General features: G+C 38.1%; 1 protein-coding gene across 5 annotated transcripts; it reads left to right on the top strand.

Moving 5' to 3' along the window:
* The first annotated feature begins 16,563 nt into the window (after positions 1-16,563).
* LOC137049867 (stonustoxin subunit alpha-like) lies at positions 16,564-66,651 on the top strand. Of its 5 annotated transcripts, XM_067428610.1 has the most exons (6): positions 16,564-16,727; positions 56,265-56,358; positions 56,666-56,842; positions 57,914-58,006; positions 58,100-59,809; positions 66,121-66,651. In XM_067428610.1, the coding sequence occupies exons 4-6, from the start codon at positions 57,916-57,918 to the stop codon at positions 66,639-66,641; spliced, it is 2,322 nt and encodes a 773-aa protein (XP_067284711.1). In that variant the 5' UTR covers positions 16,564-16,727; positions 56,265-56,358; positions 56,666-56,842; positions 57,914-57,915; the 3' UTR covers positions 66,642-66,651. The 5 variants fall into 5 exon arrangements, with proteins under 5 accessions (XP_067284711.1, XP_067284709.1, XP_067284712.1 ...); XM_067428608.1 differs by lacking the exon at positions 56,265-56,358; XM_067428609.1 differs by lacking the exons at positions 16,564-16,727; positions 56,265-56,358 and adding an exon at positions 19,900-20,010.
* Positions 66,652-72,089: the final 5,438 nt, after the last annotated feature.

Here is a 72,089-nt window from a genome sequence, read left to right as displayed (position 1 = left end):
ATATCACCATACACTTTTAATTTTACAAGTTAAATGTCCGTTTCAGTCACATTATAATATCAATGTCATTTTTTAACTAATAGATAATAAAATGCGTCATTTCACTTACATCCATCCATTGATAAAACACATCCAAATGATCACCTTCGGTGTTTCTATATCGCGGAGTGTCAGTGAACACCGCGCTCATTCATCATCTGTGCCCGATAGATAGAGCTGCATCTCATTCCACGAGCAAACCTCGTGCAAAACCCGGAAATCAATTTTTCCGCTGCGCCACATTCTGCGCTCTCATTGACTCATCTCAAGTACAAAACTGATCCTCATTGGTCAGATTAATAACCAGATGTAGATGTATATACATATATATATGTATAAAAATAATATTTTCCTCTATGAATATATTTCTTCTAAGCTGTTTCCAGTAATTTTCCACATTATTAAGTTGTTATATTAATCACATTATTTATTCTTCTTATATCACTCTCTGGTAACCTTGGTTACACTTCCCCCTCCTGAATCATAGCACGTCCCTGTGCTTGGGAGTGGTGAAGTCACACAGGTGGAACTGCACTGGGTCCAGTATTGTGAGGATATTTAAGATATTCAGACTCTTCTACTGATTCAGAAAGGGCAGAGCTTAATCCTTGCAATAAGGACTGAATGACTGAAATCAAGGGATTTCCCAGCCGTGCATACTGCAACTTGTTCGGTGGTCTACTTTGCCTCATCGAACGTCTTGGATCCATATCTCCTGCATCCTCTGGCACAGCAGGAATGTCTGACGGATGTCTGACAAGGGGTGAGTCAGAATAAGGAATAACTCTCTCTTTATGTGCATCTGGCCCAGTTTCATTGACCACCTCATATGACTCATCTGGTTGATTACTTGATTCATCAAATTCTTTTTCTGAGATTACTTCGGTTATTCTCTCTTCTCCATTACTTCCAGGTTCAACTCCAGAGGCGTCTGGTTCTGCATGATGCGTAAGAGGTGAGTTAATCTGGACTCCATCACTGACTGAGTTTTGTTCAGCAGGTGAATCATCACCTAACTGATCCAGGACAATTGATGATGGACTTACGGAATCAACTACAGGTAAGTTTCTTATACTCAATGTACTCTCTGACTCATGAGTTGGTCTCTTTTCAGGAATAACTCTAGTAGTGAACTCCAAGGACTCTCCAGGTACATCAAAGTGAACAGATTCACTCTCAGATTCAGAATGACTCATCTGTGCTTCAGCACCATCCTCGACTCTGGACTGAGCTCTTGTCCGAGGCCTACAATGTTCCTTTGGCTGGACAGGGTCTTCAAACTCAGTGTTAGGCAAGAACCCACAGGGCAGAAGTAAATCGCGATGCAAAGTACGCACTGGACTTTCCTTTCCTTCTGGCCGAACTGTATACACGGGGATGCCACTGCTTTTCTTTAACACAACATAGACGTCATGTTCCCATCTATCCGCTATTTTGTGCTTTCCTCTCAGCCGGACATTTCTTACTAGGACTCGATCCCCTATGTCCAGAACGGAAGCGACTACATTCCTGTCAAATCTCCTCTTGTTTCTTCCCGCTACCTTCATAGCATTGCGAGTTGCGAACTGGTAGCTCTCCTCCAACCGGTCCTTCAGAGATTTCACATACTGCGAGTGAGACTGGGAGAAGTCATTGACTGGAAGTCCAAAAGCAAGATCCACAGGCAATCGAGGCTGGCGTCCGAACATCATTTCATAAGGTGAGTACCCTGTAACATCGTTCTTCGTGCAATTGTATGCATGCACAAGCGGTTTAACAAATTCCTTCCAGTGGGCCTTCTTAGCGTTCTCCAGGGTTCCTAACATTTGCAGCAGGGTCCTGTTGAACCGCTCCACTGGGTTCCCTCTGGGATGATAGGGGGTCGTCCTCACCTTACGGATACCCGCGACTCTGCACAGCTCTTGAATGGTTCGGGATTCGAAATCTGGGCCCTGATCACTATGCAATTTTTCAGGAAACCCATAATGCAGTAAGAAATGATCCCAGAGACATCTGGCCACGGTCCGAGCCTTTTGATCTTTGGTAGGTATCGCAATGGCATATTTTGTAAAATGGTCAGTAATGACCAATATATCCTTTGCGTTGCTACTGTCTGGCTCTACCGACAAGAAATCCATGCAGACCAGCTCCAAGGGCCTGCTGGTCTGTATGTTCACTAAGGGAGCTGCCCTCTGTGGTGGAGCTTTCCTCCGAACACAACGCTCACAGGTTTTTATTTTTCTTTCCACAGAATTAGCCATTTTAGGCCAATAGAACCTGGAACGGAGGAGATCAAGAGTTCGCTCCAGCCCCAAATGACCCATGTCGTCATGTAAACTGGTGAGTACCATCTGTCGGAGATCCTTGGGTAACACTAGTTGGCTCAATGCTCTACCTTGATCCATTCTTTTCCTATACAACACTCCATTCTTGATTTCAAGCTTATTCCACTCTCTCATCCACATAACCATTGTAGGTGACTGGGATGTCCTTCCAAGAGGTTTTTCACCAGACTCTAAGTACTCCAGGACTTCTCTCAATTCAGGATCTGCTCGCTGTTGGTCTGCTAAATCTTCCTCAGAGAGGTGAGGGATCACAGGTAAGCCATGCTCATACTCTTCCTGGAATTCTTGGGGTAATGCACCCGCATCCATCATCATGGACTCTGCTAACGTCATCGAGACAAGGCAATGTCCATCCTGTGACTGGTCAACCTGATGCTTCTCACACACAGCCTTTACTGCTTCTGGCAGGATCACAGACAGATCTTTGTTGGTCTCAGCGAGATGATTCAGAGTGAACTGTTTAATCCTCTCCTGTTCTTTTTGAGACTCTAGATCATTCAATAGCTGACCGTTTGGACGTCTGGACAACCCATCGGCATCCTGGTTTTGGGCTCCCGCTCTATATTGGATCTTGAAATTATACACTGACAACCCAGAAAGCCATCTATAACTGGTGGAGTCCAATTTAGCAGAAGTCAGGAGGTAAGTTAAAGGGTTACTGTCGGTGACAACAGTAAATTCAGCCCCGTACAGATAGTCGCTGAACTTTGAGGTAACTGCCCACTTGAGGGCCAGAAACTCAAGTTTATGAGCGGGGTATCTGGATTCGCTCTTAGTTAGTCCTCGGCTAGCATAAGCAAGTACCCTCAACTGGCCTTCCTGTTCTTGATATAACGCGGCACCTAAGCCCACGGTGCTGGCGTCAGTGTGTAATACGTATGGCAATGTAGGGTCAGCGTATCCCAAAACTGGAGCAGTTGTTAATTTCTCCACAATTGCCTCAAACGCCTGCTGACAAGAAGCATCCCACCTGTCTCCCAGCTTTTCTTTTGGATCATAGTAATGACGATTGACGTCTTTACACTTCCTTCCTTTCCGAATTGGGGGATATCCAGCTGTGAGGTTGTTGAGTGGCTTGACTATTTTGGAGAAGTCCTGAACAAACCTCCTATAATACCCGGCAAATCCCAGGAATGATTTCAGCTCTTTGAGAGTCTGCGGCCTTGGCCAGGTTTTAATGGCCTCAATTTTCGCTGGATCCGTTTCCACACCCCGTTCAGAAACAATATGTCCCAAATATCGCACTGAGGTCTGAAAAAATTTACATTTCTCAGGCGAGAGTTTTAAGCCATATTCCTTGAGACGGGTAAGTACCTGCAATAGGCGGTGTTCGTGCTCCTCGAGTGTCTCAGAAAAAACTATAAGGTCGTCTATGAAGACTAGCACCTCTTTCCGGTTCAGATGACCCATACAGCGCTCCATGAGCCGTTGAAAGGTACTGGGAGCATTTGTGATCCCTTGCGGCATCCTATTAAACTCCCAGAATCCTTGTGGGCAGACGAAGGCTGTCTTGTGTTTATCCACTTCCTCCATCTCGATTTGGTAGTAGCCCGACTTCAAATCCAAAACGGAGAACCACTTTGAGCCGTTTAACACGGAAAACACCTCTTCCAAGTTGGGAAGCGCATAGGCGTCCTTTATAGTTTGGGAGTTAAGTTTTCTGAAGTCGATGCAGAGGCGTACAGAATTATCCTTCTTCCTCACCACCACTATGGGGGAGGCAAAGGGAGACTCAGATTCTCTTATAATTCCAGCAGCCAACAGGTCTTGCAGGTGTTTGCGAACAGCATCAACATCCTGTGGGTGAATGGGCCTAGCTCGATGTTTAAAAGGAGTTTCATCACTAAGTTTGATGTGATGTCGCACTTTCTCCGTATGGCCATAATCCATGTCATGTAAGGCAAACACCTCAGGCATCGAATTCAATAAAGCTGATATTCGGGTTCTCCACTCTGCTGGTAAAGGGGAATCACCAAAATCAATTTTTATCTGTGCGCTGCCAGGGTTCAATGGAGTCTGAGGAGAACCACATCTTGGCTGTGTCTCAATCACATGCTGAACAGCATACATTTCAGCAATTACAGCTTTTGGTGGAACAGCAATGTCAGTCTGGGTGTCGTTCCTCACCACTACAGGTAAACTACAGGAGCGTTTAGCAGGCAAAGTATATAGTCCGCTAGCCACTAATAATCCGCCTGGCACAGAAGACATTTCTGGCTGCCCTAATGTTGTAAAGCTCTCTGGAGAACAATGACTTAGGTGAACAACTCCATCCAGAACAGCTACACTCCCTGCTGACACAATTTTAGGAGTAGTTCCTCCCAACGTCACACATCCTAGGACTTCAGTGCTCATTTGCTTGTGCCTGACATCCAGAATTTTGAGAACTGCTCGATATCCATTAAAAGCTGGATTAAGGTTTGCTGAGCTTTCTTGAGCATGGTTCGCATAAAGAGCATCAAGGGAGTTTGTTCCCACAAGGACTTGGGGCATGTGCATCAAATCAGGGACCACTAGGGCTAATGTGGTAATTTCTGTTTCTACTCCCAAGAACTCCTTAGGAAATGTCAGAGTGAGCTCTACATAGCCCAAGTAGGGAACTGATTGCCCATTGGCTCCCTCCACTTCCAGTAAAGACTCGAGTGACTTCATAGGGTGATTGGATAGATGATCGTGGTAAAAGGAAAGTGGAATGGTGGTTACTTGGGAACCTGTATCTAGCAAACAATTTACTGGAGTTCCTTCAACAAACAACTGGGCAGTACACTTCATTCCAACTAATCCTCTAGGTAATTTTCTCTGAGTCACTTCCTCATGACACTTGTTGAATGCTTTTCTAGGTTTGCTAGGGCATGTGGGTCCTTCCTCAGTTTCTGTACGCCCTGCTACAGAGACTGATTGGAGTTTAACCGTGGGGATGCAACTCGGTTTTTCAGGTCCCACTGAGCCTGTTTCTCCCTCAGCTGACGTCGTTTGCTTTCTACTTTTGCGGGATTTGGATCATTTTCACAATTTACAGCGATATGACCGTCTTCTCCACAGCGAAAGCAGTAGCCTGGACGAGGTCGATCTGAGGTCAATCCATCCATATTGACTGGTTTACTCTCTTCCTGTCTAGTCTGCTTAGGCTGTGACATAGCAGAATAGCTCCTGAACCCAGATGTTCTTCCTGGCTGACGTTTCTGTGATTCTGAGACAATTAATTGGGCTTTCAACTCTGCAACTTGTCTTGTTAGTTCAGCAATTTCCTCAGCCTCTGAGCTTCTGTATTGGACCTTCGGGGAAACGGCAGCTTCCACAGCTTGAACCTGGGCTCGTAGTTCAGCCAGTTCTTTTTTCAGCGGGGTCACATCCACCACTTTGGAACAAGCGGGTTGGCACTTTTGGTCAGTCAATGGTCGCATGGAAGCAAGCTGCGCATGAATTTCTGATATTTGCTTTTTCATGTAGTCTGTTTCAGGGGCTGCTCCGCTAACTACCTCATGTGAGTGAGTGGACAACTGATGAGCCGCAGCTCGTGACTTGGAAGGGGTTAGACCTTGTTTAGTCATCCCAAAATGACTCCTCATCCGATTCTCCTTTGAAGCTTGCCTGTCTTCCTCCGTTCTGACCGACACTACTAGTTCAGCGAAGGTTGGTGGGTTATTCGTTCTCCTTTCCAGCTGAAGATTGACAATTAAGCCGTTATCCCAGCACCCACGACAGAACTGCTTCAGCAAACTGCGATCACGCTCCCTCTCTGCAATGCCACCTCTCCTCACCGCTGCACTTAACATCACTTGTAATCGATGCAGGTAGCTGGAAGGCTTTTCTCCCTGATTCTGCAGCATCGTCATGAACCTTGCAAGCAGCTCTTCCCCATCCTCCACTGATCCATACACTGATTCAAGCAACTCTAAATATACTGAGGGCGATGATTGTGGGCTAATGTGTTTGATTACGTCAGCAGCTGGGGGAAGCAAGCTGTCTAGGATTCTTCTTGTACGAGACAAGTCTGAAATGGATGGATCCTCCAGTAGGAATTCCACATTTGCTCGCCATGTTTCAAAGTCTGGCTCATTTGGTGGACGTGGAACTTTCCCTGAGAAGGATCTGAGACGTAGGGAAGTATGCTGGGCTGTCACATCACTCGTCCTCACAACATGCTCAACCACAACTCTTTGCACACTAGGAGGATCGATCATATCCATAGTCAGAGCTGGATGCTGCGTCTTTGTGGCTGAAGGATTTTTAATTCTACCAGCATTTGGTACATTATTCATCTCATTCTCCTTGGACAGGTTTTGAGTTTTCTGGCTTTCAATACACAGCAATGGAGAAACGTTTGGTGAGAAAGTTTCTTCTCTACTTTCTCCCATTCTATGTGACATGGCGAGTGACCCACGGTCATTGAATGAACTGTCAGTACTGAGTCCCCGAGTTTGAGAGTCTGCTACATGACAGCTGGGCAACTGTTCAAGGGTAGGGCCAACTGACCTCACTTTTACTAACTCCTCTTTTAGCACGTCTTCAAAAGATTTGCCAGTAGCATTAGCAATGGCTTTCAATTCTGCCAAATAGCCCAAAGTAGCATCATCTTTAACTGCAGGTGAGTATACACTGCTTAGGGCACGCACAGTGAATATGACATCTGCATCTGAAGTACTAACAATACTTAAAGGCAACAGGGGCTTCAGGGTTGTCATTGCAGAGCTATGTGCAAACTCTATTATAGCCTGCTTATGAAATTCAGATGTTGGGTCATCAATAAGCAGAGTACGACTGATGCTGCCATACCGTACAAGCCAAGCTTCTAAGTTCTGGTCAGATTCACTCAATGTTATGCCACTAACTATGACAGCATTGGAAACATTCACGTTTTCTCGTTTCACTATATCCATACTGTTAACACTGGGATAGCTTGTTTGACAGTAAGAATTATCTTTGTTTTTGTTGTGCTGAGAAGTCACTGTTGTTGTTAAGCAATCAATCTCCTGGCTGGCTCGCCAACTTTTTGTAACGCTCACTCTCTGGCTAATGACTTATGCCAATCTATGGACCAGCGTCTCAGAAAACTAGATTCGCTGCTGAGAAAGATGCAACAACAACAGTGAACAGACTCGGATAACAGTTTGGTTGAACACAATGTGTATTTGTTTTGAAGCTCTCAAAAGGCAAGTTGAATCAATGTGAAAATTAATACAAATAAAATAAACAAAATATTTTCACAATTGAAACTCTTTTCTTAATTTTATCACTCTTGCGTTTTCACAGGTTTCATGAACCTTTTCAACAAGGTAAGCACTTTGTTTGTTCACTTCAAACCTCAAAATGTATCACAGTTTTCAACCCAACAAAACATTACACTTCTCAAAGAAATGAAATAATATCCTCTGATTTCAAATAGTCCGTTGGAAAAATGTAATTGTCCTTTTATCTGTTGATGAAGGAAAATATCTTCATCCCAGGAAAAAAACAACAGATGGGAAAAGTCATTCGATTTCCTACCATTTGAAGAGTTCAGAAAACTTGTCTTTTTGTTTCCACAGAAACCCAGAACTCAAGACTCAGACTCAAGGGAGGCTCGCCAGTCCAAACCCTCCTCACAACCACTGGAAGGCCGGGACAATTCCAGAATACGTATCTCGTCACACAAGACAGAGGACTTTGAAAAGGACAAAACACAAGGAAAAAAACCGGACCTTGAACAGACAAGGTCACAAAAATATCATTAATATCTTTGTAACAACATACAGCAAAACATTTTTTAACTCATGAAAATAAATGTATAATCATACATTTTACACATAAACTGAACATATGTAATTGTACTTTTCAAATAAAGAATATATTTCCTTTATATATATAATGTTTGTGACTATTTCTTCCAACATAACAGACTAGTTATATATAACTGACCACTTTATCACAAACATCAGCACACAGTTAGCTGTTATGTACCAAATGCAACATTGCACATTTTTATATGCATAAATCACTCACAAAGTCCATTTCTCTTGCTTTTCCACTTACACAACAATAACGATTTAATTGGTGACAATTAACAAGGCAATTTGACTTACCAAGGAGATCGTTAAACTCAGAAAATTCCAGAATGGTGAAGATACAGTGCGTCCCCTTTAAATCCTTCTCTTAACCTTTTTTTAAATCAAAAATATGCTCCGTGAACACTTTAGCAACACTGTCGCTAATATACTACATGTATATCACCATACACTTTTAATTTTACAAGTTAAATGTCCGTTTCAGTCACATTATAATATCAATGTCATTTTTTAACTAATAGATAATAAAATGCGTCATTTCACTTACATCCATCCATTGATAAAACACATCCAAATGATCACCTTCGGTGTTTCTATATCGCGGAGTGTCAGTGAACACCGCGCTCATTCATCATCTGTGCCCGATAGATAGAGCTGCATCTCATTCCACGAGCAAACCTCGTGCAAAACCCGGAAATCAATTTTTCCGCTGCGCCACATTCTGCGCTCTCATTGACTCATCTCAAGTACAAAACTGATCCTCATTGGTCAGATTAATAACCAGATGTAGATGTATATACATATATATATGTATAAAAATAATATTTTCCTCTATGAATATATTTCTTCTAAGCTGTTTCCAGTAGTTTTCCACATTATTAAGTTGTTATATTAATCACATTATTTATTCTTCTTATATCACTCTCTGGTAACCTTGGTTACACAAACCTTGTGGATCTGTATGTATGAGGCCCCATTGAAGGCTACAGCTGCAGACAAATGCATATTCCCCTCTGGTGTATTTCGGATGTGTGGCTGGCTGTTCCACTGTGTTTTGTGGGAGCAGTGTGAACAGACTAGGCGTGAAACGATTCATTTTAACAACTAAAATAAATCTGTCACACTGATTAAATTTTTTGGCTGAAAGTTACTGAATCGATTTCAAGTCACTGAATCGTTTCGGATCATATTGTTCCAAATGAACCAATATCGTCCTTAAAGCGTATCGACAAACTCAAATCGTGATACGAATCGAATCGTTGTTAAACGAATCGTTACACCCCTAGAAGAGACCTATGCGATTATTAAATAAATACAATTTATACTTTTTAAATTCATTCCTAATGAATTTATACTTATTTGTAAGTGGTCCATTTATAATCACCCGCGTGATAATACAAATGCCCCATTTACAAATTTCTCAACTGTGCAGGTATGACAGCATGCTGGACCCTTCCGAAAAAGCTGTAGCAAATGTGCCTTCGTACACCATGTATTTCCTGGTTTGTAGAGTGCTTGGCAAACCCTGAACATTCATAAATCAGCAAGTCATATCATACTTTCTAATAACCAATCTTAACAAACCTGACCTACAGTTTTAGTGATAACCTGTGTTCATCTATGTTAAACTAATCTCTACCACCTATAGACTTACTTTTCACTGGCCTCTTGAGAGATGTCAGGCTCATAGGTGACTCTGAAAGTTGTTTTGAGGTGCATGTTGAGCTCTCCTCAAATGTAGTGTCTTCCATGCGTGGCCTTTTAATTGGTGTCATTAAAATGTAATGCGATGCAATAGGTCTTAGGTGTGTCTGTTTTAATGGCGGATAAAACACACGTCCACCATTGACTGATGGTCAAAAACTCAATTTGAGCTTGCTTTTGGTGGAATGTCAATAATAAAAATGACACATGCAAGTGTCTGACCATATAAAGCCACACTATCAACTTTGACTACACAGTGTTTAATTATTCAAAAATATAAATAGTGTTTCCATCTCCTGTAAACTAGCGGTTTACGCCTGACATCAACGATATATGAAAGCTTCCTGTTGGGAGGATACTGGGTGAGTGGTTTTATTAGGCCTGTGGCACATTATGAGGAAATCCGGCCCTGCAGACAGCATAGGGGATGTATCTGCTTTCACATCATTATTGATTTTGCTATGGACTTCATTCCCTAAGTAGTGGCTCATAGAACAAATGTGCATATTGTCAACTTAGAGTTTCCACACAGTTCTCACACATATTGCCAGATAATCACTTTACCTCTACAATACTTATAACAGAATTGGATCGTTTGTGATTCTGTCTGTCATGATTTCTTGCATGTCTTGAGCCAATACTCTATTGTTAGCCTGATAGCCCACAGTCATTATGGTTCATCATATCGCCCTCTACTGGATGTAAAATGCTCTCTGGTAGCCCACATCTTACAATGTTTAGAGCTACTTCTGTAGTTATTTTGGTGTTAGTAAGTCAAAAGTAATACAGGAGTAATGTAATGCATTACAATACTGAGACAGTTATATTGTAATGTAATGAATTACTTTTAAACAGCAGTAATAAGTAATCTATAATATATTACAGTTTGGAAGTAACTTGCACAACACTGATAAAGAATTATCTTTGCATGGCTCCTGGCACTATATTATATAAGGACATCAAAACATGTTTTACCATAGAGTAAGCTTTGTAAACAAACAGATCTGGAGCTGCATCACATAACCAGCTCCATATGTTTGGCTAAGATCGCTCAGTAGCTCAGCTGCAGTTGTGATGTGAAGCGCTCAAGAAACAAGTTCAAGAAACAAACTAAAATGGCATGGTTGCTTTAGCGACTGTGTTTTATTAACACTATCGGGTAGGTGTAGAGTTTAGTGTAGGTGTGTGTTATTTTAAAACGTGATTTACCTTTTAGCACCTTTTAGTGGTGATGCGCACAAACAACAATGTTATAAAACATAGCCAGATTCATGTTCATCTGTTTCGGATAAGACTGAACGCAACGCAAGAAATTATACCACAGGTACACTTTTCCAATAACCACAATAATAACCAACTGCAGAACCGCAGAACTCATAAGCGTCACTCGCAACAGTCTGAGGACAACAGTGTCATGCCGGAAGTGGGCGGAGTTAATGAAAACTAAACAGTCGGCATGGCGGAAGAAGAGAACACCGTAAACAGCTGTTTTTGTGTTGTGGTTTTAATCTATCAAGTTTATTTGTGTTGTGTATTTGATCCATCGTTGTTGTATTAACACTTTATACAGAACGTGGCTCTATTTTTTAATGGGCTTTACGATGTCTATCGCGTCTGTTGATATGGTCTTAAGTAACATATTGTTTGTGATTTTCCTTTGTTGTTGGCGCTGTATTTTTGATTTGCATTTATCTAATACTGACCAATGTTTTGTGTGGATTTTATAGAGGCGTTACGATTTGGAGAGGCTCAGTTTTACTTCATGTTCATCAATGCAAGACATTCTGCACCGGTTTCCACTGCCCAGTGTTTTAAACTGACCCGATGGCACAGTACACCTTTATATTCAAAAAGCAGCTGTCCATGGAGGTATGAAGGCTTGGAGTTATTGGTTAAAATACAGTGGCAAGAAATAGTATTTATTTGTTGTCCCTTTAGAATTAGTTGTTTTTTTTTGCATGATTTGATCAAAAATGTTAAAAAGATACTACTGCAAACACACTGATGTACAGTGGCTGCATTAGCCACTTTAGCCACTTCTGCCAGTATTGCTGCTATGCAAAAATATGACCATGTTACAAGTTGTAGTGTAAGTTTTACATATTACAACCCCAAATCAGAAAAAGTTGGGATAGTATGGAATGCGCAAATAAAATAAAAAAGAAGTGATTTCTAAAATTACTTTGACTTGTATTTTATTGCAGACAATATGAACACAAAATATTTCATGTTTTGTCTGGTCAACTTCATGTCATTTGTAAATATGCATCCTTTCCTGTCATTCAGACCTGCAACACATTTAAAAAAAAGTTGGGACAGTAAAGCATTTACCACTTTGTAATGTTGCCATTCCTTTTCACAACACTTAAAAGACGTTTAGGGACTGAAGACACCAAGTGATGAAGTGTTTCAGGCGTGATTTTGTCCCATTCTTCCTGCAAACAAGTCTTAAGGTGGGCAACAGTACGGGGTCTTCGTTGTCGCATTTTGCGCTTCAAAATGCGTCACACATTCTCTATTGGAGACCGGTCGGGACTGCAGGCAGGCCAGTCAAGTACCCGTACCCTCTTCCTCCGCAGCCAGGACTTTGTAATGTGTGCAGAATGTGGTTTTGCATTGTCTTGTTGAAATATGCATGGACGTCCCTGGAAAAGATATCTTCTTGAAGGCAGGATATTATGCTCCAAAATCTCTATGTACTTTTCAGCATTAATGGTGCCTTCACAGAAGTGCAAGTTACCTTTGCCAAGGGCACTGACACAACCCCATACCATGACAGACCCTGGCTTTTGGACTTGTTGCTGGTAACAGTCTGGATGATCCTTTTCTTCTTTGGTCCGGAGCACACGCCGTCCATTCCTCCCAAAAAATACCTGAAATACTGATTCATCTGACCACAGTACACATTTCCCCTGTGTGATGGTCCATCCCAGATGCCTCCGAGCCCAGAGAAGTCAACGGCGCTTCTGGACACTGTTAACATAAGGCTTCCTTTTGGCACAGTACAGTTTTAACTGGCATTTGTGGATGTAACTACGTATTGTGGTACTTGACAAAGGTTTGCCAAAGTAGTCCTGAGCCCATGTGGTGATATCGCTTCTAGATGAATGACGATTCTTGATGCAGTGCCGCCTGAGGGATCGGAGATCACGGTTGTTCAGCTTAGGCTTGCGGCCTTGTCCTTTACGCACTGAAACTCCTCCAGATTCCTTGAATCTTGTAATTATGTTATGCACTGTTGAATGTGAAATATCCAAATCTCTTTCTATCTTTCTTTGAGGAACATTGTTTTTAAACATTTCAATAATTTTCTCACGTATTTGTTGGCAAACTGGCAATCATTGGCCCATCTTTGCTCCTAAAGGATTAGATCTTTCTTGGATGCTGCTTTTGTACCAAATCATAATTTCAATCACCTGTTGACATCACCTGTTTCAAATCACATCATTATTTAACCCTTTTACCTCATATGTATCATTGTCTCGTATATTGTTCTAAGCTACTGCACTTTATGTTTTTGTGTAATGTTCCATGTTGCACCATGGTCCTGAGGAAATGCCATCTTGTTCCAATGTATACATGTATATAGGGGAATGACAATGAAGACGCACTTGACTTGACTTGAGTTGACTTGGAAGAGCCCTGATTTCTGAAATGTGAAAGTGGAAGATTAGGAAAATGCCCTTCAACTTTCACAGGCTGAATGGTTGACCGACAACGGGCCAAAGAGACAGCTGGCAATGTTTATAGAGGTTACATTTATTTTAGATTTAATTTGTCATGTACCTGCTTTGCAATAACTTTCAACTTAGTTCAGTTTATTCCCCTTGGTCTGATTGTGTATTTTTTTAAGCAAACTACAGCTAATATATTATGCCTTGGCTATTTAAGGGGAAAGCACATTTTATCAAATTAAACAATGTTTGTGTGTTTTGGGGTTTGATTAATCTGAATCAGCTTGAATCGTGCATTACAATTGTGTGGTGAGATCTGGTATTTACCTCAATTCCTGATTAACCCTTAGAATACAATATTGATAATTGCAACTAAGTAGCCTTGTGCTGTCAGGTCAGAATTAGGTCTTAAAGGGGGGGTGAAACACTCAGTTTCAGTCAATCTCATGTCAATCTTGAGTACCTATAGAGTAGTATTGCATCCTTCATATCTCCGAAAAGTCTTTAGTTTTATTATATTTATAAAAGAAACATAGGCTGTACCGAGTCTTTCCGGAAAAAACTGAGCGCCTGGAGGCGTATCGTGTGGGCGGCGCTAAAGAATGACGAGGCGTATCGTGTGGGCGGAGCTAAAGAATGACGAGGCGTATCGTGTGGGCGAAGCTAAAGAATGACGAGGCGTATCGTGTGGACGAAGCTAAAGAATGACGATCGCGAACAAAGCGGTGACGTCCTCAAGCGTGGAGAAACCCATGGCTATCTCAGCTAATACAGATAATGATCCAGAATCAGATCTGAGGCAGAAATAAACTGAACAGGAGAAGCAGCAGCAGCAGGACGTCCGTCTCTGTGGTATGGACTGTATTTAGTGGGCTGTCAACATTTGTGTGTCTTTACTCGCAGTTTATGAGGACATGATTCGGTTTATGAACTATTGTATGCGACTAAACCTTAGCAGTAGCAAGCAAAACGGTTTTGCACGTCAGACTAGTGTAACGTTATACAGAGAACAGCAATCAAGTTTCTGTTATCGCATTTGAATGACGAAGCACGCGATCGTGTCGTTTACTGATGTTTCCTCACGCGACGATAGCCGACAGCACAGACATCTGAAGCAGTTTAACTCACCGGCTGCTTCCAAAGCAGGACCGAACCTTTATCGCTGGGACCGCTCCGTCAGAAACACACTTCTTTGGTATGATTTGGTGAAGTCCTGTGACAGCAGTGGCGTGTAAATCCTTTGCGTTGCGACTGAAGCGATGTTGTGAAGGTTCCCGTCATTTCTGCGTTCAAATCGGTTCAAATACAGCGCTGCCTTCCCAGAATGCTGTGCTGAAGCGCTGAAGTCGCTCGACGTCACCCATAGGAATAAAGTGGAGCGCGGCGCGTCATAAGTGTTCACGGAGGACTGGATCTGCACCTGAGTGTTTATGGCGTGCGTTTCCTCTCTCGTGCTCTAGTCGCGCGCACGCACCCTACCGGGAGAAGAGCCCGTACGGCCCATACAAGGACCTTCCGCTCTATTAACGTCAAGTCGACCCATACTCGAAAAAAACTCTCCGAAACTTGTGAGAAACCGGAAGGAGTATTTTTGACACAGAAATACTCCATCAAACGTCCAACATTAGTTTTTGAAACTTTGTCTATGTTTAGGATGGGAATTCAAGTCTTTAACAGTGGAAAGCTCAGTGTGCATGAAACAGCATTTCAACACCCCCCCCCCCCCCCCTTTAACCTACACTAGATTGTTTAATCTTTACCAGTGATCTAGGTGAATGACCCTCCATCCTTTAATGAACAACGCAAAAATCAATAATCAGTCAACAACCCTTTGAATGGACTCATGCTTACCCTTCCAGCAGATTCTCTTCCGGTAGGTTAGTTGACCTTGGCCTTGTGAGATGCACTATAATGCTCTGTCTATTCTTACAGAACTGTCTTTATAAGCTGAAGTAAAAACTGAACAGTACTTTGTATTTATAAAAATAAACATTTATTTAAACAAAAGATAAAAATACTGGTTACACAATGATCAATATATTAGCAAAATATCAAAAGGTTCCAGATTAAAATACTTCAGCTATTGCCATCTCAACAGGTCAGTCCTGTATGAGTGGAAGAATATTAAGGCTAATTACCTCGGATGCAGTTCCAAGCAATAGATGTAAAAAATAACTTGTTCTCATCAGAGCAATTCCAGTTAAAATAATACAGCAGAGCAATTTGAGCAAATTCTCGTAGAGAACCAATTTTTCCATGAGGATACACCTATCAATCAAATCAAAAGATGCACCCGAACCGACCAAGAACAGAGGTATTTATACAGAATCCTCCGCATTGATCTCTACGCCGTTCATTCAGGTTTTTCCAGAGGAACTAGGGTTGCTAGAGCTGTCAGCTGACTTGCGTTGGCGGATGGCGGTTTCTTCAGGTTTTGCCATTATTGGACATTTTTCCTTCCGTTCCTTCCTCTTGGCTTTGGGTTGTGTCTCATATGTGTGTGTGTGTATCTGGAAGTGTATTTGTAAGTTCACAATACCTCTTAATATTTATATTATGATCTTCCCTTACAATTGTGAAATGTATATTATGTACTATGTAAAAAAAGGTTTATTCTGAGATGCTTGAGTAAAAAAAATATATTGTAAAAAAAAAAAAAATGTTCCAATCCTGTTTTCATTTTTTAGTGTGTGCTTTGTGTTCAATTTATCTAATATAATATTTTAAGACATAATTAATACACAATAATATAAATAGCAACTTTTTACTTTAAAAATGGTTTCTATATTTTTTTCACATAAATTATGTTATTTTGTATTGTTTATTTTAAAACGTGTTTACATGATTTAGCTATCAGTGAGTATATCTATCTAGCCTATCTATCATCTCTCTAACTATCTTTAATTAGAACTTATTAATAAAATCCTTGACATTATTAACATCGTTTAAACTTTGGGCTTGAAACGCTCCAAATGGAGCAATGAATGCGAAGATAAATCAGCTCCGCCCACTTCCAGCATGAGACTGTGGCGCTGTTGTTAGTCTTCCTCAGACTGTCATGAGTGACCTATATGGGTTCTGCGGTTCTGCAGTTAGACCCTTTATATATATCTATATCTATATATAACACTGCATCTGCACTGCCGGCTGTGTGTTAGAGATCTCAGGAGAAACAGAAGCTCAAACTACAGCTCAGACGCTCTTCAGAGATTCAGAGACAGGTCAGCAAGAACAATCGTCACCTTTATCTGACAGCATTTAAGTTCATTTCAGCTTGCTTAAAATCTTACATGTTGACCTTTAGAGATGGGGAGCTCACAGTCCAGAACAAACTAATGCTTTGCTCTTAACAGATTGTCTCAGCAATCGTCTGAAAAGGTCTGATTGCAGGATTGGATATAAATAATTCATTGATTGTGTCGATGTTCAGCGCTGTAGAATCAATAGATTTATTTGTACTGATTCAAACCATAAGGAAATGTACATAAACGTATGTCCCTATATCTGAGTAGTGATGGCATACGTTTCATAAAAGGCAATGCATATAACCTCACGATATATACCATGTATAAAAATACCCATAGAGTAATACATATATTAAAATGATTTATATGATGACTTTGTATATGGTACTTTATGCTAATGCCATATTTGTAAACAATATATATCTATATGCAAGTTTATTTGAACAACATATAGGCAAATGTTTAGTATGCTTATATAATTAGTATATATGCATATCTACTTAATTTCTATATGGTACTGTGCAGTATGTTAAGATCATGTATGTGAACAATATATATTTGTAATAATATATACTTGTAAAAAGTTTATTTAAACATGTATGCAAACATGTGAGCTCAGAATTGTCTTAATAATTTTGGGCAGTCTACACTGTCAAATTGTTTTAAATTTTGTTTGAAATTGGATCACATGAGTGAATGCAAAATATGGTTGACGACAAATGTTCATAATGTATTAAAATATGTAGGCTAACGAGACGGACAATATGAACATGTCTTTTACATATACATTTTGTCAGGGTTCTGTTACTTGGATAATGTTTTATTCTTGGTCTGGTGACACTCCTGTTGTCTTGCGGGTTTGAGTTCACTCAGATAATGCTCTTCTGTCTGTGTGTATTGCTTTGTGTGGTGTTTGGATCCTGGCATTTCATCCTAGTGTGGTTCTGGTTCAGGTTTCTGGCATTAACGCTCGCGGCTCGTGCTCTTTCATGTTCTGTTCTGTGTAGCATGGTACATTCTCTGCAAGAACAAAGGAATGTGTTTGTTTTCTCGAGGTGGCAAGAACACGAACAAAGTTCGTTCTGGCCAATACATTCCACACTTCAAGAGAAAAGCAAAAGGGTTTCTCCACTTTAACCACGCCTACTTTAAAATTCTGACCAATCACACAATAGATCTCGGAAGTTCTGCTCAGGCGACGTGTCGAGAACAAGCTTAGAGAACTCCCAAACCAGGGCTGCGAGAACAAAATAACGTAATTTGAGCAAGAACTTTTTCAAAGGGAGTGAAGGGGTGCGCACTTCGAAGGCCAGGTCAGGCCACGCCTTCAAAGTGCACAAAGTGGCACGAAGGGCGAACTGAGGGACAGGGTTGCCAGGTCAGAACAACAAAACCCCTCCAATTGCTAGTCAAAAGTAGCGGAATCACGGCCAAAATATCCCAAAACAGCTTTCAATATTGCTTAAGTAAAGACAACTTACCCTGTGGACTATAGACTATACGGACCGTAGCATGTCTGTAGCCGGTTAAGTATCGTCAAATTGCAACTATTAGTTAACAGATTCTTAAGTTAAATGTAACTGTTACAATATATTTTAAACATTTATATATTATGTCCAAGTCTTTATTTAAGTAGGCCTACTTATTTTTATTCAACTCATCATCTCAGATGCATTGTACTTTTAATGGCATGCCAGCCGTCGACCAATTCAGCCGGTCAGGGGAAATATCCCAGAAGATGATGTCCCGCTCAGGCCTTACCAGAGTCTCTATTGAGCATTATTCCCCATCCCGGTCCAGCTCCAGCTTCTCCCGCTCAGGCCTTACCAGAGTCTCTATTGAGCATTATTCCCCATCCCGGTCCAGCTCCAGCTTCTCCCGCTCAGGCCTTACCAGAGTCTCTATTGAGCATTATTCCCCATCCCGGTCCAGCTCCAGCTTCTCCCGCTCAGGCCTTACCAGAGTCTCTATTGAGCATTATTCCCCAACCCGGTCCAGCTCCAGCTTCTCCCGCTCAGGCCTTACCAGAGTCTCTATTGAGCATTATTCCCCAACCCGGTCCAGCTCCAGCTTCTCCCGCTCAGGCCTTACCAGAGTCTCTATTGGGCATTATTCCCCAACCCGGTCCAGCTCCAGCTTCTCCCGCTCAGGCCTTACCAGAGTCTCTATTGAGCATTATTCCCCAACCCGGTCCAGCTCCAGCTTCTCCCGCTCAGGCCTTACCAGAGTCTCTATTGAGCATTATTCCCCATCCCGGTCCAGCTCCAGCTTCTCCCGCTCAGGCCTTACCAGAGTCTCTATTGAGCATTATTCCCCATCCCGGTCCAGCTCCAGCTTCTCCCGCTCAGGCCTTACCAGAGTCTCTATTGGGCATTATTCCCCAACCCGGTCCAGCTCCAGCTTCTCCCGCTCAGGCCTTACCAGAGTCTCTATTGAGCATTATTCCCCATCCCGGTCCAGCTCCAGCTTCTCCCGCTCAGGCCTTACCAGAGTCTCTATTGGGCATTATTCCCCAACCCGGTCCAGCTCCAGCTTCTCCCGCTCAGGCCTTACCAGAGTCTCTATTGAGCATTATTCCCCAACCCGGTCCAGCTCCAGCTTCTCCCGCTCAGGCCTTACCAGAGTCTCTATTGAGCATTATTCCCCATCCCGGTCCAGCTCCAGCTTCTCCCGCTCAGGCCTTACCAGAGTCTCTATTGAGCATTATTCCCCATCCCGGTCCAGCTCCAGCTTCTCCCGCTCAGCTCAATGAAAGTGTAGACAAGGGTTTTCTTCTGGTTTAGCTGTTAATTTACATTTCTGTTGTTTCTGATGTTAAACTTGTTATATTATTGGTCTATAAATAGGCTAGTTGTAAAAAGTATATGAATAAAAATGTAGACCAATTTATTTTCATTTACACATTTTAATTTACATGACAAGAAAATATATGCATAAACACATATAATTGTGTTTAATGTACAAATTATTATTAACTTGCATTACAAAAATAAACAATGTACAGAACAAACCACTTCTCTTTTATTTAACCAGGCCATGATATTTTATTTCATTATAGCTGTACTGCACTTTGTTTTTGTGAACTTTGAACATCCTTTAGTTACAGTTGCGAAAGCAAGTCAGCCAGCTTACATATTAACGTTTCTCAGAGCTCCCTTTCACTGCCATTATAATGCTGGGAAGAGACAGGACATTTATTAAATAACTGATTGTGTTCGTATGAAAGAAGAATGTCATACACAACTAGGATGGCTTGAGGGTGAGTAAATCTGGGCTAATTTTCATTTTGGATGAAGGATTTCTTTAAATAAATCACATGAGCTCTCTTGAGTCACGAGTTCAGAAACGAGTCAAAGATAAACGTCTGGTAATACCAACAGCAGCGTGCTGCAAATATTACTAATATCTTAAGAATTAAGAAGCATTAGAAGAATTCCCCATATGCAAAAAAAACAAAAACAAAAAAAACAAATTACATTATACAGACTTTTTGAGAGCACTTGTCAACCATCAGACATAAAACCTGACAGAGTTGAAGAAATGTAATGTTTTTCCACGTTAGCCATGTGTTGTACAGTTGAGCAGTTTAGGTTTTTCCTCAGTTGTAGCTGCCTTATTAAACTTATCAAAATGGCAAGATTTATCCCACAGCTACTTACAGAAATGACCAGACTGTGATGATGGAGTTGGCATGTTAAAGCTGTGACCACAGAGATTTACTTGGTGTGTAGTTTGATATCCTAGAGATCTCCGCCTTTTAATATAACTGTATTTTTTAATTTGTTGCATTTTTAAACACTTTGTTTGGCAGATTTATATTGTGACCTCACGCTGAGGAAAGGTTAGATTACATGTGTTTCCAAGTATAGAGTGTGCTTTTAAAAATAATACTAAAGAAATTATTTAAAAGTATTAGCAATTAATGTCATGCATATATAAATATCCTTTATGTGGCAGGTGGGCTACACATTAGTAGAATACGCCACAATGGGACTTCCACCCAAAGAATGTATCATCTTGTGCTAACCAGGCACTCAAGTTCGTTGCTGGATCAGCCAGAGACAGTGGTCCGATAAAAAAAGTATTATTTTTACTTTAAAACTCAAACACACGCACTCCAAATTTAAGTGGGACTTCACAGCAAACATAGAAGAGGATCTTCACAGCAAACAAAATACACAGTACAACAAAATAAAATACAAAAACAACGCAAGCACACAGGGCGGAGTCTTACCAGTGGGAGACTAGTGGCTCGAGCAATGAGCATCAAAAAAAAAGAAACATCCCAATCACACGTGTCGACTTCACACACGCACCGCAAGGGAAATGACCACACTTGGTGAACACAGCACACACCAAGGGACCCACCACCGCAAGCGGCACTGCTCCCACTGGCCGGTCTCCGCACCTGGACCAAAGAAACAAACTTGAAAGTTAAACAAAACATACACACACAAAAAAAATAAACAGTACAATAAACGAGTGTCTAATAAACCACCCGTTCTACAAAGACTAACAATTATACAGTAACTCTAAATAAACAATTAAACAGAGGGAACACCATCATAAACCATCCACAACAATCAATAATGAGACAGAAATGCCCTCTGAATCGAGCACGTCCAAGGTTTAGTCAGTGTGGGCAAATCACACACACACACACACACACACACACACACACACACACACACACACACACACACACACACACACACAAAACACAATTAGGCTAGTCCTCTGGTATATCAACAGCAGAAAATACATACATACAAGGGTTTAAATAAATGAAACAAACACAAAGTAAAAAACGTATAAACGAGTTGCAAAAATAATAGACAAAAACAAAACTATCAAAGTGGTGCCAGCTAGCCCAGCAAAACACACTTTCCACTCAACCACTGATTCACAAAAATAACAGGAAGGATCAAACGGAGTTAACAAGACTAATCAAACAGGCAATAGTATCACACGCCAGCCAACCGCCGGTGAACTCGAACCAACCACGAGTCCAACCACAACATACTTCTTGACAGTCTGGTAAACTGGATCATGGCCGTTTCACACGCCCGTGCGTGTTGCGTTGCAGGAACCCCACGCCCTGTTGTGCTTTCACATATGCTGCGTTTGCAGTGCGCAACTGATCCGCTGTTGCATACCACAAACACAGCATTTATTCATTATTTTTTATTTAAAATCCAAAAGTTGTTACTGAACATGGCTCGTCAGAATTGCCAATCTCTTTGTTTACTTTTTCATAGAAGTCAGGTTAACATACTACATTTAAACAACATTTGATTCAGTTCATTAATTCATATTTATATAGCCTAGTGGTTTAGATTTAGTTCACACAAGTGGCAAAACAACATAAGCCTTAATGTAAAGTGAACACATGTGAACCATTTATTAATGAGTTACAAACATTAATAACCTGTGAAAGTGAACCTTAATGTAAAGTGAACACCAGTGAACCATTTATTAATGAGTTACAAACATTAATAACCTGTGAAAGTGAACCTTAATGTAAAGTGAACACCCGTGAACCATTTATTAATGAGTTACAAACATTAATAACCTGTGAAAGTGAACCTTAATGTAAAGTGAACACACGTGAACCATTTATTAATGAGTTACAAACATTAATAACCTGTGAAAGTGAACCTTAATGTAAAGTGAACACCTGTGAACCATTTATTAATGAGTTACAAACATTAATAACCTGTGAAAGTGAACCGTAATGTAAAGTGAACACCCGTGAACCATTTATTAATGAGTTACAAACATTAATAACCTGTGAAAGTTAACCTTAATGTAAAGTGATCACACGTGAACCATTTATTAATGAATTACAAACATTAATAACCTGTGAAAGTGAACCTTAATGTAAAGTGAACACCTGTGAACCATTTATTAATGAGTTACAAACATTAATAACCTGTGAAAGTGAACCTTAATGTAAAGTGAACACCTGTGAAACATTTATTAATGAGTTACAAACATTAATAACCTGTGAAAGTGAACCTTAATGTAAAGTGAACACCTGTGAACCATTTATTAATGAGTTACAAACATTAATAACCTGTGAAAGTGAACCTTAATGTAAAGTGAACACCTGTGAACCATTTATTAATGAGTTACAAACATTAATAACCTGTGAAAGTGAACCTTAATGTAGTGATCACCTGTGAACCATTTATTAATGAGTTACAAACATTAATAACCTGTGAAAGTTAACCTTAATGTAAAGTGATCACACGTGAACCATTTATTAATGAATTACAAACATTAATAACCTCTGAAAGTGAACCTTAATGTAAAGTGAACACCTGTGACTCATTTATCAATGAGTTACAAACATTAATAACCTGTGAAAGTGAACCTTAATGTAGTGATCACCTGTGAACCATTTATTAATGAGTTACAAACATTAATAACCTGTGAAAGTGAACATTAATGTAAAGTGAACACATGTGAACCATTTATTAATGAGCTACAAACATTAATACCCTGTGAAAGTGAACCTTAATGTAAAGTGAATACACGTGAACCATTTATTAATGAGTTACAAACATTAATAACCTGTGAAAGTGAACCTTAATGTAAAGTGAACACATGTGAACCATTTATTAATGAGTTACAAACATTAATAACCTGTGAAAGTGAACCTTAATGTAAAGTGAACACCAGTAAACCATTTATTAATGAGTTACAAACAATAATAACCTGTGAAAGTGAACCTTAATGTAAGGTGAACACATGTGAACCATTTATTAATGAGTTACAAACATTAATAACCTGTGAAAGTGAACCTTAATGCAGTGATCACCTGTGAACCATTTATTAATGAGTTACAAACATTAATAACCTGTGAAAGTGAACATTAATGTAAAGTGAACACATGTGAACCATTTATTAATGAGTTACAAACATTAATAACCTGTGAAAGTGAACCTTAATGTAAAGTGAACACCAGTAAACCATTTATTAATGAGTTACAAACATTAATAACCTGTGAAAGTGAACCTTAATGTAAAGTGAACACACGTGAACCATTTATTAATGAGTTACAAACATTAATAACCTGTGAAAGTGAAAATTAATGTAAAGTGAACACACGTGAACCATTTATTAATGAGTTACAAACATTAATAACCTGTGAAAGTGAACCTTAATGTAAAGTGAACACACGTGAACCATTTATTAATGAGTTAAAAACATTAATAACCTGTGAAAGTGAACCTTAATGTAAAGTGAACACCAGTGAACCATTTATTAATGAGTAACAAACATTAATAACCTGTGAAAGTGAACCTTAATGTAAAGTGAACACCAGTAAACCATTTATTAATGAGTTACAAACAATAATAACCTGTGAAAGTGAACCTTAATGTAAGGTGAACACATGTGAACCATTTATTAATGAGTTACAAACATTAATAACCTGTGAAAGTGAACCTTAATGTAAAGTGAACACCAGTAAACCATTTATTAATGAGTTACAAACAATAATAACCTGTGAAAGTGAACCTTAATGTAAGGTGAACACATGTGAACCATTTATTAATGAGTTACAAACAATAATAACCTGTGAAAGTGAACCTTAATGTAAGGTGAACACCTGTGAACCATTTATTAATGAGTTACAAATATTAATAACCTGTGAAAGTGAACCTTAATGTAAAGTGATCACCTGTGAACCATTTATTAATGAGTTACAAACATTAATAACCTGTGAAAGTGAACCTTAATGTAAAGTGATCACACGAAAACCATTTATTAATGAGTTACAAACATTAATAACCTGTGAAAGTGAACCTTAATGTAAAGTGATCACATGTGAACCATTTATTAATGAGTTACAAACATTAATAACCTGTGAAAGTGAACCTTAATGTAAAGTGAACACTTGAACCATTTATTAATGAGTTACAAACATTAATAACCTGTGAAAGTAAACCTTAATGTAAAGTGAACACCTGTGAACCATTTATTAATGAGTTACAAACATTAATAACCTGTGAAAGTGAACCTTAATGTAAAGTGAACACCAGTAAACCATTTATTAATGAGTTACAAACAATAATAACCTGTGAAAGTGAACCTTAATGTAAGGTGAACACATGTGAACCATTTATTAATGAGTTACAAACAATAATAACCTGTGAAAGTGAACCTTAATGTAAGGTGAACACATGTGAACCATTTATTAATGAGTTACAAATATTAATAACCTGTGAAAGTGAACCTTAATGCAGTGATCACCTGTGAACCATTTATTAATGAGTTACAAACATTAATAACCTGTGAAAGTGAACATTAATGTAAAGTGAACACATGTGAACCATTTATTAATGAGTTACAAACATTAATAACCTGTGAAAGTGAACCTTAATGTAAAGTGAACACCAGTAAACCATTTATTAATGAGTTACAAACATTAATAACCTGTGAAAGTGAACCTTAATGTAAAGTGAACACACGTGAACCATTTATTAATGAGTTACAAACATTAATAACCTGAGAAAGTGAACATTAATGTAAAGTGAACACACGTGAACCATTTATTAATGAGTTACAAACATTAATAACCTGTGAAAGTGAACCTTAATGTAAAGTGAACACATGTGAACCATTTATTAATGAGTTACAAACATTAATAACCTGTGAAAGTGAACCTTAATGTAAAGTGAACACCAGTAAACCATTTATTAATGAGTTACAAACATTAATAACCTGTGAAAGTGAACCTTAATGTAAAGTGAACACACGTGAAACATTTATTAATGAGTAACAAACATTAATAACCTGTGAAAGTGAACCTTAATGTAAAGTGAACACCAGTGAACCATTTATTAATGAGTAACAAACATTAATAACCTGTGAAAGTGAACCTTAATGTAAAGTGAACACCAGTAAACCATTTATTAATGAGTTACAAACAATAATAACCTGTGAAAGTGAACCTTAATGTAAGGTGAACACATGTGAACCATTTATTAATGAGTTACAAACATTAATAACCTGTGAAAGTGAACCTTAATGTAAAGTGAACACCAGTAAACCATTTATTAATGAGTTACAAACAATAATAACCTGTGAAAGTGAACCTTAATGTAAGGTGAACACATGTGAACCATTTATTAATGAGTTACAAACAATAATAACCTGTGAAAGTGAACCTTAATGTAAGGTGAACACCTGTGAACCATTTATTAATGAGTTACAAATATTAATAACCTGTGAAAGTGAACCTTAATGTAAAGTGATCACCTGTGAACCATTTATTAATGAGTTACAAACATTAATAACCTGTGAAAGTGAACCTTAATGTAAAGTGATCACACGAAAACCATTTATTAATGAGTTACAAACATTAATAACCTGTGAAAGTGAACCTTAATGTAAAGTGATCACATGTGAACCATTTATTAATGAGTTACAAACATTAATAACCTGTGAAAGTGAACCTTAATGTAAAGTGAACACTTGAACCATTTATTAATGAGTTACAAACATTAATAACCTGTGAAAGTAAACCTTAATGTAAAGTGAACACCTGTGAACCATTTATTAATGAGTTACAAACATTAATAACCTGTGAAAGTGAACCTTAATGTAAAGTGAACACCAGTAAACCATTTATTAATGAGTTACAAACAATAATAACCTGTGAAAGTGAACCTTAATGTAAGGTGAACACATGTGAACCATTTATTAATGAGTTACAAACAATAATAACCTGTGAAAGTGAACCTTAATGTAAGGTGAACACATGTGAACCATTTATTAATGAGTTACAAATATTAATAACCTGTGAAAGTGAACCTTAATGCAGTGATCACCTGTGAACCATTTATTAATGAGTTACAAACATTAATAACCTGTGAAAGTGAACATTAATGTAAAGTGAACACATGTGAACCATTTATTAATGAGTTACAAACATTAATAACCTGTGAAAGTGAACCTTAATGTAAAGTGAACACCAGTAAACCATTTATTAATGAGTTACAAACATTAATAACCTGTGAAAGTGAACCTTAATGTAAAGTGAACACACGTGAACCATTTATTAATGAGTTACAAACATTAATAACCTGTGAAAGTGAACATTAATGTAAAGTGAACACACGTGAACCATTTATTAATGAGTTACAAACATTAATAACCTGTGAAAGTGAACCTTAATGTAAAGTGAACACATGTGAACCATTTATTAATGAGTTACAAACATTAATAACCTGTGAAAGTGAACCTTAATGTAAAGTGAACACCAGTAAACCATTTATTAATGAGTTACAAACATTAATAACCTGTGAAAGTGAACCTTAATGTAAAGTGAACACCTGTGAAACATTTATTAATGAGTAACAAACATTAATAACCTGTGAAAGTGAACCTTAATGTAAAGTGAACACATGTGAACCATTTATTAATGAGTTACAAACATTAATAACCTGTGAAAGTGAACCTTAATGCAGTGATCACCTGTGAACCATTTATTAATGAGTTACAAACATTAATAACCTGTGAAAGTGAACATTAATGTAAAGTGAACACATGTGAACCATTTATTAATGAGTTACAAACATTAATAACCTGTGAAAGTGAACCTTAATGTAAAGTGAACACCAGTAAACCATTTATTAATGAGTTACAAACATTAATAACCTGTGAAAGTGAACCTTAATGTAAAGTGAACACACGTGAACCATTTATTAATGAGTTACAAACATTAATAACCTGTGAAAGTGAACATTAATGTCAAGTGAACACACGTGAACCATTTATTAATGAGTTACAAACATTAATAACCTGTGAAAGTGAACCTTAATGTAAAGTGAACACATGTGAACCATTTATTAATGAGTTACAAACATTAATAACCTGTGAAAGTGAACCTTAATGTAAAGTGAACACCAGTAAACCATTTATTAATGAGTTACAAACATTAATAACCTGTGAAAGTGAACCTTAATGTAAAGTGAACACCTGTGAAACATTTATTAATGAGTAACAAACATTAATAACCTGTGAAAGTGAACCTTAATGTAAAGTGAACACATGTGAACCATTTATTAATGAGTTACAAACATTAATAACCTGTGAAAGTGAACCTTAATGTAAAGTGAACACATGTGAACCATTTATTAATGAGTTACAAACATTAATAACCTGTGAAAGTGAACCTTAATGTAAAGTGAACACCAGTAAACCATTTATTAATGAGTTACAAACATTAATAACCTGTGAAAGTGAACCTTAATGTAAAGTGAACACACATGAACCATTTATTAATGAGTTACAAACATTTATAACCTGTGAAAGTGAACCTTAATGTAAAGTGAACACCTGTGAACCATTTATTAATGAGTTACAAACAATAATAACCTGTGAAAGTGAACCTTAATGTAAAGTGAACACCTGTGAACCATTTATTAATGAGTTACAAACATTAATAACCTGTGAAAGTTAACCTTAATGTAAAGTGAACACATGTGAACCATTTATTAATGAGTTACAAACATTAATAACCTGTGAAAGTAAACCTTAATGTAAAGTGATCACATGTGAACCATTTATTAATGAGTTACAAACATTAATAACCTGTGAAAGTGAACCTTAATGTAAAGTGAACACACGTGAACCATTTATTAATGAGTTACAAACATTAATAACCTGTGAAAGTGAACCTTAATGTAAAGTGAACACACGTGAACCATTTATTAATGAGTTACAAACATTAATAACCTGTGAAAGTGAACCTTAATGTAAAGTGAACACACGTGAACCATTTATTAATGAGTTACAAACATTAATAACCTGTGAAAGTGAACCTTAATGTAAAGTGAACACATGTGAACCATTTATTAATGAGTTACAAACATTAATAACCTGTGAAAGTGAACCTTAATGTAAAGTGAACACCTGTGAACCATTTATTAATGAGTTACAAACATTAATAACCTGTGAAAGTGAACCTTAATGTAAAGTGAACACACGTGAACCATTTATTAATGAGTTACAAACATTAATAACCTGTGAAAGTGAACCTTAATGTAAAGTGAACACACGTGAACCATTTATTAATGAGTTACAAACATTAATAACCTGTGAAAGTGAACCTTAATGTAAAGTGAACACACGTGAACCATTTATTAATGAGTTACAAACATTAATAACCTGTGAAAGTGAACCTTAATGTAAAGTGAACACCAGTGAACCATTTATTAATGAGTTACAAACATTAATAACCTGTGAAAGTGAACCTTAATGTAAAGTGAACACCTGTGAACCATTTATTAATGAGTTACAAACATTAATAACCTGTGAAAGTGAACCTTAATGTAAAGTGAACACCTGTGAACCATTTATTAATGAGTTACAAACATTAATAACCTGTGAAAGTGGACCTTAATGTAAAGTGATCACATGTGAACCATTTATTAATGAGTTACAAACATTAATAACCTGTGAAAGTGAACCTTAACGTAAAGTGAACACCTGTGAAACATTTATTAATGAGTTACAAACATTAATAACCTGTGAAAGTGAACCTTAATGTAAAGTGATCACACGAAAACCATTTATTAATGAGTTACAAACATTAATAACCTGTGAAAGTGAACCTTAATGTAAAGTGAACACATGTGAACCATTTATTAATGAGTTACAAACATTAATAACCTGTGAAAGTGAACCTTAATGTAAAGTGATCACATGTGAACCATTTTTTAATGAGTTACAAACATTAATAACCTGTGAAAGTGAACCTTAATGTAAAGTGAACACCTGTGAACCATTTATTAATGAGTTACAAACATTAATAACCTGTGAAAGTAAACCTTAATGTAAAGTGAACACCTGTGAACCATTTATTAATGAGTTACAAACATTAATAACCTGTGAAAGTGAACCTTAATGTAAAGTGATCACACGTGAACCATTTATTAATGAGTTACAAAGATTAATAACCTGTGAAAGTGAACCTTAATGTAAAGTGAACACCTGTGAACCATTTATTAATGAGTTACAAACATTAATAACCTGTGAAAGTGAACCTTAATGTAAAGTGAACACCTGTGAACCGTTTATTAATGAGTTACAAACATTAATAACCTGTGAAAGTGAACCTTAATGTAAAGTGAACACGTGAACCATTTATTAATGAGTTACAAAGATTAATAACCTGTGAAAGTGAACCTTAATGTAAAGTGAACACCTGTGAAACATTTATTAATGAGTTACAAACATTAATAACCTGTGAAAGTGAACCTTAATGTAAAGTGAACACACGTGAACCATTTATTAATGAGTTACAAACATTAATAACCTGTGAAAGTGAACCTTAATGTAAAGTGAACACACGTGAACCATTTATTAATGAGTTACAAACATTAATAACCTGTGAAAGTGAACCTTAATGTAAAGTGAACACCTGTGAACCATTTATTAATGAGTTACAAACATTAATAACCTGTGAAAGTGAACCTTAATGTAAAGTGAACACCTGTGAACCATTTATCAATGAGTTACAAACATTAATAACCTGTGAAAGTAAACCTTAATGTAAAGTGAACACCTGTGAACCATTTATTAATGAGTTACAAACATTAATAACCTGTGAAAGTGAACCTTAATGTAAAGTGAACACCTGTGAACCATTTATTAATGAGTTACAAACATTAATAACCTGTGAAAGTAAACCTTAATGTAAAGTGAACACCTGTGAACCATTTATTAATGAGTTACAAACATTAATAACCTGTGAAAGTGAACCTTAATGTAAAGTGATCACACGTGAACCATTTATTAATGAGTTACAAAGATTAATAACCTGTGAAAGTGAACCTTAATGTAAAGTGAACACCTGTGAACCATTTATTAATGAGTTACAAACATTAATAACCTGTGAAAGTGAACCTTAATGTAAAGTGAACACCTGTGAACCGTTTATTAATGAGTTACAAACATTAATAACCTGTGAAAGTGAACCTTAATGTAAAGTGAACACGTGAACCATTTATTAATGAGTTACAAAGATTAATAACCTGTGAAAGTGAACCTTAATGTAAAGTGAACACCTGTGAAACATTTATTAATGAGTTACAAACATTAATAACCTGTGAAAGTGAACCTTAATGTAAAGTGAACACACGTGAACCATTTATTAATGAGTTACAAACATTAATAACCTGTGAAAGTGAACCTTAATGTAAAGTGAACACACGTGAACCATTTATTAATGAGTTACAAACATTAATAACCTGTGAAAGTGAACCTTAATGTAAAGTGAACACCTGTGAACCATTTATTAATGAGTTACAAACATTAATAACCTGTGAAAGTGAACCTTAATGTAAAGTGAACACCTGTGAACCATTTATCAATGAGTTACAAACATTAATAACCTGTGAAAGTGAACCTTAATGTAAAGTGAACACACGTGAACCATTTATTAATGAGTTACAAACATTAATAACCTGTGAAAGTGAACCTTAATGTAAAGTGAACACCAGTGAACCATTTATTAATGAGTTACAAACATTAATAACCTGTGAAAGTAAACCTTAATGTAAAGTGAACACCTGTGAACCATTTATTAATGAGTTACAAACATTAATAACCTGTGAAAGTGAACCTTAATGTAAAGTGAACACCAGTGAACCATTTATTAATGAGTTACAAACATTAATAACCTGTGAAAGTGAACCTTAATGTAAAGTGAACACCTGTGAACCATTTATTAATGAGTTACAAACATTAATAGCCTGTGAAAGTGAACCTTAATGTAAAGTGAACACCAGTGAACCATTTATTAATGAGTTACAAACATTAATAACCTGTGAAAGTTAACCTTAATGTAAAGTGAACACACGTGAACCATTTATTAATGAGTTACAAACATTAATAACCTGTGAAAGTGAACCTTAATGTAAAGTGAACACCTGTGAACCATTTATTAATGAGTTACAAACATTAATAGCCTGTGAAAGTGAACCTTAATGTAAAGTGAACACCTGTGAACCATTTATTAATGAGTTACAAACATTAATAACCTGTGAAAGTTAACCTTAATGTAAAGTGAACACCTGTGAACCATTTATTAATGAGTTACAAACATTAATAACCTGTGAAAGTGAACCTTAATGTAAAGTGAACACCAGTGAACCATTTATTAATGAGTTACAAACATTAATAACCTGTGAAAGTGAACCTTAATGTAAAGTGATCACATGTGAACCATTTATTAATGAGTTACAAACATTAATAACCTGTGAAAGTAAACCTTAATGTAAAGTGAACACCAGTGAACCATTTATTAATGAGTTACAAACATTAATAACCTGTGAAAGTGAACCTTAATGTAAAGTGAACACATGTGAACCATTTATTAATGAGTTACAAACATTAATAACCTGTGAAAGTTAACCTTAATGTAAAGTGATCACATCTGAACCATTTATTAATGAGTTACAAACATTAATAACCTGTGAAAGTTAACCTTAATGTAAAGTGATCACATCTGAACCATTTATTAATGAGTTACAAACATTAATAACCTGTGAAAGTGAACCTTAATGTAGTGATCACCTGTGAACCATTTATTAATGAGTTACAAACATTAATAACCTGTGAAAGTGAACCTTAATGTAAAGTGAACACCTGTGAACCATTTATTAATGAGTTACAAACATTAATAACCTGTGAAAGTGAACCTTAATGTAAAGTGAACACATGTGAACCATTTATTAATGAGTTACAAACATTAATAACCTGTGAAAGTGAACCTTAATGTAGTGATCACCTGTGAACCATTTATTAATGAGTTACAAACATTAATAACCTGTGAAAGTGAACCTTAATGTAAAGTGAACACCTGTGAACCATTTATTAATGAGTTACAAACATTAATAACCTGTGAAAGTGAACCTTAATGTAAGGTGAACACATGTGAACCATTTATTAATGAGTTACAAACAATAATAACCTGTGAAAGTGAACCTTAATGTAAGGTGAACACCTGTGAACCATTTATTAATGAGTTACAAATATTAATAACCTGTGAAAGTGAACCTTAATGTAAAGTGATCACCTGTGAACCATTTATTAATGAGTTACAAACATTAATAACCTGTGAAAGTGAACCTTAATGTAAAGTGATCACACGAAAACCATTTATTAATGAGTTACAAACATTAATAACCTGTGAAAGTGAACCTTAATGTAAAGTGATCACATGTGAACCATTTATTAATGAGTTACAAACATTAATAACCTGTGAAAGTGAACCTTAATGTAAAGTGAACACTTGAACCATTTATTAATGAGTTACAAACATTAATAACCTGTGAAAGTAAACCTTAATGTAAAGTGAACACCTGTGAACCATTTATTAATGAGTAACAAACATTAATAACCTGTGAAAGTGAACCTTAATGTAAAGTGAACACATGTGAACCATTTATTAATGAGTTACAAACATTAATAACCTGTGAAAGTGAACCTTAATGTAAAGTGAACACATGTGAACCATTTATTAATGAGTTACAAACATTAATAACCTGTGAAAGTGAACCTTAATGTAAAGTGAACACCTGTGAACCATTTATTAATGAGTTACAAACATTAATAACCTGTGAAAGTGAACCTTAATGTAAAGTGAACACCTGTGAACCATTTATTAATGAGTAACAAACATTAATAACCTGTGAAAGTGAACCTTAATGTAAAGTGAACACATGTGAACCATTTATTAATGAGTTACAAACATTAATAACCTGTGAAAGTGAACCTTAATGTAAAGTGAACACATGTGAACCATTTATTAATGAGTTACAAACATTAATAACCTGTGAAAGTGAACCTTAATGTAAAGTGAACACATGTGAACCATTTATTAATGAGTTACAAACATTAATAACCTGTGAAAGTGAACCTTAATGTAAAGTGAACACATGTGAACCATTTATTAATGAGTTACAAACATTAATAACCTGTGAAAGTGAACCTTAATGTAAAGTGAACACCTGTGAACCATTTATTAATGAGTTACAAACATTAATAACCTGTGAAAGTGAACCTTAATGTAAAGTGAACACCTGTGAACCATTTATTAATGAGTAACAAACATTAATAACCTGTGAAAGTGAACCTTAATGTAAAGTGAACACCAGTGAACCATTTATTAATGAGTTACAAACATTAATAACCTGTGAAAGTGAACCTTAATGTAAAGTGAACACCTGTGAACCATTTATTAATGAGTTACAAACATTAATAACCTGTGAAAGTGAACCTTAATGTAAAGTGAACACCTGTGAACCATTTATTAATGAGTTACAAACATTAATAACCTGTGAAAGTGGACCTTAATGTAAAGTGATCACATGTGAACCATTTATTAATGAGTTACAAACATTAATAACCTGTGAAAGTGAACCTTAACGTAAAGTGAACACCTGTGAAACATTTATTAATGAGTTACAAACATTAATAACCTGTGAAAGTGAACCTTAATGTAAAGTGATCACACGAAAACCATTTATTAATGAGTTACAAACATTAATAACCTGTGAAAGTGAACCTTAATGTAAAGTGAACACATGTGAACCATTTATTAATGAGTTACAAACATTAATAACCTGTGAAAGTGAACCTTAATGTAAAGTGATCACATGTGAACCATTTTTTAATGAGTTACAAACATTAATAACCTGTGAAAGTAAACCTTAATGTAAAGTGAACACCTGTGAACCATTTATTAATGAGTTACAAACATTAATAACCTGTGAAAGTGAACCTTAATGTAAAGTGAACACACGTGAACCATTTATTAATGAGTTACAAACATTAATAACCTGTGAAAGTGAACCTTAATGTAAAGTGAACACACATGAACCATTTATTAATGAGTTACAAACATTAATAACCTGTGAAAGTGAACCTTAATGTAAAGTGAACACACGTGAACCATTTATTAATGAGTTACAAACATTAATAACCTGTGAAAGTGAACCTTAATGTAAAGTGAACACCTGTGAACCATTTATTAATGAGTTACAAACATTAATAACCTGTGAAAGTGAACCTTAATGTAAAGTGAACACACGTGAACCATTTATTAATGAGTTACAAACATTAATAACCTGTGAAAGTGAACCTTAATGTAAAGTGAACACACGTGAACCATTTATTAATGAGTTACAAACATTAATAACCTGTGAAAGTGAACCTTAATGTAAAGTGAACACCTGTGAACCATTTATTAATGAGTTACAAACATTAATAACCTGTGAAAGTGAACCTTAATGTAAAGTGAACACCTGTGAACCATTTATCAATGAGTTACAAACATTAATAACCTGTGAAAGTGAACCTTAATGTAAAGTGAACACACGTGAACCATTTATTAATGAGTTACAAACATTAATAACCTGTGAAAGTGAACCTTAATGTAAAGTGAACACCAGTGAACCATTTATTAATGAGTTACAAACATTAATAACCTGTGAAAGTAAACCTTAATGTAAAGTGAACACCTGTGAACCATTTATTAATGAGTTACAAACATTAATAACCTGTGAAAGTGAACCTTAATGTAAAGTGAACACCAGTGAACCATTTATTAATGAGTTACAAACATTAATAACCTGTGAAAGTGAACCTTAATGTAAAGTGAACACCTGTGAACCATTTATTAATGAGTTACAAACATTAATAGCCTGTGAAAGTGAACCTTAATGTAAAGTGAACACCAGTGAACCATTTATTAATGAGTTACAAACATTAATAACCTGTGAAAGTTAACCTTAATGTAAAGTGAACACACGTGAACCATTTATTAATGAGTTACAAACATTAATAACCTGTGAAAGTGAACCTTAATGTAAAGTGAACACCTGTGAACCATTTATTAATGAGTTACAAACATTAATAGCCTGTGAAAGTGAACCTTAATGTAAAGTGAACACCTGTGAACCATTTATTAATGAGTTACAAACATTAATAACCTGTGAAAGTTAACCTTAATGTAAAGTGAACACCTGTGAACCATTTATTAATGAGTTACAAACATTAATAACCTGTGAAAGTGAACCTCAATGTAAATTGAACACCTGTGAACCATTTATTAATGAGTTACAAACATTAATAACCTGTGAAAGTGAACCTTAATGTAAAGTGAACACCAGTGAACCATTTATTAATGAGTTACAAACATTAATAACCTGTGAAAGTGAACCTTAATGTAAAGTGAACACATGTGAACCATTTATTAATGAGTTACAAACATTAATAACCTGTGAAAGTGAACCTTAATGTAAAGTGAACACCAGTGAACCATTTATTAATGAGTTACAAACATTAATAACCTGTGAAAGTGAACCTTAATGTAAAGTGATCACATGTGAACCATTTATTAATGAGTTACAAACATTAATAACCTGTGAAAGTAAACCTTAATGTAAAGTGAACACCAGTGAACCATTTATTAATGAGTTACAAACATTAATAACCTGTGAAAGTGAACCTTAATGTAAAGTGAACACATGTGAACCATTTATTAATGAGTTACAAACATTAATAACCTGTGAAAGTTAACCTTAATGTAAAGTGATCACATCTGAACCATTTATTAATGAGTTACAAACATTAATAACCTGTGAAAGTTAACCTTAATGTAAAGTGATCACATCTGAACCATTTATTAATGAGTTACAAACATTAATAACCTGTGAAAGTGAACCTTAATGTAGTGATCACCTGTGAACCATTTATTAATGAGTTACAAACATTAATAACCTGTGAAAGTGAACCTTAATGTAAAGTGAACACCTGTGAACCATTTATTAATGAGTTACAAACATTAATAACCTGTGAAAGTGAACCTTAATGTAAAGTGAACACATGTGAACCATTTATTAATGAGTTACAAACATTAATAACCTGTGAAAGTGAACCTTAATGTAAAGTGAACACCAGTGAACCATTTATTAATGAGTTACAAACATTAATAACCTGTGAAAGTGAACCTTAATGTAAAGTGATCACATGTGAACCATTTATTAATGAGTTACAAACATTAATAACCTGTGAAAGTGAACCTTAATGTAAAGTGAACACTTGAACCATTTATTAATGAGTTACAAACATTAATAACCTGTGAAAGTAAACCTTAATGTAAAGTGAACACCTGTGAACCATTTATTAATGAGTTACAAACATTAATAACCTGTGAAAGTGAACCTTAATGTAAAGTGAACACCTGTGAACCATTTATTAATGAGTTACAAACAATAATAACCTGTGAAAGTGAACATTAATGTAAAGTGAACACCTGTGAACCATTTATTAATGAGTTACAAACATTAATAGCCTGTGAAAGTGAACCTTAATGTAAAGTGAACACCTGTGAACCATTTATTAATGAGTTACAAACATTAATAACCTGTGAAAGTGAACCTTAATGTAAAGTGAACACATGTGAACCATTTATTAATGAGTTACAAACATTAATAACCTGTGAAAGTGAACCTTAATGTAAAGTGAACACCAGTGAACCATTTATTAATGAGTTACAAACATTAATAACCTGTGAAAGTGAACCTTAATGTAAAGTGATCACATGTGAACCATTTATTAATGAGTTACAAACATTAATAACCTGTGAAAGTGAACCTTAATGTAAAGTGAACACCAGTGAACCATTTATTAATGAGTTACAAACATTAATAACCTGTGAAAGTGAACCTTAATGTAAAGTGAACACCAGTGAACCATTTATTAATGAGTTACAAACATTAATAACCTGTGAAAGTGAACCTTAATGTAAAGTGATCACACGTGAACCATTTATTAATGAGTTACAAACATTAATAACCTGTGAAAGTGAACCTTAATGTAAAGTGAACACATGTGAACCATTTATTAATGAGTTACAAACATTAATAACCTGTGAAAGTGAACCTTAATGTAAAGTGAACACCAGTGAACCATTTATTAATGAGTTACAAACATTAATAACCTGTGAAAGTGAACCTTAATGTAAAGTGATCACACGTGAACCATTTATTAATGAGTTACAAACATTAATAACCTGTGAAAGTGAACCTTAATGTAAATTGAACACCTGTGAACCATTTATTAATGAGTTACAAACATTAATAACCTGTGAAAGTGAACCTTAATGTAAAGTGATCACACGTTAACCATTTATTAATGAGTTACAAACATTAATAACCTGTGAAAGTGAACCTCAATGTAAATTGAACACCTGTGAACCATTTATTAATGAGTTACAAACATTAATAACCTGTGAAAGTGAACCTTAATGTAAAGTGAACACCTGTGAACCATTTATTAATGAGTTACAAACATTAATAACCTGTGAAAGTAAACCTTAATGTAAAGTGAACACCTGTGAACCATTTATTAATGAGTTACAAACATTAATAACCTGTGAAAGTGAACCTTAATGTAAAGTGAACACCCGTGAACCATTTATTAATGAGTAACAAACATTAATAACCTGTGAAAGTGAACCTTAATGTAAAGTGATCACACGTGAACCATTTATTAATGAGTTACAAACATTAATAACCTGTGAAAGTGAACCTTAATGTAAAGTGAACACCTGTGAACCATTTATTAATGAGTTACAAACATTAATAACCTGTGAAAGTAAACCTTAATGTAAAGTGAACACATGTGAACCATTTATTAATGAGTTACAAACATTAATAACCTGTGAAAGTGAACCTTAATGTAAAGTGATCACATGTGAACCATTTATTAATGAGTTACAAACATTAATAACCTGTGAAAGTGAACCTTAATGTAAAGTGAACACATGTGACACATTTATTAATGAGTTACAAAAATGAATAACCATCAATCCCACAGATCACATGAAAATCCAGGCTGGAACTATGCACCGTGTTTATTTGACTCAGCAGAGCTGACAATGCCATAAAGAGGCCGCAAATAACACAACGCCAAATCATTTTAAGTGGAAAAATCTGAACCTTTAGATGAATAATTCAGACTTTTACTCCATTCTCCAAACATATCTTCCCCGAGACCCGAGAGCAATAAAAGATATGATGCGTTTAAACTTTTAATCCAATCAAGGTCGCGGAATTTTCCATTGGACATAAAATAGGTGAATCATAAATAATTATTCCTTAAGAGCTATTTGTTAAATGTTACAAATGTTATAATTTAAACAGGTTTTGTACAAGATGGCGCCGATGTGTTCGGCTAGCCGCTTGTCGCTCTTGATGTTATGGTCTTTGCTCAGTTTTTCCGTGATCAAGACATGGCCATTAACCTATGTCTACGATCTGCAATTATTGCTTGATATTAGGACCTCCGTTATTAACATGGAAAATAATGTAAGGAGTGATTTTTCATTCGCACTCCGCACTGTTCCGGATGAACATTCCTTTTCATCTATGCCGGCGGTCTGCTGCTACTTTACGAAAGAAACGCCGCAGAAGACGTGGAAAGCGTGGAGGTGCTGCAGTTAGATTAAAAGCTCGATTGTATACCTCTGATTGGTGTATTGCACAACAAATGCCAACTGTTCCCTACCGCTGCCGCTGGATTCGGCCCATCATCCCTAGCTCTGCTGATCTGCCTGTGCTGCGTGTTTTCCCACGGACTCGTCGGAGTGGAGCTCATCTGCAGCTGTTGCGCCCGCTGAATAGAGGATCTCAACCAGCGAGCGATCCACCACCACTCAGGATGGCTCTACTCAACGTACGGTCCCTGGTAAATAAGACTTTCATTTTACATGACTTTTTTACATCACAGGATCTGGATTTTCTATTCATGACGGAAACTTGGACTAAAATAGGGGATTCGAGCTCTTTTTCCGAACTTGTCCCTCAGAACTGCTCCTTTTTGAACTCTCCGCGCTCCGAGAGACGTGGGGGAGGACTGGCAGTTGTGTTTAAAAACAGCTTTTACACTCGCCTTATTCCCACTAATGCCTATGAGCGTTTTGAGGTCCAAATGTTCCTACCGGACTTTATTAATCCAGTATTTTATTGATGTCCAACAAATAAACAAAAGATATAATACGGATGAACAATTGATAAAGCTCGGGTTGCTGAATATTCAATCCCTTTCTCCAAAAACGCTTGTTGTCAATGATATGATTATAGATCATAACTTAGATGTGCTGTGTTTGACAGAAACCTGGCTAAAACCTGACGATTACATTACTTTAAATGAGTCCACCCCCCGAGATTATTGTTACAAACATGAGCCACGTCTGAAAGGTAAAGGGGGAGGTGTTGCTATAATTTATTATAATATTTTCAGTATTACTCAGAAGTCTAGTTTCAAATATAATTCCTTTGAAGTTTTGGTGCTTTATGTAACGCTGTGTAGTGTAAATGATAAATCCCGTCTGACATTTGTGTTGGCTACTGTATACAGGCCACCAGGGCACAATACAGACTTTATCAGAGAATTTGCGGGTTTTGTATCAGAGTTAGTATTAGCTGTAGGCGGCAGTGGGCGGCAGTGGCTCAGTGGTTCATGTAGGTTGTCTACAAACCAGAAGGTTGGTGGTTCAATCCCCGGTTCCACCTGACCAAGTGTCGAGGTGTCCATGAGCAAGACACCTAACACCAGCTGCTGCCGATGAGCTGGATGGCGCCTTACATGGCTGACATCGCCGTCGGTGTATGAATGGGTGAATGTGAGGCAAAAATGTAAAGCGCTTTGGATAAAAGCGCTATATAAATGCAGTCCATTTAGTCCATTTAGTCTGTAGATAAAGTACTAATTGTTGGGGATTTTAATATCCACGTAGACAATGAAAAAGACGCATTGGGATTGGCATTTAGAGACATTCTAAACTCTATTGGAGTTAGACAACACATATCGGGACTCATCGCCTTAATCATACTTTAGATCTAATAATGCCACATGGAATAAATGTTGATACTGTTAAAATTCTGCAGCAGAGCGATGACATCTCAGATCATTACCTAATATCATGTATACTTAATTTACCTAAGGCTGCAAAGCCATCCCCTCGCTTCAAATATGGCAGGACGATAACCGCTGCGACTAAAGATTGCTTTGTACATAATCTTCCTCATCAGTTCCACCTCCTCAGCATTACAGATAGCCAAGAGGAACTTGATGCTGCAACAGAAACTATTGACTCTCTCTTTACTAGCACTTTAGACATAGTTGCTCCCCGGCGCTTAAAGAAGATTAAAGCAAATAATCCAACGCCGTGGTACAACGAGCACACTCGGGCCCTTAAAACAGCAGCCAGAAAAATGGAGCGCAGCTGGAAGAAAACAAAACTGGAGGTTTTTCGCAATTTGTGGAAAGAGAGCATGATTGCATACAGAAAGGCCATAAAAACTGCTAGATCTGCTTATTTCTCATCTCTTTTAGAAGAAAACAAACACAACCCTAAGTATTTATTCGATACAGTGGCTAAATTATCAAAAAATAAAGCTTCAGCTTCTGACGTTTGTAAACAACACAGCAGTAATGACTTTATGAACTTCTTTACTAGTAAGATTGATAATATTAGGAATAAAATTATAACCATGCAGTCGTCTATTACAGTATCACTTCAGACAGAGCGCTGTAGTGTCACTGAGGAAAAATTACACTCATTCACTACTATAGGAGGAGAAGAATTGGCTAAACTTGTTAAATCATCAAAATCAACAACATGTATGCTTGACCCTATACCGACTAGGCTATTAAAAGAGATACTTCCAGAGGTCATAGATCCTCTGCTTAATATCATTAATTCATCTTTGACATTAGGATATGTACCGAAAACATTTAAGTTGGCTATAATTAAACCACTTAAAAAACGCAACTTGATCCTAAAGAATTAGTCAATTACAGGCCAATCTCGAATCTACCGTTTCTATCAAAAATACTAGAAAAGGCCGTGTCTTCACAATTATGTTCCTTTTTTAGAAAGAAATGGTATATGTGAGGATTTCCAGTCAGGATTTAGACCGTATCATAGCACTGAGACTGCTCTAATTAGAGTTACAAATGATTTACTCTTATCATCTGATCGTGGTTGTATCTCTCTATTAGTGTTACTCGATCTTAGCGCTGCATTTGATACTATCGATCACAATATTCTTCTGAATAGAATCGAAAATTATGTTGGCGTTAGTGGAACTGCTTTGGCATGGTTTAAATCATACTTATCTGACCGTTATCAGTTTGTAGCAGTAAATGAAGAGATGTCACACCGATCACAAGTTCAGTCTGGAGTACCACAAGGCTCAGTGTTAGGACCGCTGCTCTTCACCCTGTATCTGCTCCACTGGGAGATATCATTAGGAAGCATGGCGTTAGTTTTCATTGTTATGCTGACGATACTCAGCTCTATATTTCCTCACGCCCTGATGAAACCTACCAATTCACAAGATTAACGGAATGCATAGCTGATATAAAAAATTGGATGAATAGTAATTTCCTGCAACTTAATTCAGATAAAACTGAATTTTTAATTATTGGACAGAAAAGCTCCACAAGTAGTAACCGAGAATACTGTCTAACACTTGATGACTGCTCTGTCAAGCCCTCGTCGTCAGTGAGGAACCTGGGTGTGCTCTTTGATACCAATCTTTCATTTGAAAGCCACGTTTCTAGCATCTGTAAAACCGCATTCTATCATCTTAAAAATATATCTAAATTACGGCACATGCTTTCAATGCAAAATGCTGAACAGTTAGTCGATGCGTTCATGAGCTCAAGGCTAGATTATTGTAATGCTCTACTGGGTGGTTGCCCTGCTCGCTTAATAAACAAACTCCAGCTGGTCCAAAATGCAGCAGCTCGAGTTCTTACTAGAACCAGGAAATATGATCATATTAGTCCAGTTCTGTCAACACTGCACTGGCTCCCTATTAAACATTGCATACATTTTAAAATCTTGCTTATTACTTACAAAGCACTAAATAGTTTAGCTCCCCAGTACTTAAGCGAGCTCTTAACGCATTATACTCCATCACGTCTATTGCGGTCTCTAAACACTGGCCAGTTGATCATACCTAGAATATCTAAATCAACTGCAGGCGGTCGATCATTTTCCTATTTAGCTCCTAAACTGTGGAATAGTCTTCCCAGCAATGTTCGGGAAGCAGACACACTCTGTCAGTTTAAATCTAGACTAAAAACACATCTCTTTACTATGGCATACACACAGAACATTATTAACTCTCATTTTTCAGATCAATTGACTGATTGTTAGGCTGCATTAACTAGGTCAGCCGGAACCGGGAACACTTCCCATAACACCTGATGTACTCGTTACATCATAAAAAGAGTGGCATCTACGCTAATGTTAGTCTCTCTGTTTATCCCGAGGTTTATCCCGGATCTAGGCCCTGTCCGGATCGGATGGTGGACCTGCCTGGACATGACCAGCTCATCCTGGAGTGTCTGCTGAGCCGTGTCAATTGGTGTCTCCTCTGAATTTGCCTCACCGGCACAACATGCTCAAAACCCGTCTTCGGCGCAATAATTACGATCTTTCATGTATTCATACTCTTGTGTAATCGACGCACCATCCCATCATTTATTTCCAAATAAATCTGTCTCTTGCGTGATACCCTGAAATTTATATTTATATAAGAATAATAATCTTACACGGTGTGTTAATAGGCCAGAGGAGAACTGGCACCCCGACTGAGTCTGGTTTCTCCCAAGGTTTATTTTTCTCCATCACGCCCCGATGGAGTTTTGGTTCCTTGCCACTGTCACCTTTGGCTTGGCTTGCTCAGTTGGGGACACTAAAAATATGATTAAAGTTATTCAACTAAATATACAAATAAAATGTATGAATTAGGTCTTATTTAATTCTATAAACTATAATACTGATCTGCCAACATTGTCTCTCTATGATAAATTAAAATAAGCTGATAACATCACTGTTTACTCCAGAACGACTGTACAGCCAAATCTAATTTTGTCGCAATATTATCCTGTTTGACACTGTGAAGCTGCTTTGACACAATCGTGATTGTAAAAGCGCTATATAAATAAAGTTGATTGATTGATTGATACATTTATTTCCATCTTGCATAATTTGTGCAGTAGTTTAGAGTTGTAACTAAACATTGACTAAGACTATAATCATTGTCTTGTTATGTAGCCTATGTGCACTTATGATGAGGAGGAGGACCATCACGCCCATATATTGTTCTGTCGGTCTGGTATCCACACGGATATTTCTGATGGAAAATACACGTTTCATTTCGTGCACGAGCATATGAACGCATGTGCATGCACGACGCGGATCTTTTCCGAGCTGCAGTAAACAAACACCGTTGCCGTTTATAAAATAAAATAAAAATAAAAATTAATTTTATTTCTACCAGAAAGACTCGGGGAGAAATATATTAACAATACCCAGATAGCAGACAAACAGTGAATCAGCGTTGAATCAATGTTAATGCATCAACTAAAATATCATTGAATCAATGTTGAGATGTCAATGTTGAGAATGTTGATTTTTCATCAGGTTTGCACCCTGAAATAATGTTATTTCAATGATGAAAAATAGATCAAGTTGGGCTTAAAATCAATAGTTTTCCAACTAAAATTAAACCACTTATTTAAGTGAATCAATGTTGAATCAATGTTAATGCATCAATCAAAATATCATTGAATCAATATTGAAATATAACATTGATTTTTCATCAGGTTTGCACCCTGAAATAATGTTATTTCAACAATGAAAAATAGATCAATCTTGCTTTATGTACAGCAGGATTCTATGCCAGTTAATTTGTCTCTTTATTTTATTCATTTTAATCTGAGACCATGTGTGGCTGTAGTCGATATTATTTTGCATCAAAAAGTCACTCAAAGTAAATAACATCCTTCAGTTTACATGCAAATGTCTTTATTTATGCCCCCACAGTTACAACAGGAAATCTCACATTGACTTGAAACAATTACATCTGAATTTATGACACAAATGAGAAGAGCCTGGAAAAACATGACAACGTGCATCTGCAGAATGGAAGTAAATACAAATGTAAACTTGCCAATAAATACAGAAATGACACAGTACTACTGAAAGAATGAAATACTCCAAACTCAGGGGGTTCCACCATGAGCAATGCCCCGAAGCCTTTCAGGTTGTAATGGAGACAGTTCTGCACCGTCCCAGCAAAGATAAACTCTGATGCCTCTTATTATCAGCATTCACGGCATCTAAAACAACAAGAAGTTTGTAAATATTTGGAAATGTGATTAATTATACATTACAAATATAGCGTACTACAAAATGAAGAAGTACTATAAAACTTCATTTTATCAAAATCTTGATATCCCAGTTAAAACGGTAACATTAAATTCAGGACTATTAATGCATTTTAAAATAGACTTTAAAGGACCTGCAGACACACAATGAATGAAAAAGCAAAGTGACTATATCCGGTGTTTTATCTAATAATATTATTGTATTTAATAGTAAATAAATAAAGTGTGAAAATGAAACAAGTAAATGAATGACCAAATAGCTAAATTAAGAAAATAAAAGAGGAGCTGTATAGGCTACATGGTGGTTTGGAAGAGATTTTTTTTCCATTTACAACACGAACTGGAGGCACAACTGTTTACTAAATTTCTGTAGTTTGATATAGCTGCCTAAAGAACTAAAAGATCTCACTCTTTTCTTTTCTTTTTTCTTGCTGCATTAAAGATTAAGCTGTAATGATGTAATTGTGATCTGCTCTCATGATGATATCTTGCAGCTGAGGCAGATCTACGAGCTGATTGTATTTCCCCTCACTGTGCTAACAGGTCAATCAGTTCTAGCTCTGCTTCAGCTGTGAGATACTCTCACGAGTGGCGAACACAATTACTGACAAGCCAGAAATTCATCTAACCTTCTGATCGCCTCTCGTTTATACACTGGACGAATATAGGATGATTCAAAATGATTCATCTGTGTGTGCAACGAGTAAGATACGTTTGTGGATCCGCGCCATTCATTGACTTGTGAGTCGATCCTATATGGCCTCAAAATCCAAATCAATCAAATAGGATCTACTCACAAGTCAATGACTGTATGAGTTGCAAGAGTCAGAATTCGGACGCAATTCACAGTATATATGCCAATCTTAAGAAAAAAAAATGAATACAAATATGATATGGTGAAAAACAAACTGAAACTCAATGTATTAAGATTATCCTGGCCGTTGGTTGTGTAACTTACGAGGCGCTCATGTGACTATTATTAACATTGCAGTTCACTAAAACTCTCAGGAGAAGCACACAAGTTGTAAAACATAAAGATGAATGAAAACACTAAATTAAAATTGAGATGAATTTTATAAATATATTTTTGTAGGCCACTTACCTCTAAAAAACATGGTCGTTGTCCTGTGTCTCTTTTTCGCGATTGAAGTCTGTTCAGCTGCGCTTGCTTTGATCTGATTGGTGGATGTCTTGAAGGTGCATTACCGCCACCTGCTGGATTGGATTGTGGCGCATTCGATAGGGACACATATTCTAAATTCTTTATTAACTCTGTATTCTTTAGATAAATAATGAAATACATGTACATTCTACATGATTTAAATAATGATAATAGGCTACATTTTTATTTATTTAAAACTGATAGACTAAATTTATGGTAGAAGTTCTTTGTTTTTTATTTTATTTTATTTTAACATTTTTTATTATAATAACAGAGTGACAACATTACATGCCAGTAAGCAGGAAAATAATATACCTTTTAAAAAGATTCATAGTTTTTACAGCTTTCTTATTGGAAGAGTCAGAAATCAAACACGCATACAATTTTAACTCTTCCAGAAAAATTTAAAGAAAGGCTTACAATTACAAAATTTACATTTATGTATTCTTTGTGAATCCACATACTCGTTGGTGTACTCATCGTATCCTTTGAGGATAATAAATGTGCTCACATTCACACAAATGTACCCAATTGATTTGGACTTGCCTTAACATGTTGAATAATGTGACAGATAGATTGACCGTAAGCCTCACCAGTGGAGAAATAAGCTGACCAAACTTCAGCATTGATTCAATGTTTGTCTTTTCAACACTGAAAAGCATGGAATTATCAACATTGATCCAATATTATTTAGCAGTGAATTTTCAACATTGGTCCAGTATGGTTTTAGCATTGAATTTTCAACATTGATCCAATATTACTTAGCATTGAAATTTCAACCTCAACCAAAATGATGATTCTGATGAAATTTCAACATTGAATCAATGTCACCATGCTATCTGGGTAGTGCATTTATTAACAGCTCAGCAAGCTGATAGTGTACAGAGTCATTTTGGCGTAGGCCCCGTCCGAAGAGCATAATCCGAGGGTCTCGGATCTGCAATTCCTGCCTGAAGACGAGGGCAGGGGCGCAGCCGACCCCCAAAAATGGGTGGAGTGTAAATCCACCGGGACGGGGCCCGCCAACCCCCAAAAGTTGGTAAATGATTATACCCACCGGTCTAAAATCTTGGGATTCCTGAAATAGAGAATGAAGTAATTATATAATAGAAGTAAAAGGAGAAAAGATACAGCATGCCTATGGCTTAGAATTTTTTTATATTTTTTTATTTTTATTATTATTATATAACATTTACCAGTTACTCCTAGGAAAACACAAAGACAAGGCCTCATTGGACCATCTGTACAGCCGCTTTGGCAAAATAATAAACGGGCCGCATTTCACCACGCAGACAAGCGGCATTTTTTTTTTTTTTTTTTTTTTTTTTTTTATTTGCCAGTTCACTCCTAGGAAAACACAGAACAAGGCCTCATTGGACCATTGAACACAGAGATGAGGCCTCATGGACCATCTGTACTGCCGCTTTGGCAAAAATAATAAACAGGCCGCATTGGACCACGAACACAGAGACAAGGCCTCATTGGACCATTAGAACAGCCGCTTTGGCAAAAGTAATAAACAGGTCACATTGGACCACATATAGCAGGCCACCTAGGGCCGTACAACACAAATTCTGGCCTCATTGGACCACATGGCCTTTATAGACCACAGAGACGAGGCTCTGATGAGCCACACAGCATCTACAGACCACAGAGATGAGGCGTCTAAGCCACAACGGCTGCTAATGCCACATATAGACGAGGTGGACTGGACAGTACATGAACGAAGCCACTTGGCTAAATGAAACAGCGCTTCCTTAATAGAGCAAAATGATATGGGTCTAAGACCACACATAACCTATGCCCCGAGGGGCGACTGGCCGACTTGGCATCTTTTAAGGACGAGACCAAGCCACTAGGGCAACACGTAGACAGACCACGCAAACACCGGCATCTAAGCCACATTGAACATATGCCCCAGAGGGGCCTTTTTTACTGGCCGATTAGGCATCTTTTTGAAGGACGAGGCAAACATATGCCACAAGGCGCCAAGCCCCACATAAACACGAGGCCCACGTGGCCACAAGGCCACTAATGCCACACATAGACAGACATACTTAAGACAAGGCTACTAGGCCACATTTAACCATGCCATGAAGGCCACAAGACCACGAGACAAGGCCACATTAGGCTACACGGTCACAGTAGACCACACAGAACATAGACCGTTTCCTCGGCCATGATTCCACATTTAGACAAGACGTACAGACGACGGCTGTTAAGCCACACGAAACATGGTCATGAAGGCCGGACGTGGCACGAGGCAATATGTACCATGAGACTGATATAGAGACTAGGCCCCTTTTCTTTGCTGGGCCACAAGGCTACTAAGCCACACTGAATGAGGCCAACGAGACAAAAGCCGCTAGGCCACATTTAACCATGCCATGAAGGCCACAAGACCACGAGACAAGGCCACATTAGGCTACACGGTCACAGTAGACCACATGTAACATGAATATCGCATAAATATATGGATTTATTTATTAATTTAATTTATTTATTTTTTTTATTTATTTTTTTTATATATTTTTATATTTATTTATTGATATTTATTTTTTATTATTTTTATTTTATTATTATTATTATAATTATTATTTATTTATTTATTTTAATTTATTTACTTATTTATTTACTTTTTATAATCGAACATGTAACGAAGGCACAACGGCTGCTACAGCCACATAGAGACGAGGCCACATTGAACAGAGCCGCTAGGCCACACATGAGATGACTAGAGAGTCGTTGAGGAGTGCTGGCTGTGATAATATAACGGGATGAATAAATAACGACACCACCACCAGTAGTTGCATAGAAATTTACCTTATAGTTACTGTAGAGCTTGCTGAGCTTGAAGAATGGTGTTAGAATCTGGTCTTATGTATGATTCGAAGGCCGAGGAAGATCACCTACCCAGAATCTTGATGGCTGACGTGGGGATTCCTCGTTCAGCTGCTGTGGTAGCTGCCCCAATTCTGAATGAGTGGCCGGTGTAGAGAGAGGGGGATAGACTGCAGCTTTTAACGACAGAGTTTAAATGGGTTCTGAACCAGCCTTTTGAAAGAGGTGCACCGTTAGGTAAGATAAAGAGAGGGGTAACGTTAGAAGTTTTAGGGCGGATTTTAAGAAATTTAACCATGGATGTAAATGGGCAAAATTTGTTATTGATTTTAGGGAAAGATAAGGTGACGCCGGAGCTTTGGGCGTCGGTTTTTGAATGCTTAAGAATTAGAGTGAAGCAATTAGGAGAGAAATGAATATAAGAAAAGGAAATACCGCGAGAAGGATTGAAAGTATTGGTATCTGAAGAGAATTCGCCTGGACGCATGAAGCCGTAAAAAGCAGCTAGAAACACTGCTTCTAGCAAGATATTGATGTAAAAGGAAAAGAGACCGTTGCGGACGGAATTGATGAATTTATGCAACAACGGCAGAGTAATGGGCAGACGTTTATCGATCGGTTTAATAGAGGATTTAGCTAAGCCTTTAAGGAGTAAACGAATGGAGGTTTCGGAGAAGAGACTTGTAAAATTAGGATTATTTATTTTTGCATAGAATTGAATGCCTGCGAGGAGTCGGCGGATGGAAGATATTTTTTGGTTTCTATTTTCGAAATTGAAAACGAGAAAGGAACAAACGGTCGAAATTAAAATGGGAAATACTGGGATTTGGAAGGCTAAACAGAACATAGAAAAAGCTGACCATGCGGACGTGTAAGCTTTGAAAGTTGAGGGGGCGACTCCTTTAGACATATATCTCCTAGCCGATTTGAGCAGATCGTTTAATCCAGAATTATTGCTGCTAGGGGAGGGCAGGGTACTGGGTCCGGCTTGGCTAACGGGCAGATCCGTCTGAAAGTCTGAAACCGAAATCGAGACAGCGCGTCAGCAATAATATTACAGTGGCCAGAAATGTGTTCAGCTTTGATGATAAAATTACAAACAACTGATTGCCAGATTAACCGTCTCACTAAAGGCATAATGGTAAGGCAAGACGATCTGCCTTTGTTGATGATGGCAACTGTGGCTTCGTTGTCGCAGAACATCAAGATGCGTTTGCGAGACCATGAATGGCCCCAGATCATGCTAGCGACGGCTATGGGGTAAATCTCGTAGAGCGCGGATGAAATTGAACCGGATAGCGTTTTAGGAAAATCGTTTGGCCATTTCTCTGCAAACCATTCTCCTTGGAAGAAACCACCGAACCCGATAGAGGGGGCAGCGTCTGTGAATAAATGTAAATCGACGGACGATTCGAAAATGTCGTGGTAGAAAAAGGAAATACCGTTCCATTCGCTTAACAAGCGCTTCCAAAATGTAATGTCAGACAGACACCCTTCGTCTAGATAAATTTGGTCGCTTAGTTTTTCTACTGAATGGGCCGAGGTAAGTAATCGAGAAATGAAAGCTCTGCCTTGGGGAATGATGCTCATGGCGAAATTGAGGTGGCCGAGCAGCGAAAGCATGTCACGCTTAGAGACAGTTTGTAGTGATGAGAAAGATTCGAGGAACGATCTAATTCTTGCGAGCTTTTCAGAGGGAAGAGAGGCTTGCATTAAAACTGTGTCGAGGGAAATTCCTAGAAATTCTAATGAAGTGGAGGGACCCATGGTTTTTTCGGAGGAGAGGGGAACGCCGACGTCGCTGAAAATCTGTTTGAGGACGTCTAGAATTGAAGAATGTTGAGACGGAAAATCGATCAGCAGAAAATCATCGAGTAAATGTAAGACGAATGGAAGCTTACAGACGTTCAGCATGATCCAGCACAATGCTTCGGAGAGGCTGTTGAAGATGTGGGGGCTACTTCTGCAGCCGAAGGTGAGCCGTACTGCGAAATAAAATTTTGAATTCCATTTAACGCCATAAAGTGGCCAGTCGGAAGGATGTATTGGCATCGTTTTAAAAGCATCGGTAATATCAGCTTTAGCCAACCAAGCTCCTTGGCCAGCGACCTTGATTAGTTGTATAGCGTTATCTACTGAAGCATAATGAAGGGAAAAAGGTGTTAGTGGTATACATTCGTTAACGCTCGCTGTGGAGGCAGAATGCGGAGAGGACATGTCGAAAATTAGACGTTTTTTCCCGGAGTATTTCCGCGTTGCAATGCCGATGGAATTGATCCGGAAAGTCGAGAAAGGAGGAGAAGCGAAGGGGCCTATTACATAACCTTTATTAACCTCTTTTTCTAGCAGAGTAGATACCACTTCTGGTTCTTTTATAGCTGACTGTAGGTTCTTAGCTATAAAAGAGGTGGTGAGATGGGAGAGGATACCCACCCGAAACCCCTGTGACAAACCTGTGATAAGGTAATCGACGAAAGTCGGGTCAGGGTGAGAAGAGAGATATTTAGAGAGTTTAGAAATATTAATGGGGGTTGAAGGGTGCTTTTTTAGAATTTCCTCCCCCTCCCTCTGATTGGAGGTTTGTACCGGTGAGGGCAGACCGATTTCGGGTGGGGATCCTTGCAAAAGCTGCAGATGTGAGCAAATTTGCATTGAGAAAAAGGACAAACAGATTCATTGAAATTAGTACAAGGAAAACCATAGCTAGCTGGAGCGTAGCGTTTCTTGATCTCTTGTGGAAACCTTACGTTTTCAGCACCCTGGACAGCACCTGGCACTTGACTCGCAAATGCTTTCGGGCAGAGTGAGGCCGAATGTCCGTGAGCGCTACAAATGGAACATGCCAGCATTTTTTGGCCACCGAAATGGCGAACGAGCAAGTCCGTGTCGGTGACGGACCAGTCTAGTCTGGAGTTATAGAGCGAGATGAAGGAAGCGGATTTGGCTGAAAAGGATTTATGATATTCGTAGAATAAGGTTCCCCCGTACCTTTGGTTAAAGTCAGCCATTAAAGCTAGATACAGATCTAACTCTTCCCTCCGATCGGGAAAAGCCTGGCACAGTATATCTCTGTAAAGGCTGAAAGCGATGACGAATTCGCCGAAAGAAAGATTCGTGTTTAGTCTGGGATCGGAAGTTTTGAGAAGCACTGCCACGTCACCACAGTCTACCATTTTTCTGTCAATGGCAGGTGAGGGAAGCAGAAGTGAAGCCAAGTTAATGTCCTTACCTTGGACAATGTTCGCTCTAATGAGAGGGGACACTGTGGCTGCGGCTGGAGAAACGAAACGCCTACCGAAAGGCTGAGCTGGGACTGCTGAAGCAAGGTTGAAGGAGGAAGTTTCGGGTGTTGGGGAAGCTTCCTGAAATGTTGACTCTGTCGGCGGGAGAAAAGTTGGCAGGGCAGAAGTAGAAGGCCCGTTTGATGTGTCGCTTGATCCGATGGCTGGTTGAGGGAGCTGGGAGTTAGCAGAGACGTTTGTAGCTGAGACCGAGTTGTTGGAGTTATTGAAGGAATGTTCGAATTTCGACATCTTTGATTCCAGTGCCTTAACGGTTTTAGAGAGACTTTTGACGACTTGAAGGATTTGGGCATTAACTCCGGCGGGCTCGGTTGGATCCAGCGAAGTAGAAGCTTGAGGATGGTGCGTGGCTCTTTTTGTTGGGTGTGGCGACGAAGATTTAGTGGTTCTCTTCCTGCCGACTTGTTTCGTCTGGCCCGGTGCAGGAGCGGTTGCTGGGTTGGGAGAAGCAGGTTCTGGTGGATTGCCCAGAGTATTAAAGGCCAAGTGCAGTAGATCCTCTCTAGATAGACTTCGGCTGATGGGAATACCGGCAGCCTCCACGGCTATGACAATGTCCTCCGAAGGCCAGCTTACCCATGGCGAGCCGCGGCACTGAATGCGCGAGCTGCGCCGGGTTGGATGAGGAGAAGGCGGAACGACATCGTCGTCAGTATCTGAGTATACGCATACTGCAGGCGTGTCAGTAGACATGGCGGTTTAGCAGGTGAGCAAGACGTAATCGTCACTTCAGTATCTGCGAACTCAAACATGTGTAAGTACAGAGCCTTTATACCGTGAGCATGAGAATATCATTGGATTAGAGTGAAGGCATTAAGTGACGTAGTAATTGAGTCTTCCCAGCAGAACTTATGCTAGAGCTTTCATTTCTGAGGCACAAAAAAACAGAACACAGTCCTGAGAGCGGCTGGCATTAGCTAGCTAGACAGACCAAGAGATGCTTAGCCTGCCTGTCCAGCTTAGCAAGAGAACAGAAGAGAGATGCTCATCAACTTAACTTTACTGTTATTTGCTGACATCAAACTTGGAGAGGAGAGAACACAAGTTTACCTGATTGCTGTTCCTGCAATTCACTCTCGTTGTGTTTTTTCCCTCTTTTCATGGCCAGAAGGATAATTCAGCTTAATTTTATCATCAGTGTTTACAACATTGATTGACGCGCTTTGACACGAGGGGGAGGCGGGGCCTTGAGTAAATTGCGGGGCCCTACGCAGCTTGCGTAGAGAGCGTATTGGGCTGTTCGGCTCTGCTCCCAACGCACATGGGCCGACGGTCCGTTCAGTACAGAACCATTTAGGCACCATAGTCAACTGAGCTCTCAGCCAAGCTTGACTTAGTCTGACCTCTCTGGGTCCCTCCCACAGGAGTTTGCAAACATCATGTCTGCCACAGATCACACAATCAGTTGGCTTTCCATGTATAGTGGAAGTACCTTCTCTGCACTCCTTCTGACACGTCTTAACCAGAAAAGAATCACTAAAATCTTTACAAACTACAACAGCACCCTCTCCTGGACACTTAAAGTCCTCCTGGAAGGTCACTTTGTGTTTGCTCATTTTCACCCTATATAATAAATTAATAAATGAATGTTAATCTTTGCTTCCCACAAGATTTCTGATTGACCAAATTCCGTTTGCCTCAAGTCTAACGGTAGTATTTGAATTCGACCACCTTCTCTTCAGTGCCCGATTTCCCCCGAAAACATTCCTGTTTTTGTTTTAATAAGATATAAACATTTTGGCCTATCTTAAACAGATTTTTGCTTGTGTTGATTGGTTCAGTAGTTAGGTTAGGCTTTGAAACCCTATAATTCAGAAAATGGATGCATTCTGGAATTAGTAGGTCCCAATCACTCAAACTTGATAAACCGATTTTTTCATCTTTTTACACAATTCTCAGCTATTCGGTTTGAACTTGGTTGGTACTTGACTGCCTTAACTAAGGTGATGCCCTGTTCTTTACAAAAGTTTTCCACCTCTAGGCCTGTTAAATTGTGTGCATTATCCCCACGGATCTGCTCTGGAGGACCTCTGTACTTTATCCATTCCTTTAAGCTATTCACCACTACCGTGCTTGTAGCGTGTGGGCATGGGTATATTTGTACAATGTTTGAACAATTGTCCACTATTACTAAGAAATAAACATTTTTTCTTTGTTTTTGAACAAGACTTACTTCCACGTTTTCTTTATCAGTTTTGATTTTCCCAAAATCATGATAAACACTGGACATTTCCTACAATCAGGACAGTTAAGTTTACTCTTCTGATAGTTTGTTTTCAGAATCTGAACATGCAAGCCCTTCTGGGGACAATATTTCGCAAGATATGTTGTCGAAGGATGGTTTAGCTTATCATCCAAATCTTTTAACAACGTTTAGGTTCTAAGGCTTTCCTTAGTCACCGCACGTATAAGAATGTGTTCGTTGATTTCTTTGTTCCCTCTGTTTTTTGAACAGTGTGGCTTGACTGATGTAACACTCTTAGTTTAGCAATTTTATAATTTTCTTTAATGTTTTTCCATGATTATTTATGTGCTAAAGGTTTTCCTTTTACATTATGGAAATTATTTCCATATTTCATTAAGGTTCTCTACAATGCCTAAATACACATATTTACTATCAGTCACTAATATACAATCTTTATGATTGTTATTTTTCATATGTGTAATTGCCCTATCCACCGCGGTCACCTCAGCTTCTTATCATCTTCTAGCCTACCTTTCTCTCCATGGATACTCTTACCATTTAGCTACACGAAAAACCCCACCAAACCTGTCCTTTGTCTGAACTTCCATCAGTAAAGTAACACATTTGCTTTGGGTTTATGATGCTCTGCTTCTGTTTTTTAGGAGTTTTTTCATTTCTAAATTCTATTTTTTTTATCAAATATCAATTTCTTCCATTTCGCCCAAGTAAAAACATGAACATCTTTTGTTCATTTACTAGGTTTTTGGCTTGCCAATAAATCAATGCCTTCACCTTTAGCTACTACTATTATCATTTTTTCCGCAGCCAATGATTTAATTGTAAGCAGATTTGTTGCTATACTGGCTAAGATATCTACTGATGACACATTTTCCTGCGTTTTCTGGTTTGTTGGTTTTTCATGCGAAACGAACACTACTAGTGATTTTGAATTACCATTCTTATATAATATAACTTCCATTTCCTCAGACGTGTTATCAACTTTGACTACAAGGTTTTTATCAGGATTTCTTCGGATAATTCGCCCTGAGCTTAAGGCCATATCTAGAATGTCACATTTGATTTTTTTCTAGGTTTTCATCCCATTTAAAGCTATCACCAGCCATAGCTTTGTACAATATTTTAGCTTAAGCACTATATCCTAGAATCAAATCTCATACTAAATGTAATCTTCCTAATAGGCTTTGCAACTGTTTTAAGCTTGTGATTTGGGTTTTCTTTAACTCTGTGAGTTTCTCTTGAGTTGATTTTGCAATGACCCTTTCAGTTCCTGAAACCTCAAATCCTAGAAAATCAATCTTTTTTTTTTCTAATTCAAGTTTTTTCAGGTTTAACCTATACCAGTGATCTAGGTGTATGACCTTCCACCCTTTAATGAATAATACAAAATCAATAATCAATCAATAACCCTTTGAATGAATTCATGCTTACCCTTCCAGCAGATTCTCTCACGGATGGTTGTTTGACCTTGGCCTTATAAGATGTATTAATGCTCTTTCTATTTTTATAGAACTGATTTATACGCTGAAGTAAAAACTGAACAGTACTTTTGTCTTTATAAAATAAAAATTAATAAATACAATTATTTATTTTAGTTAATTTCTATGTAAAGCACTTTGAATTGCTATTGTGTGTGAAATGTGCTATATAAATAAACTTGCCTTGCCTTGATCATTGATTAATTTACTCCACCTGTTCTCCCTCATCACCTGCCTGGTTTGTTCCCTTTATAGTCAGCTTGTGTTTGCTGTCCTGTGCTGGATCGTTGTCTTCTGCTCCCTGTCTTTGTTCCCGTCCATGATTCATGTTCCTTGTTTCATATATTTGGTATGTTCTAGTTGTTCCCCTCGTGGGTTGTTTTTGTTTGTGTTTTTTTATTTAATAAAACCTGATTCTTCCTGCAATTGAGTCCTCATTCCTTTTCAACCACACCCACCATCACAGCTTTTATTACCTAAACTGGATGAAAGTGGCCTTTATCATTACAGGCTGTAATAATTTTCCTCTTCCAGCTAATCATCATCATACCTACTGCTCCCACTAGGTTTAGCAATAATCTTTTTGGCTGTTTGTCTTGGAGTATTTTCTCCTCCACTACACACTTCAGATCACAATTTTTTCCTTGCCTTTTTAGTTTGGCTAACCTCCATATCTGAAGGCCACCCATCTTCATCACCATCTGAACTATTACCCATTGCTACACTCACGATACCGTTTGATTGAAGTCTGCCGTCCCTCCGAGTCTTCATCCACTTCCACAATCGCCAGTACGTCTTGTTGGAGCACGAGCACAGGAAGTCGACAAAACCCAGTAAGAGTAAATGCCTTCATTTTTAAAATCCCATTTCCGCCAATAGAAGGCACAGTTCATTGATCTCATGCATGAGGGGGAGATAAGTGATCTGTTTGATTCTTGCTTTAGCGTTGTTAAACATTAATTGTTATGACATTGTGAATAGCCACCAACAGATTATAAGCTGTTTAGCTTTCAACAGTATTGCAGGAAGACTCAAAATGCATTAGGAACAAATAAATATCTTCAAACTAATCAGATGGATATTTCACCACAGGCAAGGAATATAAATTATTTAAATAATTATAAATCTTAACTTGCTTTAGGATTCTTATCCTATCTTACAAAATCTTATCTGTGGTTAGAAAATCTTAAACAGCTCAATCGAGTTTGGTTAGGTCGACTCTCAGGTCTGTTACCAAGCAACCAACAACTAGCAAACTGCTTCTGAGATAAACCTAAAATCAAAAAGGAGAAACAACGGCGTGCTTTTAATTCCAGTGCGGAAGAAATGTATATTTTGATAAGCAAGAAGATTACACTGATAGGCTGATGCTCAGTGACGGCTCGTTGGGCTCGGTAATGTTGGTCGCAGTTTATCAACTAACTGCAAAATCATGTGTCGTGGGAGTCTGTATAATATTTACAAGCATTTTATCATCAGAGCGCTAGCAGGGTCTTCCAAAAGTAACTCCACCATCAAAACGTCACTGCTCTTCATATTATATAATTAATAAATGTAACACTATCTTGAAAAAGGATTTTTGTACCGTGATTTTTACCGCTGGATTTCTAAAAGGTTTGAAGTTAGACTACCAGTGGGGTTGTCCTAAATTTAAGACAGCTTTTAGGATTTTTTTTTTTTTTTTGAGTTAGGATGCTTCTGTAATAACCGTTTGCTATCCATAGTTAAGATAGGATTATGCATTTAAGAAATGTCATTCTGTAATAGCCTGTGTCCCAAATTCATTCCTAACTGAAATTGCCATGGTTACCAAAAAGATAAGATAGGAATCTAAAGTTAAGATCTTTCTGTAATACGCCCCCAAATGTGTAAATATCCCCATTGTTCACTGTTATTTGCTGCAGCCATGGCATCACAGCCCATTGAAGTGGCAGCTCTAGGAAGGCCTCTGTTTCCTGGTATGCTGTATGACTGCCGCAAGGATGCCTTCATTCCAGGTGCTGTACTTTACCTACTAAAAAAACATTGGCATGTTTCTTCAACAGTACAGCATCCTCATATGTAACTGATAGAGTCATTTCTCATTTCAGGTGTTACTCTGTGGGATAAGGAGTCACTGAGTAAAGATTTGGACACCCATCCAAAGCTCATGACAGATGTGAAGTTCAGTAGCTCCGACTCTCTGTCTAGTAAGGCCAGTCTCCTGAATGTGAGTGCTTCCCTGAAGGCCAGCTTCTTAGGAGGGCTGGTGGAGGTGGGAGGATCTGCCAAGTTTCTGCGTGACACCAAATCCTCAAACCAACAGTCCAGAGTAACAATGTATTACAGTGAAACTTCAAGATTTGAACAGCTTTCTATGACTCAGCTGGGAGACATCACCTACCCTCAGGTGTTTGACCAGAATACTGCAACTCATGTGGTCACGGCTGTACTCTACGGAGCTCAGGCCTTCATGGTGTTTGATCGGACAGTTTCAGAAGAGGAAAACAAGCAGGAGATTGAGGGACAACTGAATATCATGGTAAAGAAGATTCCTCAATTTTCTATTGAGGGAGAAGGAGCTGTAGAAATGACAGATGGTGATAAGCAAACAGCTGATAGCATTGCTTGCACATTTCATGGTGACTTTCGTCTTGATCAGACCCCCACCACTTACACAGAGGCCCTAGACGTGTACAAGAAGCTCCCCAGTCACCTGAAGGAGAATCCACAGAATGCAGTTCCAATCAAAGTCTGGCTCTATCCTCTTTCTCTACTGGATTCAAAAGCTGCTCAGTTAGAGAGAGAAATCAGCACAAGACTTGTTTCCTACACAGAAGATATAATGGAGGAGCTGGGAGAAGTAGAGAGGACATGCAACGACCTCTCCAGAAAAACACTGGTAAATGTTTTCAGAGACATCAAAAAGAGGCTGCGCTTATTTCAGAGCTCATTTAGTATTTACCAAACAGTGCTCACGAAAGCAGTGGCCAGAGTCTTGCCTGCTATACGAGGAAGAGGGATGGAGGAGAAGTCACTGGAAGATGTCCTGAAGATCCACTACAGCTCCCCTTTTACAGCTGACAGGCTTAACCAGTGGTTGGATGATGCACAGGCTGAACTTAACTTCTTAGGTTTTCACACCAAGATGCTGGATGGAATAAAAACTGAAGACTCAAACAGTCTCAACATCATCCTCTTTGACCCTAATGTTGATGTTGTGGTGTGCTTGACCTTCACATCTCTGAAGTATGAAGACCCGTATCTTTCAACCCTGAAGGAGTTTCTGGAATCTGAAGAGTTTAAAGAGCTAGATGGGGTAAAGAAACCACTTCCTATCACGTTTCAAGCATCAGAAGAGTGGTTCAACGATACTAATGCCATCTTTAAGATGAGAGAGAACTTATCTCTTTTCAGAAGTTTTTCAGAGGCTAATAAAGAGGAAAAGAGATACAGATTCATCATGTCTGCCATCTCCGATCCATCCATTCGAGGCTCCTCCATCCGTCTGTATGAAAAAGGGAAGCTGACAGACACTCAGTTCCAGCCCGTGTCGAAGCCTCCCCCGCCAGAAGTGAAGGATATTCTGGAGCGCAGTGTGTCCCTGAAACTGCAGAAGTCCCCAACTGGAGAAACTGTGCAGTACAGAGTGGAGTACCGGCAGCTGACAGAGGAACAGTGGCATGCCATAAACACACCTTATGAAGACTTTACTCTGACTGGATTGAAGTCTGGAAAGCAGCACTTGATCCGCTACAGGATAGTGGGTAAAGTGGGAGTGAGTGAAGCCAGTGACGCTATCGGCCCCATACCCTCTTCAGGTAAGTGTCATATGAAAAATGTATATTAATGCATTAATCTTTATCATTATATATATATATTTGAGAATTCAAATTCACTTTCCAACATAAGATTTTTAATGGCAATTATCACACGTCTATTTGATCTCTCCATCTATCGAATGAGAGTGAGCATTTGTTTTCCTCTCCAGGTCAAATCTCTACCGGGAGAAGTTTTCTTTTCTTGTGGCTTTAAAAGTTATTTTCTCTTTCTTCTCAGTCTTCCTGAGCTGTTTAGCGAGCTCCCTCTTGCGTTGTTCCACTAAAATATCATCCATAAACAGTTAATTTGACTTTGACACATTTATTACTATACCCATTTTATTTACGAGAGAACGTGTTGCCATGGAATCAAAGGAATTCATGAATAATAATAATAATAATAATAATAATAGATTTTATTTATAACGCACTTTTCATAACCAATTGTTGACCATTCATGGCTAATTCAACAATATAGGATTACAATATCATCAAAAATTGATTTATCTAACTAATTCCATTCAAAAAGTGAAACGTTTATATAATATGCATTCAGTACACACAGACTTAAATATTTCAAACCTTTATTTCTTTTAATTTTGATGATTATAACTTACAACTAAGGAAAATCCCAAATTCAGTATCTCAGAACATTTGAATATTGTAAAAAGGTTCAATATTGAAGACACCTGGTGCCACACTCTAATCAGCTAATTAACTCAAAACACCTGCAGGCCTTTAATGGTCTCTCAGTCTAGTTCTGTCGGCTACATGATCATGGGGAAGACTGCTGACTTGACAGTTGTCCAAAAGATGACCATTGACACCTTGCACAAGGAGGGCAAGACACAAAAGGTCATTGAAAAGAGGCTGGCTGTTCACAGAGCTCTGTGTCCAAGCACATTAATAAAGAGGCGAAGGGAAGGAAAAGATGGGGTGGAAAAAAGTGTACAAGCAATAGGAATAACCACACCCTGGAGAGGATTGTGAAACAAAACCCATTCAAAAATGTGGGAAAGATTCACAAAGAGTGGACTGCAGCTGGAGTCAGTGCTTCAAGAACCACTACACACAGACGTATGCAAGACATGGGTTTCAGCTTCGCATTCCTTCTGTCAAGCCACTCTTGAACAACAGACAGCATCAGAAGCGTCTCGTGTGGGCTAAATACAAAAAGGACTGGAATGCTGCTGAGTGGTCCAAAGTTATGTTCTCTGATGAAATTAAATCCTTTGCAAATCGGTGTCCCAGAGTCTGGAGGAAGAGAGGAGAAGCACACAATCCAAGTTGCTGGAGGTCCAGTTTAAAGTTTCCACAGTCAGTGATGGTTTGGGGTGCAATGTCATCGGCTGGTGTTGGTCCATTGTGTTTTCTGAGGTCCAAGGTCAACGTAGCCATATACCAGGAAGTCACTTAATACTTCCTGCTGCTGACCAACTTTATGGAGATGCAGATTTAATTTTCCAACAGGACTTGGAACCTGCACACAGTGCCAAAGCAACCAGTACCTGGTTTAACCCTTTACCTATGCACCGGTTTGTGGGTTTTAGCTACTTTTAGTTACTTTTGGTTTATACAAACTATTCAATCAACTATCACACACTATTCAGCATCATAAAGCTAAAACACTGAAGATTCATGTTCTGAACTTGTTTTTGCAATAAATACACCAGAGAGGAAAGGGTTAAATGAAATGCTGACACAATAGCTATTTAAACATTAGCATGATAAACGCGGTATTCATCTTTCATCTCCTGACGTTCAGATCAGACAAATCCACGAAACAATGCCATATATGTCCAAGTAAGAGTCCACTCTTCAAAATGCATCCCATTTTTTAATCCAAAACAATGAAAAAATAAGGAAAAAAACAAAAAATCCTTATTTAGAAGTCGTCATAGGCAGGAAGCAATTTACTGGCTCCGAAAGCTGTCAGTCAAAGTGCCCATGGTTTTCGTTGGATAAAGTTAGTCAATGTCTAGCCAATGCCTTGACAGCAAATTTTTGATGGATGGACGTAATAACCAATCAAAAGGCATCATCTTGCACACATTTTTTGTAAACAGAAACTACCCTTGGTTACGTCTTCATTCATATTCACAAACGGCATGCGCCTGTCAGTTTACACACAAATCGCAATGCAGCGTGCAGACTCCATGACAGACTTTTTTTTATCAGCTAAATGAGTTTTCTAGAGTTAGTACATTCTGTAAATAGTTGCTTTAGTTTTCAGGAACGGTATATCCATTATAATTAGCAGTTTATTGCAGTTTATTGCTAATGTATTTGAATAAAAATCTACTCTTGACATTTACGAATATTATGATATAAATGACTTTTTTGAAAGGACACCTGGTCTTTTTTTACATAAAAGCTTACAGAAGCTACATTATTGAGATAATCTCAATAATCTCACATTTGAATCAAAACATGATCAGACATTCAGTTTTATATTTAGGTTATTTTCAGGGCCTCAACATTAAAATCTCATAATTTTTTTTCACTTACCCCTATACCCCCTTACCCCTATATTTCCTCTTGTTTTACTCTGTTCCTATACTACTTTGAGTTATTATGACTCTTGGCTAACTCTATGGGGTATTGTGAAGATGCAATATGCCAGACCCAACAATGCAGAAGAGCTGAAGGCCAATATCAGAGCAACCTGGGCTCTAATAACACCTGAGCAGATCCACAGACTGATCGACTCCATGTCACCCAGCATTGCTGCAGTAATTCAGGCAAACGAAGTCTAACTAAGTATTGAGTGCTGTACATGCTCATACTTTTCCAGGATATGGATCATTTCCATATGTGACTACACCATTTTCCAAGAAGTTCCTCAGTGATATCCTCGAAAAGAGTTTTTGAACCCTTGGGTGGTTCACCTCCAGGAACTGAAGAACTGGTTCAAGCTGAGCCCAAATGGCAGCAGGATCATGTTTTGTTGAGGGTGACAAGGCACAGAATGTCAGTGTGTTATCTGTGGTGTGCAAAACAGCATTGTGCAGTGTTGTCTGCCTATGAGGCGCTCCAAAATGGACTTGCAGTACCTCCTTTGCATATTTGCACTGCCAATTTTCTTCATAGTCAATGTGAAGAATCATCTTTCAGAGATCTATGCAAAGACTGTAGCTATGTGACTTTTCTACTTCCTGCTTAGCTACTGTTCGGACGCTCTTGCTTACTGCTCCGCACTTTGCTCTGTTGCTTCTTTATTTTATCTCCTAATTTCAACTTCAGCAAATCAACACAGTGCTCAAACAACAAAGCTTGACTTCTATGATAAAACTAGAAACTCTGGTGACTGGAGTTCATCCGATCCACGATCACTGCCATCAGCTTACATTCCGGAAGGGAAAACACAGCTGCCTGCTTTCAAAAGGATAAGAAAATTACTCTTCTTGTTCAAGAATCTTCTTGCTGCACAAACTGCCACAGACTTTTATAACAGATTGCAGTTCTTGAAACAAAGGTATTTGCGGAACCACCAATCCAGATGAATCACACAGCAGAGCTTCATCAAAGCTGGTGAGTCCCATACATTTAGTGCTACTAAACAGGTAGAGAAATGAGTAACTGATCAGCACTAATCAAAGCACAAACAGGGGGCAAGACCTAAAGGCACTCGAGACCCCAGACACAAGGATTGCATACACAAATTTCCTACCACCACCTATACACCTTAAAACAGATTTGAAGTATTAATGAATGTCGGTGAGGAATCCTAAAATCTGATTAAGGGGATCAAACACTGATTGAATCAGCCTGCAGCTACCACTGATGCTAACAGGTGCTCAAGGTCGAGACAGCGGCCCTCAGCTCAGAGCACAGCCGAGCCCAGGACTCTGATAGTGGGTGACTCCACGGTCAGAAACATTAGATACAACTACATGCTGCCTTCCACAAGCAACAGTTTCTGATGTAAACAGGGAAATATAGAACATTCTGATGAAACCTAAGACTGCAAATCGACTAATCATACATGTGGGGAAGAACTATATTCAGAGAGAGTAGTCAGAACTCATTACGAAGGATTTCAATGAACTTTTTGAATCATTTAGGAAACTGAAAGTTCAGCCGTTCATCAGTGGACCACTGCCAGTAAGAGGAACAAATAGGTTCTAACGGTTGCTTGGGCTTAATACATGGCTGCAAAAAACCTGCATCATGAATGGAGTGAACATCATCGACAACTTTAATCTCTTCTGGAGTCAGAGACAGCTCTTTACATCAAATGGCCTCCATCCAAACAAACTTGATGCATGAGTGTTAAATGACAATATTTATCTCTCCCGTCATCATTCTTCAGCTGTGTGTGCCAATCTACTCAACCTGGATGGCGCACACACACCTGGACAGAGTATGGATGACCACAGGACTTCATTTCAGCAGCTGAATGGACATGTGGTTTACACATGCCATAAGGACAATGATAAGACCACGCCGCCACAACAACAATTGCTCACGAACACACTCCCATTAGAGCTGTGCCCACAGAGCTCACCACAGACAGACTGTGATGGATTAGAACTGCTCCAAGATTCGGTGACACAGATCGAGGCACTGAACCGCAACATCTCACCCCAGACTGCGGAGGCACAGAAATGAGTGGGCATCACCAGGGGTCAGACTAGCTACGCTTTATGACTGGTCTGAACATTAAGCTGGATGAAATGTCTAAGTCAATCAATCAATCAGTTAACTTTATTTATACAGCGCTTTTACAATGACAATTGTTTCAAAGCCTCCTCACAGTGTTAAACAGGACAATATTACAACAACATTTGATTTTGCTGTACAGTCGTTCTGGAGAAAACAGTGATGTTATCAGCTCATTTTAATTTATCATAGAGCGACAATGTTGGCAGATCAGTATTATATAATAAGACCCAATTAATTAATTGTATTTGTATATTTAGTTTAATAACTTAGATCATAATTTTAGTGTCCCCAACTGAGCAAGCCAAGCCAAAGGCGACCAAAGGAACCAAAACTCCATCAGGGCATGATGGAGAAAAATAAACCTTGGGAGAAACCAGACTCAGTTCTCCTCTGGCCTATTAACACACCGTGTATGATTATTATTCTGGCCTCTATACGGGTCAGAAATCATATTAGATCGGTATATTCTAAATTTCTGGGTATCATGCAAGAGACGGGTTAATTTAGGATGGCGCGTCAATTACACAAGAATATGAATATTTGAAAGATCGCAGTCTTCGCGCCAGAGACGGGTTTATTGAGCATGACGTGCCGGTAAGGCAAATTCGGAGGAGAAACCAATTGACACGGCCTCAGCAGACACTCCAGGATGAGCTGGTCACGTCCAGGCGCAGGTCCACCATCCGATCCGGACACAGCCTGGATCCGGGCGACTGCAGTAAACCTCGGGATAAACAGAGAGACTAACATTAGTGTAGATGCCACTCTTTTTATGATGTAACGAGTACATCAGGTGTTATGGGAAGTGTTCCCGGTTCCGGCTGACCTAGTTAATGCAGCCTAACAATCAGTCAATTGATCTGAATAATGAAAGTTAAAAATGTTCTGTGTGAATGCCATAGTAAAGAGATGCGTTTTTAGCCTAGATTTAAACTGACAGAGTGTGTCTGCTTCCCGAACAATGCTAGGAAGACTGTTCCAGACTTTAGGTGCTAAATAGGAAAAGGATTGACCGCCTGCAGTTGATTTAGATATTCTAGGTATTATCAACTGGCCAGAGTTTAGAGACCACAATAGACGTGATGGAGTATAATGTGTTAAGAGCTCACTTAAGTACCGGGGAGCTAAACCATTTAGTGCTTTGTAAGTAATAAGCAAGATTTTAAAATGTATGCGATGTTTAATAGGGAGCCAGTGCAGTGTTGACAGAACTGGACTAATATGATCATACTTCCTGGTTCTAGTAAGAACTCTAGCTGCTGCATTTTGGACCAGCTGGAGTTTGTTTATTAAGCGAGCAGGGCAACCACCCAGTAGAGCATTACAATAATCTAGCCTTGAGCTCATGAACGCATGTACTAACTGTTCAGCATTTTGCATTGAAAGCATGTGCCGTAATTTAGATATATTTTTACGATTTTAGAATGCAGTTTTACAGATGCTAGAGACGTAGCTTTCAAATGAAAGATTGGTATCAAAGAATAGGGGATTAGGAGAAAGAAAACATGACAAGAGTTTTAAAGTTGATCATGTGAAAGATGATTAAACTGAACTGAGACACTTCTGATATATTGAACATGATTGTTTAGATACAGTAAAAGATCAGATTCATTATTCCTGATTCTGATGTGTTTTCTCTCCATCAGATTCGCTTCGGCTCACTCTGGATATGAACACAGTGAATAAACGCCTCCGTCTCTCCGAGGGGAACAGAGAGATTAGATTCACTTACACACTCCAGCCATATTTTTGTCATCCAGACAGATTTGATGTGTGTCAGGTGTTGTGTGAAGAGAGTGTGAGTGGATGCTGTTACTGGGAGACTGAGTGGAGTGGAGTTGTGTCTATATCAGTGTCATATAAGAGCATCTGCAGGAAGAGAGGGGGTAATAAGTGTGTGTTTGGAGGTAATGATCAGTCCTGGGGTTTGTTCTGCTCTCGTGACAGTTACTCATTCAAACACAATAACATAAGTACTGAGCTCCCAGTAAAGCCCATAGGCAGTAGAGTAGGAGTGTATGTGGATCCCAGTGCAGGATCTCTGTCCTTCTACAGCGTCTCTGGAGACTCAATGAGGCCCATCCACACAATTCAGACCACATTTACTCAGCCGCTCTATCCTGGGTTTGGGGTTTATTATTCTGGAGGATCAGTGAAACTGTGTTGAAGAATCAGGATAGGCTGATGAGAGATTCTACCCATAATGCTTTGAGCTCATGATAAATCAGTGACAGTGAGATGTTACAGGTCCTTCTAAAACAATTACTACATTGTGATAAAGTTCATTATTTTCCATAATGTAATGATAAAAATTAAACTTTCATATATTTTAGATTCATTGCAAACCAACTGAAATATTTCAGGTCTTTTATTGTTTTAATACTGATGATTCTGGCATACAGCTCATGAAAACCCCAAATTCCTATCTCAAAAAATTAGCATATCATGAAAAGGTTCTCTAAAGGAGATATTTACCTAATCAACTAATTACCTCTAAACACCTGCAAAAGATTCCTGAGGCTTTAAAAACTCCCAGCCTGGTTCATTACTCAAAACCGCAATCATGGGTAAGACTGCCGTCCTGACTGCTGTCCAGAAGGCCATCATTGACACCCTCAAGCGAGAGGGGAAGACACAGAAAGACATTTCTGAACAAATAGGCTGTTACCAGAGTGCTGGATCAAGGCACCTCAGTGGGAAGTCTGTGGGAAGGAAAAAGTGTGGCAAAAAACGCTGCACAACGAGAAGAGGTGTTGGTCCACTGTGTTTTATCAAGGGCAGGGTCAATGCAGCTCGCTGTCAGGAGATTTTGGAGCACTTCATGCTTCCATCTGCTGAAAAGCTTTATGGAGATGAAGATTTGGTTTTTCAGCACGACCTGGCACCTGCTCACAGTGCCAAAACCACTGGTAAATGGTTTACTGACCATGGTATTACTGTGCTCAACTCTCCTGACCTGAACCCCATAGAGAATCTGTGGGATATTGTGAAGAGAAAGTTGAGAGACGCAAGACCCAACACTCTGGATGAGCTTAAGGCCGCTATCGAAGCATCCTGGGCCTCCAGAACACCTCAGCAGTGCCACAGGCTGATCGCCTCCAGAACACCTCAGCAGTGCCACAGGCTGATCGCCTCCATGCCACGCCGCACTGAAGCAGTCATTTCTGCTAAAGGATTCCCCACCAAGAATTGAGAGCATAACTGAACATAATTTTTTGAAGGTTGACTTTATATATATATATATATATATATATATATATATATATATATATATATATATATATATATATATATATATATATAATTTTTATCATTACATTATGGAAAATTATAAAGTTTTATCATAATATGCTAATTTTTTTAGAAGGACCTGTATTTCTATGTCACAAAGCCACAACTCTGCCTTGCATAAGTTGCATTCTTTTGTGAATCGCTTCCTCTGCATTTGTGGATCTCTTCTTGCACATTTGTGAATCGCAGCACAGCACGTGGATTTTGAAACATTTCTAGTGTCTAGACTCACACAAATCCACAAATAGGTAGACTCCACAGATAACGGCCATATCGTGCTGACCAATCGTAGCACGTTCTCGCGCCAACCAATCACGTTTTGGCCAGTGCTGCTGAAAAAGTTATGACCACTGATCTATATAAATCTATATATATCTATATTATATATAATTTTTTTTTATTAACTTCATGATTAAAACCTGTAGAGCTCTCTAATGTTAGTCTGGAGCCCTGAGTAAATATTGTATGTCCATGCTTTAGGAACATTACAGTAAACACTGCTAACATGATTTCAGGTGAAGATCATTATATTTTAAAGCATCTGTGTGAAAACCTGGAAGGAGACCTAATTTTACTGTATAGTTTTGGAGAAAATTTAAGGCAAACTCACCTCAAAAATCAAAGTGCATTCAACCAATTACACCATGTCCCAATTTCAAAAGCTCATCAAAATCTTTCCATTATATGTTTGCTCATTCTGTCATTTGATATGTGTTCAGAGTGAACCTGACTATTACTGTATTTTGTTTAAAGTCATTTTACTGTATAGTTTGGGAGATAAGTACGGTCAAACTCACTCTAAAAAATCATCCAAACACACCATGTCTCAATTTCAAAAGCTCATAAAAATCTTTCCCTTAAAGGTTTACTCATTTTGTCATTTGATATTTTTTCAAAGTCACCCTGAATATTACTGTATTTATTTTGCAGTCATTTTATTGTACAGTTTGGGAAAAGTAGAGACTAAGTCACCAAATCTCATTTTCAAACACTCATAAATAATTCCCCTTTAAAGGTTTGCTCATTCCTCGTATTGATTCCTGTTCAGAGTGACCTTGACTATTACTGTAGTCATTTTACTGTATAGTTTGGGAGCGAGGTGGAGGCAAATGGACCCCAAATGTCAGTGCATTGTAGCACTTAATGTCCAAATACAAAGACGCACATTTGTTGCAGATTGGGTCAAATGTGCTTTCTCTCGCTCTTCTAACGAGCGCGCTGCTCTTCTGTGCTGTATGAGCAGAGTGAAGGGAGAGACGTATACTCCAAAAATTGATTGTGCTCTATGTATTTCTGCAGAATAAAGCATCCTGAGACCTCTTCCATACGCATTGATTGTGCTCTATGTATTTCTGCAGAATAAATCATCCTGAGACCTCTTCCATACGCATTGTCTTCATTGAGCATAACCACAGTAAACACAACCAGAGTAAAACTGCTACACAACATTTGAGTTTGACTTGGAGTGAGAAGTGTTGGGCTGTTTTAGAAACAAATTTTGCGATTCAATTCATAAGTTTGATATTATATTTCAATCTTGATCTATTAATTAACTACTGAAAAAATATTTTCAAGAAAAAAAATCTAACGTTGTACAGGGAAACCTGTGAATTATAGGCCTATAGAGCGATTACATGAGACATGATTGATTTAAATAAGTTATTCTGTATCTTTCAACAATAATCGCTATAACGAATCTCATCTTGATGATGTTGATTGGTGGCACACGCGCCAACATTTTTTTTACAATTATTTATTATCCATAATAGGACATCAAGTTATGTTGGCAGCTCTGTATGATGTTCAACATCTAAAGAGCTTGTTGGTTGCAGCTAGTTCCACTTACCGTCAAACTGTGTGATTAGATGTGCCAACAGTGTACACTGACGGGATAGTCGGATCTGATAGCCGTATGACGGATATCGCACAGACAGAGTCCAGTTTATGAAGGATTCTCGAGTGAAGTGCTAAGAACACAAACGAGACCTATCTGATATCCCTCCTTCTTCAGAATGCAAACAATCGAGCCATCGGGACTGCAACCGGGGTTCTTTCGGTATTGGAAAAAGTGTTACAGGTGAGCCCCAACCTAAACGCACCTCCTCATGTCTGTTTATGAGCTCGCGGGCAGCAGACTGTCGGTTGGAGGGGCGTGTTTAATGATGGCATGTAGAAGGCCAAGCCGTCAAACAGACGTCATCAAAAAAGCCCTACCAATGTCGAGGGGGGGGGGGGGACATTTTCAGATTTTAATTAAAGCTCCACTGTGTGATATTTTCCCCATCTAGCGGTGTAAAGGTTTATGACCATCCAGCGAATAATAGTTTCTATTCCTCTCAATTCCGATTTAGTTTTAACTCCTACGGTGGCCGATTTAGTCCAAGATTAACACGGCTTCCAGTTCGGCCTCGCCCACGAGTGCCATCGAGTGTTAAAACGTGAAAGGCAAAGCTTGAATTTACAGGTATGACCCTCTTTGGCTGCTGTACTTTCAAGATGGAGGAGCAACATGGCGACCGGCAGTCGAACCCCTCACCCGTGTGTGTTTTCAATGGCATATTATAAACTTACCAGAATACATTAATGAGCACATATATTTTTTGAAAGAACTAAGTGTTTTTAGCTAAGAATAAACTAAAAAAGTTACACAGTGTAGCTTTAAAGATTACGAAGCCAAATAATTTTTAGATGCGGATTGACTGGCACAGATGGATTGTTCACCACAAAACTAGCAATTTGTGCTAGCAAAGTAAATATGGTCAATTTTGATTTCATGAGGACTTTAAAACCGAAGAATCAGGCACTCGCGGAGGATCGGCCGAGTGTTTCAGCCTTAATCGGGCCGCTTTCGACCGCACAATTTTTGCCATCTGGGCCGTATATGCTGTCGTTTCTCGTGCTGTTTCAGAAGAACGCCAAGGGGAAAGACAATCATCATGAGGAACAGAAACTCAGCGACTGAAAGAGCTCTGGCCACAGATATTCTGGTCTTAGCACATTACATATCCAATAATACACATGAAAACATGAGAACTTTTAATAGTGTGAGTTTTAACCTTGTACACATGGCAGTATACAACTGAGGTAGTTTCTGTAATAAACAAATGAAACAGACATAAATAACTGAATGTCAAACTTAACTGTCCACATACTGTTGTGATGAAACAGCACATTACAAACTAAACGGTATTAACAGCTCTCTCATTATCTGTTCAGCAGAATAAAACTAGGAAATAAACTCCATTTAAAAAGAGCATATAATCAATCTAACATACATTACACCAGGGTTTCTCAAGCTTTTGCCTACTGCGACCCACTTTTGTTTGTATGCCAGTCATACGACCCACTAAGGCTGGAGATGAATAACACACATTTTAGACCTAGGCTAGTTCAGAAGTACAGCTGTTCATGGTTTGTTCATGTCAGTTCATGGCAGGCACGGCGGCAGGATTCCAGTTTTGGATGGGCCAGACCAAGGCTGTTACTCCCCTCGAGGTTTAATAAAGGCTCAAGTCGTTCCTGGGTTTTAACGGGCATTTATTCGCTGACAAATCTTCAAACATGTCTTAACATGCTCTCGCATTGCCACATTTCCGCATTGCCGTCAGAACTGGTACAAATAAACAAAAACACAGAAACGTAAATTAACCTTAAATTCTTGACTTACAGACAATACTAAACAAAATCGTATATAAAACTAAGAATAACAGATGCATTTATGCAATGTAAAGTATCGCAATCAGCTTGTTACAAACACAGTCACATAACACAAATAAATGACAAGTATGGAGAAATATACCTCACTGGCCGCATGAACTCGAGAGGGTAAACTTAAAGTGTGCTTCATCTTCACGCTTTACTGACAAACTTGTATATAACTTTATAATCTTAAGATGACTTTCTGGTATATAACTTTATAATCTTCAGATGACTTTCTGGTATATAACTTTATAATCTTCAGATGACTTTCTGGTATATAACTTTATAATCTTCAGATGACTTTCTGGTATATAACTTTATAATCTTAAGATGACTTTCTGGTATATAACTTTATAATCTTCAGATGACTTTCTGGTATATAACTTTATAATCTTCAGATGACTTTCTGGTATATAACTTTATAATCTTCAGATGACTTTCTGATGACAGCAGGCTCCCAAACCGCAGCATATATCTCTGTTATCATAGCGAGCGCACCCATACAGCGTCCACATAAGTTCCCCCTCTTTTCTCACAGAGTTTTTAAACAGAACGAAATAAACATGAAATTATTATTTATTGGCCATGAGACATTATTTGTTTCAAACATATGATTTTTTAACCT

This window comes from Pseudorasbora parva, chromosome 20, assembly GCF_024679245.1.
Source record: "Pseudorasbora parva isolate DD20220531a chromosome 20, ASM2467924v1, whole genome shotgun sequence".
Lineage (NCBI taxonomy): Eukaryota > Metazoa > Chordata > Actinopteri > Cypriniformes > Gobionidae > Pseudorasbora > Pseudorasbora parva.
The sequence above is the reverse complement of the archived record's forward strand: the minus strand, read 5'-3'. Positions and strand labels throughout refer to the sequence as shown.

What these genes read in the sequence shown, in the direction of transcription:
- LOC137049867 (XM_067428607.1), top strand. Translation starts at nt 19,971, where the DNA reads ATGAAAGAAGAATGTCATACACAACTAGGATGGCTTGAGG. An exon ending in CAAGGATGCCTTCATTCCAG is followed by an intron (nt 58,007 to 58,099) that starts GTGCTGTACTTT and finishes TTCTCATTTCAG; the next exon opens with GTGTTACTCTGTGGGATAAG. An exon ending in CGGCCCCATACCCTCTTCAG is followed by an intron (nt 59,810 to 66,120) that starts GTAAGTGTCATA and finishes TCTCTCCATCAG; the next exon opens with ATTCGCTTCGGCTCACTCTG.